The sequence below is a fragment of the Pristis pectinata genome, chromosome 8, assembly GCF_009764475.1.
Source record: "Pristis pectinata isolate sPriPec2 chromosome 8, sPriPec2.1.pri, whole genome shotgun sequence".
Classification (NCBI taxonomy): domain Eukaryota; kingdom Metazoa; phylum Chordata; class Chondrichthyes; order Rhinopristiformes; family Pristidae; genus Pristis; species Pristis pectinata.
In genome coordinates this window covers 30,514,977-30,587,065 of record NC_067412.1, presented here as the reverse complement: position 1 = coordinate 30,587,065, position 72,089 = coordinate 30,514,977, and the positions used below count along the sequence as shown (strand labels likewise).

General features: G+C 41.0%; 1 long non-coding RNA gene across 1 annotated transcript; it reads left to right on the top strand.

Annotated features, from left to right (window-relative positions):
• Nucleotides 1-11,624: 11,624 nt before the first annotated feature.
• LOC127573847 (uncharacterized) lies at nucleotides 11,625-47,917 on the top strand. Its single transcript, XR_007956816.1, has 3 exons — nucleotides 11,625-11,722; nucleotides 31,893-32,082; nucleotides 47,739-47,917. It is a non-coding gene; the product is annotated as an uncharacterized LOC127573847 (long non-coding RNA).
• Nucleotides 47,918-72,089: the final 24,172 nt, after the last annotated feature.

Sequence of the window (72,089 nt, the reverse complement as noted above, 5' to 3'; positions counted from 1 at the left end):
GTTTGAAAAGTACCTTTGATAAATGTAGCTCATAAATTGGAATGACTGGCAGATTGTTAATTATTTTACAAGATGTTCAAGGTTAGAGATAATCACTTAGGTTTTCTGGATGGATCCCCCTGTTTTATCTGTATAATTACCAATGAGAGTGCTTGAAATATGGAAGTTGTACTACCAAGTGGAGCAGTTGGAGAAAATTGCACAGATGTATTTAAAGGGAATCTAAATAAGGCAGTGAGGGAGAAAAACAGCTGTTCAGTGTAGTGTGTACCTTTATGATAAGGCACTTGACATTTCAAACAAATTGCCCACTCCAAGATTATTTATTGGATTTTCTTTTTTTCTTCTCATGCTTAGACAGTCTGTTTTTGTGGGTTCTGAGGCTTGAAGCTCAACCTCCATGTGTGCACACAGGCAAATATTTTCCACATACTTCAACTCAACTACTGTGATTTGGCCAATCTTGGTTCTGGACTGTAGCTGTCACAGATTTAGCAGCTTCTATTAGTTCTGGAGTGTAGTTGCCACAGATTGAACAGCTACTGTTAGCTGTGGAGACTGTTGTGCGGTGCTAGCCTTTTGAAAGACCTGTTTGGTTTATTTTCACACCCCAAAATCAATCCGGTTCAAGAACATTTCTCATTGCCTTTTGAAAGTCCCTATGTCACCTGATCCTACCAATTTTCTACACTGGTATTGGTTTATTATTGTCACTTGTACCGAGGTACAATGAAAAACTTGTCTTGCATACCGATCGTACAGGTCAATTCATTACACAGTGCAGTTACATTGAGTTAGTACAGAGTGCATCGAGGTAGTACAGGTAAAAACAATAACAGTACAGAGTAAAGTGTCACAGCCACAGAGAAAGTGCAGTGCAATAAGGTGCAAGGTCACAACAAGGTAGATTGTGAAGTCATCGTCCATCTCATCATATGAGGGAACCGTTCAATAGTCTTATCACAGTGGGGTAGAAGCTGTCCTTAAGTCTGATGGTACGTGCCCTCAGGCTCTTGTATCTTCTACCTGATGGAAGAGGAGAGAAGGGAGAATGTCCTGGGTGGGTGGGGTCTTTGATTATGCTGGCTGCTTCACCAAGGCAGTGAGAGGTATAGACAGAGTCCATTGAGGGGAGGCTGGTTTCCATGATGCACTGAGCTGTGTCCACAGCTCTCTGCAGTTTCTTGCGGTCCTGGACAGAGCAGTTGCCATAACAATCCGTGATACATCCAGATAGGATGCTTTCTATGGTGCATCGGTAAAAGTTGGTGAGAGTCAAAGGGGACAAGCAGAATCTTTTTAGCCTCCAGAGGAAGTAGAGATGCTGGTGAGCTTTCTTGGCCGTTACATCTACGTGATTTGACCAGGACAGGCTGCTGGTGATGTTTACTCCCAGGAACTTGAAGCTCTCAACCCTCTCGACCTCAGCACCGTTGATGTAGACAGGTGCATGTACACTGTCCCCTTTCTTGAAGTCAATGACCAGCTCTTTTGTTTTGTTGACATTGAGGGAAAGGTTGTTGTCATGACACCACATCACTAAGCTCTCTATCTCCATCCTGTACTCCGACTCATTGCTGTTTGAGATACGGCCTACAACGGTGGTATCATCTGCAAACTTGTAGATGGAGTTAGAGCAGAATCTTGCCACACAGTCATGAGTGTATAGGGAGTAGAGGGCTGAGGACGCAGCCTTGTGGGGCACCAGTGTTGAGAATAATCATGCCGGAGGTATTGCTGTCTATTTTCACTGATTGCAGTCTGTTGGTTAGAAAGTCAAGGATCCAGTTGCAGAGGGAGGTGTTGAATCCTAGGTCACGGAGTTTGGTGACAAGTTTGCTTGGGATTATTTTATTGAAGGCAGAGCTGTAGTCAATAAACAATAGTCTAATGTAAGGGTCTTTACTGTCCAGATGCTCCATAGCTGAGTGTAGAGCCAAGGAGATGGCGCCTGCTGTAGACCTGTCCACAACCCACTGTGGGTAAATAAATCTTATTTCTCCTCTATGCCTTTTGCCAGTTATATTAAATATCTACCTTCCATTCCTGAACTGGTTGCCAGAGGAAATGGTTTCTCCTTAATTGCTCCAGTAAAAATAAATTGAAATTTTGAATACTGTTACTTCAGATCACTACTTTGGACCAATTCAGATTAGTCAGACATAACTTGGCTTTAATGTCAAACATGTTTGTCGTCTATAATTAACCCATAGCTCAGCAAGTGAAAATTAGTTTTCTCCCCAGTCTACAGCCTCTAGTAATTTTCTCACTATTGGTGCTAAACCTGCAGATTTATCCGTCTCCCCATTTTGAAGAGGACAGAACCTTTACAATCCTCCAGGCCTCCAGCATCACTCCTGTATCCCAGGAGGACTGAGAGTTTGGTCTGAGACCTTCTGCTGTCTCCAGTTCGCCTTCCTTCAACAGCCTGGATCTATCTCATCAGGACTGAAATGATTCATGAACTCTAATTGAAGCAAATGTATGTACATCTCTTTATTCATTACTTATTGACCTACTTATTGTTACCCTTTACAATATATCTGTGTGAACATCACCCTCTGAAGACACAAGCAAAGTCATCATTTAGCACCTCACCCATGCCCTAAAGTAATTGAACCAAAGATCCAAAGAATGAGATGATGGATAGAGCAAATAATAGTTTGATCAAAGTGGTTGTTTTTAAGAAGTATTGCAAAGGAAGTCAGCAGCGCAGACCCCACTACCCAATAGCAAAATATCCCATTGCTTTTCCATTGGTCTTATAATAGAGTCATAGAGTTGTATAGCACAGAAAGGGGCCCTTTGGCATGCCTTTTACCCCATCATTTTGTCACTAATGTGGCTCATGCAGAACAGATATTTAAAATGTTACAATGAAGAAGAGCTTAGTGTTCTAAAAGGCTGTGATTTAAAAGCCTAGAGCCTTCTTTATGTGAACTCTGAGAAAAAGAGTTTTTGAATATCAAGACCCAGATCCAGCACTAAGCTTCAGACACATGGATTAAAGGCACTGGAAAAGTAACACTAACGCTGTTGTCCCAAAATCCTTGAATCCATTGAGGGAATAGGAAAATCAAACTTAAGCTCCTCTCCTAAGCCAACATCCCCAGCACTGACGTTCTGATCATGCTCAGCCACCTCTGCTGGGCAGACCATATCGTTTACACATCCGACATCAAAATTCTGAGATAGGTATTGTACTCTGAGCTCTGTCACTAAGAGGACAGAAGAAAAGGTTCAAAGGTGTCCTTGAAGCTTCTTGTTAAAATGCAATATCCTCATCAATTCATGGGGATCCCTGGCCTGTGACCACTCAAGATGGAGAAGGAGTACGTGAGAAGGCACAGATAGCCTTGATGGTCTTAAACAGGAGCTTGCAGAAGCCAAGGAAAAATGGCAAAAGGAGCATAGAACCTCCCAAATTACCCACCTGCCCATCCTGCCAAACACCTCTCATTTCCACCTGTGGCAAAGACTGTGGAATTCACATCGGCTGCACCAGCCTCCTCGGAACCTTAGAACTGAGTTATAAGCAAGTCTTCTGAGGGAGAAGTTATTTCTATTCCTTTTGACATACATTGCTGATTCCCTGTAGGCACTGTAAATAAAACATAAGGAAACAATGAATAAGATTTTTTATCCTGTGGAGTAGATTGCTTGCCCATATAGAGCACATCCCAGTGAAATAAAAATTAAGCTGGCTTGAAATAGACAAGTTATCAGTACTAACACTATTCTTCTTTCACTGGGAGCAGTGATCACAGGTGGTTGACATATTAACATGTTAATGCTTTGGTGAGTATTTGATGAATTTCGAATGTTGGTCTGTCAAATGATTGGTTTGGACAGAGGTGGCGAATGTATTCCAGAGAGTTCATTTCTTACTTGGGTCATACTTAGACATATTTTTGATGTACCATGTTTTGAGTCTGTTAAGGCATATCATTCATTTTTTTGAGATTGATTCTCCACTGGTCTACCGCGTGAGCAGTGAAAATAATTAGGAACACTTGCAGATGGAAGTGGCTACCAGACTCTTTTATTTGATTATACTAAATTTGACTTATTAATAATGACTGATTACATAGAAGCTTCACATGAGTTATCACACAGAATTGTTTAATGTTGTAATCTCCTACAAGCTGGGCTGTCTCACTAAGTTGCAAATTAAGAGCATGATGTGTCACATGTCCAGCAAGTTACATCAGGAAAAAGCACATTGACTAATATCTGTGGAATTTAGGACCAAGGAGAAACATAAAGGCAAACCAGTCAAAGTCACTCAATTAAAACTGAGAGCACAACAGTATTCAATGCTATAAAGGCACATTAACAAGAGTAAGAACTAATTATTTTAAAACTGAAATGTCAAATATGTGTTTTAAGTGTGGCTTGTGCAGAAGAGACATTTAAGTTGTTACAATGAAGAAGAATCCAGTGTTCTGAAAGGCTGAGATTTAAAAGCCTTGAGCCTTCTTTTTGTGAACTGAATACTTGTGAATAAATTTAGATTTCTGTCCTATTTTGCGGGGGAAGCAGTCAATAAGATCATATATTGAGAATGATCTGGGCAGAAGTGAGATTTTTGACAAAGTATTTATGCAGGAACAAAGCACTGTAAATTTTAATTGAAAATGACTTGTTATAACTGCTTTTGATTACAATTAACAAACTTTCAAATCTTTCCCTACATACGGGGAGGCTATTCAACCCATTGAGACTATGTCAGCTCTCAGAGCAATACCAGTCCAAAATTGAGTCCCAGGCTGGCCATCAGTTGTGGCAAGGGGCTTCCATGCTGTAACAGGCTACAAAACGAAGTCGGGCAGCATTGCTGACAACAGCGCATCCCTTCCCGCTGAGCTTAATGCATTCTATGCATGTTTTCAACAGAAAGGGATTGGTATGTCACCACCCAACCCAACAGCCTCCAATGCACCTGAACCCATAGTCACCGTTGAGGACATAAGATCAGTCTTCTGGAGAGTGAACCCACAGAAAGCATCTGGCCCGGATGGTGTCCCTGGCCGTGTCCTCAGATCCTGTGCAGATCAGCTGGTGGGGGTATTTGCAGACATTTTTAACCTCTCCCTGCTTCAATCTGAGGTTCCCACCTGCTTTAAGAAGGCCACTATCATCCTGGTACTTAAGAAAAACAAGGTAATGTCTACTTAATGACTACTGCCTGGTGGCTCTGACATCCACCATTATGAAGTGCTTTGAGAGACAGCCTCGACCCACTGCAATTCACCTACCACCAAAACAGGTCTACACAGGATGCAATCTCCCTGGCCCTACACTCATCTCTGGAGCATCTGGACAATAAAGACACCTATGTTAGGCTATAGTTTATTGACTACAGCTCTGCCTTCAATACTATAATTCGAAGCAAACTCATCACCAAACTCCAAGAAATGGGACTCAACACCTCCCTTTGCAACTGGATCCTTGACTTCCTGACCAACAGACTGCAATCAGTAAGGATAAGTGGCAATGCCTCCAGCACAATTATTCTCAACACTGCTGCCCCTCAAGGGAGCGTTCTCAGCCCCGTAATCTACTCCCTATACACTCATGACTGCATGGCCAGATTCTGCTCTAACTCTCTACTCTGCCCTACAGGTTTGCAGATGATACCACAGTAGTGGGCTGTAATTCAAATATTGAATGATGAGTCGGAGTACAGGAAGGAGATACAGAGCTTAGTGACATAGTGTCATGACAACAACCTTTCCCTCAGTGTCAACAAAACAAAAGAGCTAGTCATTGACATCAGGAAAGGGGTTGGTGCACATGCACCTGTCTAGATCAACAGTGCTAGGGTTGAGACCTTCAATTTGCTAGGAGTGAACATCACCAATAGCCTGTCCTGGTCCAACCACATAGATGCCACTGCCAAGAAAGCTCACCAGTGACTCTACTTTCTCAGGAGGCTAAAGAAATTTGGCATGTCCCCTTTGACACTCACCAACTTTTATTGATGCATCACAGAAAGCATCTTATCTGGATGCATCATGGCTTGGTGGGACAACTGCCCTGCCCAGGACCACAAGAAACTGCAGAGAGTTGCAGACACAGCTCAGCATATTACGGAAACTAGCCTCCCCTCCATGGACTCAGTCTATACTTCTTGCTGCCTCAGTAAAGCAGCTAGCATAATCAAAGACCCCACCCACCCTGGATATTCTCTCTTCTCCCCCCTCCTATTGGACAGAAGATACAAAAGCCTGAAAGCACGTACCACCAGGCTCAAGGACAGCTTCTATCCCACTGTTATGACTATTGAATGGTTCCCTAGTACAATAAGATGGACTCTTGTCCTCACAATCTACCTCATTATGACTTTGCACCTTAATGTCTACCTGCACTGCACTTTCTCTGTAGCTGTGATACTTTACTCTGCGTTCTGTATTATTTTACCTTGTACTACCTCAGTGCACTGTGTAATGAATTGATCTGTATGAACTATATGCAAGACAAATTTTTCATGTGACAATAATAAACCAATTCCAATAATAAACCAATTCCAATTCCAATACTGTCAATCCTTTTCAGCCACTTATTTCCCCGTAGCCTATTCTCTCTCATAAACCCATTAGCCAAAGCCCCACACACCCCACCCCCTGACCCCAATTCTCCTGCCACCCACCCAGACGAATTGATCAATTAACCTTCCAGCATGCCTTTGGGATGTGGAAGGAACCAGAGCCCTTGCAAAAACCCATGTGGTCACAAGGGGAACAAGCAAACTCCACTCAGATTGTACCCAATGCCAGGATCAAACCCAGGTTGCTGAAGCTGTGAGGTAGCAGCTCTAACTGCTGTACCATCATGCCACCCCTTTGTTTTTTATCAACAATTTTCCTCCTCTTGATCACTCCAAGCTTTTTTTTGAATTCTGCTCACCAACCCTTACATCACTCAATCTGGCTAGATGTAATGCTTGTTTTGTTAGAATCCTCTGAAAGCTTTTTCATAGCAGTTTCCCTGACGCTGCAACTGACCTTCATTTGGATTGTTTATAAAGTGTTCTTACATGCTATCGAATTCTATATTCAAAGGTTAAAAGATTCATGCGAAACATGGTGAGTTCTAATATATGGTGCACTCTGAAGGGGAATACTAAGGGATTTATTTGACACCAATATCTGCAAACTTCTTCGCAAAGAGTCACTACATTATGTCTGTCAATGTTCTTCAATAATCTATCACATCAAGCATTTGGAAGTCAACACAATAGTTCTCCTTATGGAAACATCTTTCCATTGGGGATAAACACATTATCTGGGATGGTATTGGGTCTTGGCTGCAGCTTTCTGGTTCTATGCCAAGGTAACTGATCTCATCCAATAAAACAGTACTTTTACTACTGCAATTGCTTCAATACTTCAAATTTTGGAGAGAAAAATTCAATGAGGTCTCCTTCTCTGAAATGCCCTCATTTGTGTTGTGCAGAAGAATCATGCCTGCCACATTCACCTGTAGATCTCACCTCATTCATCACTATTCACAAGACAGAGCGGCCAGCTGTGAACTCTTACACTTGAGAGTCGTGGAGTCACCATTAACATGGAAATTCCACTAATGACGCAGGTTCACACCCTTCTTGTGCTTTCAAAGAGTAAATGGGGCCTAAATCTGACCGAGTGATATCACTTGTTTGTTAATCATCTGCGGTTTCACAAAGAATTTTAAAAGGAAATGGTATTGCACACCATTTTTAACATATTTTGTCAAACTGTCACAACAAATTTGATTCTAAATAAAAAAAAAGTTGCAGATGCTGGAAATCTAAAATAAAAAAATAGAAAGTGCTGGAAATGCTCAAGCCGCACGTGTGAGAAGAGAAACAGAGTCAACATTTCAGGTCTGAGACCCTTTTTCCGAACTGGTAAGGAGACAAAAGAAGCTTGTTAAACTGAGGCAGGGGGAGATATCTCTGATAGGGTAAAACTAGGGTGACCATGGGGATAAACTGTAAACAGGGTTATCTGGTCAATGAGCAAATGGGAGTAGTTAGAGACCGAGAACATAGACAGACAGACATAGAAAAAAGTTGTTGCAAAATACTGATTCAGATTAGTTTATTATCATATACACTAGGGTGCAATGAAATTCCTTGCTAGTGTGAAGCTCACAGAGTAAACAGTATACATAATAATAATAAATACCATAATAAATACAGCTGAGCAACATAATGGTGCAAAGGTTTCAGTGCAACCTGAAGTAGTGCAAAAAGCAATGCTAATATGGCAATAACAGAATAACTGAGAAAGATAAAGAGTCCCAGAACATGGCAACGGGAAGGGGACATGAAAGAGGTGATTGGTTCAGAAGTCTGATAGCATTCGAGAAGAAGCTGTTCTTAAGTCCAGTCATCTGTCTCATATTTGATAGAAACAATTCCTGCAATCAATCAGAGAAAAGGTGCTGGATGAAAATGTAGGAAACTTGATGACATCATCAAATGCTTAAACCCAGTTTATCACAAATCATGGGCCCATTACTACCGCCTTTATGAAAAATTTATGAGCATTTTCAATTTAATGTAAGTGCTTGAGATGAAGTATTATGTACAGCAATTAAGGCAGTCTTTTTCCTACTTATGTATCCTTTGACAGCAATCTTGATTAGTCAGGCCACCATCAATACTTTGCCACTCTGCTGGAATTGTTTACGTAGTGGAATCTTTGTTCAACAGTTTGCACTATTCTTATATGATTTAATGGCCCATGAGGAGATATATTGAATGATGTCTCTTATGGCTATCTCTCAGAAAATTATGAATCCAAATATGACTTGTTGATGACAAAGACCTTTAACGCAAATTGTTTTTAAATTGTGAGAAGTATAGATTAACCTTCAGAGATTAGCTCCCAGTTTATAAAGGTGCTTATCACATTGATTCAGTATCATCAGCATGACAAACAGGAAACCCCAGTTAAAATATGGTCCAGACCTCAGATTGCCAAGCAGTCTTTTGCCAAGTGAAGAGCAGACACAACTGTTTCAATATAGCATGTACATGCTTCTTCCAAAGGAATATAAGAACGTGAGAAAGAGAAGCAGGTCCAGGCAATACAACCCCTTGTACAATCTCTGCTGTTCAATAAAATCATGGCTGATCCTTCATCTAAGTGATGATTTCCTGCACTAACACCATATCCCTTGATTCTCTTAATGTCTAAAAAGATATTGATCTCTTTTTTGAAAATGCTTAGCAATTGAGCCTCCTTAGCCCTTTTGGGTAGTGAATTCCAAAGGTTCCTTATTGAATGGAAGAAGAAGTTTCTTCTCATCTTTGTCATTAATGAATGTTTATTTTGAGAATTTAACTGCATTCTAGACACCCTCTATTTACGTTCTCAAGCACAGTAAGAATTTAGTATCTCTCAATGGGATTACCTATCATTCTTCCATACTCGAGAGAGTATAAACCTGATTTGCTTAATCTCTCCTCAGAAGGGAAACCTGCCATACCAGGAATCAACCTGGTGGACCTTTGCTGCATTCCTCCAGTTACATGGACATACCTCCTCTTGTAGGGAGGACAGATCTGTACATAATTTTCCAGATGCAGTCTCACCAGAGCGCTATAGTACTGGAGCAAGATGCCTCTACTCTTGTAATCAAATCCTTTTGAAATAAAACCCAACATACCATTTGTTTTCCTAACTGCTTGTTTTATCTGCATGTTAGCTTTCAGTGATTCGTGGAAGATACCCATGTCCCTCCAAGTGCTAATATCTTTTTATCTCTCTCTATTTTAAAAATATTCCACCTTTCTATTTTTTTACTGTATCGAATACCATTCTGGTTAGAGAGTACTGTAATATTCTAGGGCCAATAATCAGAGTGAGGATCTAGCCCTTGTTTCAGGCCCATTCCCAAACGTTTGCTGTGGTCAGATACAGACAAGAGGTCTTTAAGTGGATTCCTAGAAATTAACACTGAATTGAAGACACAAGAGAGACCACAGGTGCTGGAATGATGTGCTGGTTCTGCCCCGCACTAAAACTGAAGGCTGCTGACACTTCATGTCCACTCCGTACCAATCACTTCTCCACAATTGCACTCTTCCATGGTTGTGCCCATCATTCCCCCCGTCCCCATTATCTTCACTGCATCAGATACAGTGTTGTTCCAGACTATAAAGTCTTGAGGTTATTCCAAGGAAATGATGGAAAACTGGAAGAACCTAAAGGCCATCAATGAGGAATCATGATTCCCTAAGGAAATGATCGTCTCTGTGATTGGTTCCATTCTTTCCTCCAACATTTGAAGTCTTTTAAAGTCCTGATATGACACTCAAGCTTGTTCTCAATAACCATTCTCAAAGCCAATTTTGTTGATGTCTGCCCACATCAACCCCAGCCCATCTCTCCCCGTGTCCCCGTGTAGGGAGATTACTTGTCTGGGACTCTATAAATGTCAGACACTGTTGTGAAGTATGTCAATCACCCCCCTGGAAGAGCATTCCTATCCAGGTTCAAAATTACAGCTGGTCCCACATAGATTGTTAGACCTTGATCTCCAAGGGCTGTGGTAGATTCAGGAAGACATCTATGTTATCTGCTCAGAGACTTGGGTTATTGTTGAATAGATTTGTGGCCAACATTAGCAGCCTACTGTTTTCACCGGTGGGGGGGGGGGGGTGGGGGGAAGGTGGGGTTAACATTGATTCCATTACAGCTCTTCCCTTGGAGTAAGTAACCTACCTCAACAGAATCTGAAAGTTTTCAGCTTTGCCTCTATGGTTGTGATGTTAGCTGTAACCCCTTGATTGTATTAATTGTATTAATTATAATGCCTTATAATACCATAGGATTATAAGACCAGAAGATGTAGGAGCAGAAACAGGCCATTCAGCCCAGTGGGTCTGCTCCGCCATTCAGTCATGGCTGATCTTTTTTTCTCAATCCCATTCTCCCACTTTCTCCCCATACCCTTAGCCCCTTTCCCAATCAAGGACCTATTAACCTCTTGTAGCGGTTGCTACCGCGGAATAAAACAAGACTCTACTCGGAGGATTGCCAAACAGAACTGGTTTATTTTCCCGCCTTGTGCGGGCCCCTTTAAGGGAGAAAAACTCCCGCCCAAAAAAACCGGCAATGACGTAAGTCCTACGTCATCAGGACTTTCCCGCGCGCGGGTTCTCCCCGTTGCTCGGAAAGACGAGGCCCGCCGCCATCTTGGGCCTCGTCACTCCGACGCCGCGCGACCCGACTGCCGAGCCGGTTCGCCCGACTAGACGGTGAGTCGCCACACTCTGTATTAAATACACCCAATGACTTGGCACCCATTGACTGAATTCCACAGATTCACTACCCTCTGGCTAAAGAAATTCCTCTTCATCTCAGTTCTATTTTGAGGCTGTGAGCTTGGATCCTAGACTCTTCTACAAATGGAAACATCCTCTCCACATCCAGCACATCCAGTCTATCCAGGCCTTTCAATATTTGGTAAGTTTCAATGAGATCCCCCCTCATCCTTCTGAACTCAATAGAGTACAGGCCCAGAGTCGTCAAATGCTCCTCCCTTGGTCACATGTTATTCTACAATTATAAAATGTTTATTCATATTAAATGAACAGTTTAGTCATCGTCTGTCTCCCCGGACAAGATTATTCTTGTATTCCACCGAAGGGAATGTGTTGTATGTGTTGCGTTCAAGATCAAGAACCACTGCTGTGTGTAGGAGGCAAAAAGAACTTATCAAGGTAAGCATAATTATTAAAAATTATTACAAAAGAATGTATTAATGTACCATAATACAATTCCCAGAACCGTCTGAATGTTGCTAGGAAATGTGGGTTTGATACATAGCCATCAAACAGAAGTGAGACTAATTGGCAGGTATCAGATTATCCATAAAGGTTCAGTGAGCTTTTACACTGATTAAAAACTAACGACTTCAAAGCTAAATGTTACTTCGCACCAAGAACAGCCTCAAAAAGAAATTATGTAGGTTTCTTCAGTTACACAAATGTACTTAAGTCAATGGCACTGCAAAGCTGAGGGAATATACCATTTCACAGCCAAAGAAAGGTGCATCATAGAGATCACGGGAATAACTAAGAAGCATGGCAAGAGGTGAGAGGGAAAGGGCAGAGTGAACATATCTTGTGAAATGTCAGGGCCAAAATTATAATTTTTTTGGCAATCGTGTTTGCCAGTATTATTCATCATCATTAAAAATCTGGATAATGTTTACATGCTGTTCAATTTTTTAAAAAGATTTCAGTTAAATATCTGAAAATTATTTTTTATCCTTTGTATCTGAGGAGGCTTCTATGGTCAGAGTTGTAGCTGTGTGTATGAAAACGCAGAAGAATTCTTGAAGCCTACAGAAAATGCAGCCAAACCTCTGAACATTTTAGGAGAATCTGAGCTAAATTCATTTCTACATTTTCTAAATTAATATCCTGTTGGTTTCCTGTTTCAGTTACTCCACATTGGTCTTTGTTGATTACCTTTTGCTTCTTTGTTTATCATTTTTGGTCATTGTTTTCCTTCTCCCACTGAAGCTATTGCAAGTGGAATTGCTTTAAAATAATCTAGCAAAATGCACAAATGTGAATTAGGAATGTTCTTCTCACCCTGATTGGGTTTCATAGAACATAGAACAATGGACAGGTCATTCAACCCACAATGTTGTGCCGGTCTTGATGCTGATTTATACTAAATATCCTCCTCCTCTGTATCATCCATATACCTCCATTCCCTTCACATTCCTGTGTCTATCTAAAAGCTTAAACTCTACCAAACTGCCTGCTTCCACTACTACCCCTGGTAACCCATTTCAGGCACCTACCACTCTCTGCATAAAAAACTTACCCCTCATGTCACCTTTAAACTTCCCCCCTCTAACTTTAAAAGCATGTCCCCCGGTGTTTGTCATTTCTACCCAGGGGAAAAGATTCTGACTATCTAACCTATCAATGCCTCTCGTAATTTTAAAAACATCTAACATGTCTCCCCTCAGCCTCTGATGCTCTAGGGAGAACAACCCAAGTTTGTCCAACCTTTCATTATCACTCATACCCTCTAATCCAAGCAGCATCCTGGTAAACCTCTTCTGCACCCTCTCCACAATCTCCACATCCTTCCTACAATGGGGTTGCCAGAACTTCACATAATACTCCAAGTGCAGTCTGATTAAAGTTTTATAAAGCTGCAACACTACTTCCTTATCCTTATACTCAACACCCCTACTAATGAAGGCAAGAATGCCAAATGCCTTCTTTACCACCTTATCCCCTTGAGTAGCTACTTTCAGTGAATTATGAACCTGGATGCCAAGATCCCTCTGTACCTCAATGCTATTGTCTACCATTAACTGTATACTTTCCCAAAGTGGCACACCTCACACTTGCCCATATTAAATTCCACCTGCCACTTCTCTGCCCCTATCTGTAACTGATCTATATCCCGCTGTATTCTTTGATAGTCCTTTATGCTATCCACAGCTCCACCAATCTTGGTGTCATCTGCAAACTTGCTAATCTACGCATCTGCATTTTCATCCAAATCATTGATATGTATCACAAAGGACAGAGGTTCCAGCACCAATCCTTGCAGAACACCACTGGTCACAGACCTCCTGCCAGAATATCAGCCTTCCACCCCAACTGTCTGTCTTCTATGGCCAAGCCAGTTCTGAATGCAAACTTGCAATTCACCCTGGATCCCATACATCTTTATCTTATGAATCAACCTACCATGAGGGACTTTATCAAATGCCTTACTAAAGTCCATGTGGATAACATCCACTGCCCTGCCCTCATCAAGCTCCTTTGTCACCTCCTCAAAAAACTCAATCAAATTTGTAAGGCATGACCTGCCCCACACAAAGCCATGCTGACTGTCCCTAAGTAGGCCATTGCTTTCCAAGTGTGCATAAATCCTATCCCTCAGTATCTTCTCCAATAGCTCCTCTACCACTTACACGAGGCTCACTGGCCTATAATTACCTGGATTATCCCTATTTCCTTTCTTGAACAAAGGAACAACATTTGCTATTCTCCAATCCTCTGGGACCTCACCTACTGCTAGTGAGGACACAAAGATCCTTGTCAAAGTCCCAGCAATCTCCTCACTTGTTTCTTTCAATATTCTGGGATATATGCCATCAGGCCCTGGGGATTTATCAATCTTAATGCTTTTCAGAAGACCCAGTACTACCTCCTCCTTAATCTCAAACTGTCCCAGCACATTAGCATGCCCCACTCTGCTTTCACTATCTTCCAAATCCTTCTCCTCGGTACATACCAACTCAAAGTACTCATTTAGTACTTGCTCTAACTCCAAGCACAAATTCCCTCCTTTATCCTTGAGTGGACCTACCCTCTCCTTAGTTATCCTCCTTTTCTCAATGTAAGCATAAAATACCTTGGGATTCTCCTTGATCCTGCTTGGCAAGGACATTTCATAGCCCCTTTTGGCCTTCCTAATCGCCTGCTTGAGCACCTTCCCGCTACCTTCTACAAGGGCCCAGTCTGATTTTGGCTTCCTTTTTTTTCCTGACTAAATTTAGGACCTCTTGGGTCATGCAAGGTTCCCTTACCTTACCATCCCTGTCCTTACTGAAACATGCCGATCCTGAACTCTGATCAGCTGGTCTTTAACCAACTCCCACATGTCAGACGTGGACTTGTCTGACATCAGCTGCTCCCAGTCAATGTCCCTTAGCTCCTGTCTTATCGTGTCGTAACTTGCCCTCCCCAATTTAGTAGCTTCCTGCAAGAACCTATGTTATCCTTCCTCATAACTATCTTAAAACATAATGAACTGTGGTCACTATTCCCAAAATGTTCACCCACTATCAGGTCTGTCACCTGGCCTGGCTCATTTCCCAAAACCAAGTCCAATATATTCTCTCCTCTAGCTGGACTCTCCACATACTGTTTCAAGAGCCCTCTTGGATGCATTGAAGAAATCCTGTCCCATCTAAGCCTCTTGTATTAAGGAAGTTCCAATTAATACTGGGGAAGTTAAAGTCCCCCACTACAACCCTGTTGTTTCTGCACCTTTACATAATCTGTTTACATATCTGTTCCTCCACCTCTCCGTGGCTATTGGGGAGCCAATACAGTATAATCCCATCATTTTTGCCGTTTCTCAGCTCCACCCAAATTCCCTCTGTGGATGAGCCTTCCAGTATGTCCTCTCTGAGTACGGCTGTGACATTCTCCCTTATCAGTAGTGCAACCTCTCCACCTCTTTTACCCCTCTCTCTATCACGTCTCAGACAATGAAACCCAGGAATGTTGAGATGCCAGTCCTGTCCCTCATGCGACCAGGTCTCTGTAATGGCAACGACATGTTTGCTTTCTGGGGTGAAGGGGAGGGAGATGGGATGGTGATATAGAACTGTAGAGTTACTGCTACCATTTTACAGTTAAACCCAGGAATAATTTCATCCTCGTTGAGCATTCATATGGTGCTAGTCACCTTCTAGTGTCTCATCCACGTGGCCACAATGAATATGTGTTTGAGAGTGAAGGACATCCACAGCTGAGATTGATTCCATCCCCATCTCATGGCAAACCTCATACCAACAAAAACTGACTGTCGAGAAGGAACAGAAAAGGTTTCCTACAACAGTTCCAGGGGTGAGGGTTTGCAGTTGTAAGCTCAGACTGTAGAAACTGGGGCTGTTTCCCTTGAAGCAAAGAAGGTTTGATCAAAGTGCACAAGATTGTGACTTACTTTGACAGGGTAGATAGAGAAGAGCTGTTCCCATTGGCAGATGGTTCAAGGACCAGGAATTATGGTTATAAAATTTTGGGCCAAATATATCATGGAAAAAAAACCCTTTTTTTCAGGGAGTGGATAGGATTTGTAATTTATTGCCTGCAAGGATGGTGGGAACAGAATTAAACAGTGACTTCAAAAGAATGGCTTCGGGGAATAATTTGCAGAGCTATGGGGAAAGACGACTGAATGGGACTAGCAGGGTTGCTGTACTCAAGAGTCGGCACAGTAGTGATGGGCCAAATGGGTTCCAACTGTGCTGTATCAATTCTGTTATCCTTTGATTCTATGAGCAAGACTGTCGGCTGATTATCTCTTTCTTAGCATGTGACGCAGGTCAGTTATAATGCCTCTACTACACCCCAAATGAGATTAACTAAGATTAAATAAATCTGAGACCCACTTGACATCTACAAAAATAGAGGCGTCTTACCTGTCGGTAGCTGTCATTTCATGATGTATAGTGAGTGAGCACAACCGAGGGATGATTAAAGAATGTTAGAGGTAAAATGATACTCATCATTCCTCTTCCCTCCAGCCTCTGCTTGCCCCATATGAGCCCATATGTTTTCTAAGTTGCTTTGTACTTTCAACACATCCACACCTCCCCCTCTCTCTGTGATTTCCTTTTATCCTCTCTGTCATGTTCACGGTTGAATCCAGTGGTCTGAACGACTTATTTAATTTTAGCATATGCGTCATCAAACATCTTCCAGCTTAGAAATTCTCTCTCCTTTCCTCTCCTCTCCCATCAGGCAGAAGATGCAGGAGCCTGAGGGCACATACCACCAGGCTCAAGGACAGCTACTATCCCATGGTGATAAGGCTACTGAATGGTTCCCTTATACGATGAGATGGACTCTTGACCTCACAATCTACCTTGTTTGACCTTACACCTTATTGTCTACCTGCAATGCACTTTTCCATAGCTGTGACACTTTAGTCTGTATTCTGCTATTGATTTTACCCAGTACTACCTCAATGCACTCTGTACTACCTCAATGCATTGTGTAATGAATTGATCTGTACGATCGATATGCAAGATAAGTTTTTCACTGTACCTCGGTACAAGTGACAATAATAAACCAATACCAATACACTAAATCGTGTAAGCTATCATCTCCATGTAGTCAAAGAACCAATCCTGCAACAAGTTGGAAAAGAATTAAGGGTTTCTTACTGCGATTTTTGCTCACAACATCTGCCGGATTCATTTCTCCACTCTCCACTTTTGTCCACAAGCATCACTACAATGATTACAGCATCTACATATTACACACCTCAGCACAAGGTGCTGTGCTCACTGGATTCTTGGTCAACCTGCACCTCACAGTGATTTGCCACTACTTGAGGCTTCGGAATGCAATAGGTGCCAATAATGCAGTCATGTATGTGATGCAGGGGCCCCTGTCTCACATCAGTTGGCCCATACAAAACTGTTTGTTTCCTCCCCTGAAAGATGTGATTGAATAATCTGACCCCAAACAACCGATTTCACAATGTTATGTTGCTTGTTCAATCCTACAGATATGTTGAATACAACAGTGCAACCATCCATGGGATTTAAACTCATGACTTTTGGGTTGCAATCCATTACCAGCACCAATTTGTTGCCATTGACTTTATGAAAGACCGTCTAAAAATCTGTAATACCTAAAGCCAAAACATTTCCATTATCTGTTAACCTGGTAAACTTGTCAAAGAGAACATGCCTTATGTATATGTGCCCTTGATGACCCATGTATTGATAAACACTATTTTTACCTTGAATTAGGTGTTTAAACATCATTCAGCTAACTGTTCAGTATTTACTTTGTTTTTTCTTTGCTAAATCCAAGGTCTAACCTTAAGCTTCATGACATGGTTTGCACATTGAGGAAGTATTCAAAGGTTGAGGCCAGATACTTCCCATGATTTGGGAAAGCATTGAAGGAGCATTGTTCTGTCTTACTTCTGGTACCAGAGTAAGGATTGTAGAATTTCAGGACTAGCATTAGACAGTCCAAAGAAAACTAATGCATATACATGTTGTTTCACAGCAAGCCATGTGGCCAGACTCCTGCTTACATTGTTTGATCCAAAGACATTTCATTAACAGCACATATATATTGTGATGCCGCTGTATAGTATCCATAAATGAGCAATTTGATGTTTTCAGGTAGACAAATAAGAAATGGAAAAATTACGAATCTTCACTGGGGATTTGGATCATTTAATAATAGCCCCTGGAGTTAGGCTGAGCCAAGGCTGTTAAAGCTTTTATATACACAGTTATGGGGATTGTGGAGTTGGTCCTTGCCCTTTTTGCTGCACTAGGCGGGACTGTTAATTTGTGGCTTCCTGTTAATGTCCTTGGGAAGTGGTGTGGGTTTGTGGGGGAGGTGTGTGGCTCATGCAAGCTTTCAGGAAAGGGTTCTAGACTGCCTGGTATGCTTCATCCAGGATATCTGCATCATCCACTCTGACTGGCATGTGTCCCACAGATGTTTCACCCACTGGGTAATTATGTTGAGGGTTACACAGTGTCACAGAGAAAGAGGAGTTATTGTTTTGTTTTGACTTGCACGTAATATGCAACATACATTCCTAGTAAGTTCTGAAGTAAAAATGCTTTTGTCTCTTTAAAAACTAATAGCTGGTTTTAAACAAAAGCAGCTGTAAATAAGTTCAAGATGATTGCTAGTGTTTTGCTATTTGATAATAGCAATGGTGTCACTTTGAATTATAAAATCACGCAGCACAGACAGAGGCCAATCTGCCTACTCTGCCTGATAAGGTTCTTTGAAAGAGACATTTAATCACCCTCATTCCCCTGCTCTTTTCCTGCAACCCTGCAGATATTTCCTTTTCAAATATATAACCACTTGCTTGTTAAAAACTACTGCTAGATCTGCTTCCATTGCTCTTTCGGGCAGCCTGTTCCAGATCCTAACAACTTGGTGAATTTAGCAGAAATTTCTCATCTTGCTCATAGAGTCATAGAAAGTCATAGAGTAGTACAGCACGAAGGGAGGGCTTTCTGCCCAAATCTGTGCAGACCATTAAAAACCCCACCCATACCAAAGTAAAACTCGGGTAATCTGCTGTCCGACTATACTGAAATCCCAATGGACCCGCATCTGGCTCACCAGCTGATGTCTGCCACATTCCCTGTTCACTTACCATGGCCCTAGTTCCCCCATCCCCCTCCATTAGCCCCGGTTCCCAAGCTCCCCATTCACTCACCAGGCCCTGGTTCCTGGGCTCCACTTCCACTCAGAATCAGAATCAGAATCAGAATCAGAATCAGAATCAGGTTTATTATCACTGACATGTGTCATGAAATTTTTTGTTGTTTTGCGGCAGCAGTACAGTGCAAGACATAAAAATTATTGTTACCCAATAAATAAATAAATAGTGTGAAAGAGGAATAACAGGGTAGTGTTCATGAGTTCATGGACCATTCAGAAATTTGATGGCAGAGGGGAAGAAGCTGTTCTTAAAACATCTTCAGGCTCCTGTACCTCCTCCCCGATGGTAGTAATGAGAAGAGAACATGTCCCGGATGGTGGGGGTCCTCAATGATGGATGCTGCCTTCTTGAGGCACTGACTTTGAAGATGTCCTCGATGGTGGGGATGGTTGTGTCCATGATGGAGCTGGCTGAGTCTACAACCCTCTGCAGCCCCTTTCCATCCTGCACATTGGAGCCTCCCTACCAGGCGGTGATGCAACCAGTCAGAATGCTCTCCACTGTACATCAGCAGAAATTTGCAAGAGTCTTTGGTGACGTACCAAATCTCCTCAAACTCCTAATGAAGTAGAGCCACTGGCATGCCTCCTTTGTGATTACATCAATGTGTTGGGCCCAGGATAGATCCTGTGATATGTTGACGCCCAGGAACTTGAAGCTGCTCATCCTTTCCACAAAAGGCACAAGTATTCAGTATTAACAGTTTTCCTGAAATCCTGCACTAATTCCATTTTATTCCTCTCACATTGCCTTCAGCTCCCTCCATTTAAAATTACCTGGTTCTGTCAGCCACACTCCCTTGAAATTTACCTTGTTCTATTACCCATGTTCCCTTTAAATTTGCCAGGACCTTGCTTCCCACACTCACTTTAAACTCAGGGTTCAATGGAAAATTTATTTTTCTATATATACCACCTAAAAATAGTTAATTTAAAGTCTGTTCAAGAATTAATAGAGTAACATCCAATGTGGAAAACCCATTAGTCTGGCACCACCAAAGGCACAAGTATTCCGTATTAACGGAATTTTCCTGAAATCCTACGCTAATTCCGTTTTATTCCTCTCACACTGCCTTCAACTCCCTCCAGATTCTACCACTCACCTGCACACTAAGGACAATTTACAGCAGCCAATTAACCTACCAACTCATGCATCTTTGGTATGAGGGAGGAAACCAGAACACCCAGAGGAAACCCAAGTGGTCACAGGGAGAACGTGCAAACTCCACATAAACACCAAAGGTTGGAATTAAATCCAGGAGCTATGAGGCAGCATCTGTACTAGCTGCACCACTATTCCGCTGCTGATTCTTTGTCATTTATCCCAAATTACTTTACATTTTGTTATATGGTTACTGACCCTTCTGTTAATGGAAACAATTTCTCCTTAGGTTACTCTATCTAAAGCCTTCATGATTTTGATTGCCTCCACTTCTTGGAGCACACAGCAAACCATTGATGAGGAAAACAAGGGCATCAGGATTATTAATTATATAATCTCATTAAAATTATGCCTTTAGAAACCAAAAAAAAGCATCATATTTGTGAAAAAGGAAAGGCCCTCATCAGGTACAATTGTGTTTAGGCAGGAACATAAGTGGAATGTTATTTTCAGCAATATCATATGCAGGTGATCTGAAGTGGCGACACCTCCTACACCATTATGTGGTGTAGCTGCAGACAGATGAGAAAGGATATGGCAGAAAATAAAGCCTTTGTGAAAATGATGCCCTTTTGAAAATTAGAAGAGTTTTCTGTAAACTACCTAGGTGCTATTTGACCCACACATCTCCTGGACTTCCATGTAATTCAAGCCACTGCAAGCAGTATGAGATCAATTCCGAGTGACTAGAGATTACTAACAATCCCGCCTATTGAAGGAGAACATATACAAAGCCTGCTTTTTCCATTTAACATTCTGTGAAATTAATCTGAAAAGAGAAGATCTTTGTGGCTTAGTACAAGGCGGTGGATAGTGATTTGGCAGCTGGTTTCCCTTCTATCATGATTTGTATTTCCATTCATGTTGATTGAAATAAGGACAACTGAGGGTGAAGGGGCTGGGTTGGAGAGTGGGAGGAAAAAGGCGGAGAGGATGCATCTATGGATTTAAAGTAAAATTGTAAGTGTCTAGGCAACAGATGTTACTGCAGGGCTGCAGCACCATGTCATTGGACTTCAAGCCATACATTCAGAACAGATTCCGTACCTTCACTGCTCTCTTTCATTGTGTTATAAATGCAGAAGTCAGCACCCTGATGGGTTGTTTACTCATAGAAATGCAGTTTAATTCTCTGAAAGCAAAAAGCTGAAAGATTCATAATACTGAGGAGTTAATGCTAAACTGTGCGACAGTACCCACTAATGCAAATGAATTCAGTTTAGGAATCCCAGAGTGAATCTACTATTACTTCGGGTGCAATTTTAAAATATCTGCAATACATTTTTCTCCAAATTTTGTCTTAAAATGTGCCCTTTTACTTTTTCTAAGTCCTTAAATGCCAAACTTTAACTTGCCCAAAGTCACACAGAATATTAAATATAGGCTCATTGAAAACAATGTTTTTTTAACTTCCCAGTTTAAACATTAATCTTTAATGCATCTTCTTCAGTTTTAGGGCTTGATCACTGGAATCTCTCTGTCATAATCTAGTAGAAAAGACACTTCTATTTAGGATGGCAATCTAAGTGATAAAGGCTCTATCAACCAAGGACCTGCTCTTTTATTTCTGATGCATCTTGATGTTTGTACCACATGCAGGAGGGTAACGGGGTATCCATATGTGTCTTTACTTTTACAAGGTGTATAAAATTCAACACTTCTTATATTACAAGTAATTTCTGTTTCATAGGTTCTCAGGATCAAAGTTATGCTTTGATGTAGTTTGTGATAGATTTAGAATTTGATGGATTTATGTGTGATTAGATTGCCCCATCTCCACCTCCTCCCTCCCTTCCCCCCACCACCAAAGTAAATGAATTACTCAGGCCTGTGAACTGATAGCCTGGGCAATCATTATCCCAACCCAGGTCTCAGGGTGTAACATTCCATTTGCCTGAGGCCACTTTTGCCATCTGCTCTGGAAGATTCCTCTGGGGTCATGTTCTTGGTTAGTGTTTCACCCCATTATAGTTCCCATTTGAAGCGTGAACTGGCCATAGTCCATTACTTACACAAGTTGGCCTTGGGGACAGGGACGCAAACGTTAAGAGGCCCCATTTGGCTCTCAGTAATCCTTTTAGAAAATAAAACCCACTATAATGGACACATTGATGTGCATGAATACTATTAGGATATTTTGTTTGGGCTGCCTTACAGAGATCAGATAATACCAGGGACTTCCTTTTGCTATTGACAAAGCTTTATGAATTGCATTCCAAACCGTGAAAGTGTCCCAGATACCTGAATGATGACTGAATTACATTGTGCATCACAATCTTGACTACAGAATCCTAACATGCAGAATGTAACACAGAATGAGGCCATCAGGTCTGTACCAGTTCTGAGTTGAGCAATCCCATTAATCCACCTCCATTTTATTGTATTGCCCTGTCACCATACGACTTTCTCGCTCAAGTGTCCACTTACCTACACTAAGGTGCAATTTACAGTAGCCGATTAATGTACTCTTAGGGATGTGGGAGGAAACACAGGGGGTCACAGAAAGAACAGGTAAACTCTGCACAGGCAGCACCTGAAGTCACTTGAACTCATGCTTTGGAACTGTGAGGTAGCAGCACTCACCACTGTGCCACCCATTATTTTGTTCATTTTTGTTTTGACATACTAATAATTACACAGAAGGCAGTTCACTGAGTCCATGCTAGAAATTTCATTCGTTGTCTCCTTGTTTCTCTGTACCCATGCAACTTATTCTCTCTCATACATGCTCATCAACTGCCCTTGGATTCTGGTCATTTTGAAACTCTGTTCTTAATTGCCGCATTTGCATTAGTCCCGTGATGATACGGTTAACTCTTCCATTCAGAGAGTTGTGAGAAACAGCAAAGAGTTGTGGACATAGCTCAGCACATCAGGAACACCGGCCTCCCCTCCATGGACTCTGTCTGCACTTCTCACTGGCTTAGTAAAACAGCCAGCATAATCAAAGACCCCACCCACCCCGGACAGTCTCTTCACCCCCCTCCCATTGGGTAGAAAATACAAAAGCCTGAAAGCTCAAGGGCAGCTTCTAAACTAATGAATGGGCTGCTTGTATGCTAAAATGGATTCTTGACCTCACAATCTACCTCACCTTGCACCTTATTGTTTGCCTGCATTGTACTTCCTCTGTAATTGTAACACTATATTCTGCAGTCTATTATTGCAACACTATATTCTGCAGTCTGTTATTGCTTTTCCCTTATACTACCTCAATGTACTGATGTGATGAAATGATCTGTATGGATGGCATGCGAAACAAAATTTTCCACTGAACCCTGGTACATGTGACCATAATAAAACAATTTACCAATTTTAAGCAATAGCATCGTCATCTGGGATTAGTAAATGCAGGCGACATGAGTTTAAAAGGATCCAGCTACCAAACATGCAGAGAATCCTGATGCAGGGTTTCGACCCAAAACATCAACAACTCCTTTCCTCCCACAGATGCTTCTCGACAGCTGAGTTCCTCCAGCAGATTGTTTGTTGCTTCAGATTCCAGCATCTGTAGTCTCTTCTGTCTCTGAAGTGCAAAGAATGTCTGATTCAGATGATAAAGATGGAAACCTGGTTCAAACTATGTAAAAAAAAGTTGCATTTATGTTACACTTTTAATTTGGCAAAATGTTTCAAAGCACTTTAATCAAGAGGCATATCAGATGTAATTTGACAATCAGTCCAACAATGAGATAAAAGGACAGGTGATCAAAGGCTTAGTTAAATATATGGGTTTTAATCTGTATCATAAAGGACGTGAGAGAGCAAGAGAGGTGAAAGGTTTTATGCTGGGAATTTTGTTTATGGCTCAGGCATTGAAACCACAGCTGGTGTGAAGAAATCTGTCATAGGAGCCTAGAATTAGAGGAAGTCAGATGCCTTCAAACATTATAGGGCTGGGAGGGATTACAAGATGAGAAGTGCACGATCTTTGCCGGATTTGAACACAAATCTGTGCTGGACCAGGAGCAAGTGTATGTTACAGTAAGACCCTATAGAGCAGGTTTTCACTAGTGTCATTAATGATGGAGTAAGAGGCACCTTCTAAAGGTTAGAGTTACTCTCCCCATCATAGAGTCATAGCATCAAAGAAACATACAGCACAGAAATGGGCCCTTTCTGCCCAGCTCATCCGTGCTGACCGTGATGTCTATGTACGCTAATCCCATTTTCCTGCATTAAGTGTGTATCCCTCTATGTCTTTCCAATCCAAATACTTGCCCAAATATCTTTTAAATGTTGTAAATGCATCTGCCTTCACCACCTCCTCTGGCAGCTCATTCAAGATATTTGCTACCCTCAAGCTCGGGTCTGTTTCTCTGCCGTGTGACACACACACCTCCTTGTTGCAGATATTAGAACATCGAACACTACAGCACAGTACAGACCCTTCAGCCCACAATGTTTTGCTGACATTTTATCCTGCTCTAAGATCTATCTGACCCTTCCCTCCCACACATAGCCCCCCATTTCTCTATCATTCATGTGTCTAGGTGAAAAACATCCCTCAGATCTCCTTTAAATTTCTCCCATCTCACTTTAAGCCTGTGCCCTCTCGTTCCAGATTCCCATGCCTTACACTCTATAATGTCCTACCAGAATTTGGCCTCCCAAAGTGCATTACCTCACACTTGTTTGGAGTAAATGTCATGTGTCACCACTCTGCCCAACTTTCCTGATGATCTATGTCCTATTGTATCATTAGGCAACCTTCTTTACCATCTATGATTACACTAATTTTTGTGTTGTCTGCAGACTTACTAATTATAGCACTTAGATTCTCTTCCAAGTCTTTTATATATGCTACAAACATTGAAGGTCCCAGCATCGACTCATGCGATACACCACTTGTTACAGAATTCCAGTCAGAAAAACACCCGTCCACCACAACCCTCTGGCTCCTATCACCAAGCCAATTTTGAATCCAGTTTGCCAGCATGCCTTGGATTGCTTGTGCCTTAACCTTTTCGACCAGCTTACCATGTGGGACCTTGTCGAGAGCCTTGCTAAAGTCTATGTAAACCACATCTACTGCTTTGCTTTAATCAGTTTTCTTAGTTACCTCCTCAAAAAACTCCATCAGCTTTGTGAGACAGGATTTCCCCTGCACAAAGCCATTCTTGCTTCTCCTAATCAGTCCCTGCCTTTCCAAGTGAATATAAATCCTGTCCTTCAAAATTTTTTCCAACAACTTCCCTACCACTGATGTAAGGCTCACTGGCCTGTATTTTCCAGGCTTATCCCTACTGCCCTTTCAGAACAAGGGGACAACATTAGCTATGCTCCAGTCTTCTGGTGCCTCAGCCTTGTACCACAAGCTCAACTGTCCTTTCTTTCCATTTCAAATACCTAAGAATCGCACTTTGCCGGGTTGCTGAGGACATGATGAGCAATTGCAGCCTCCTCCATCACAATCCCTGGGTATTTCCTGTACCATTGGCAGGATGGGCTCACTGGAGTTAGCAACACAATGGTAAAAAGAGTGTGTTGGCCCTGAGAGTCTACAACATGGACTCCAGGCACAAGGATGTCACAGGCATCGAGGAAAACATAAACAAGGAAACCTTCCACAGATCAAACTCTCTTGGGTGATAAATCAGTCTATGCTTAACACCACCTGGAAGAAATGCTGAGAGCCGCAAGGACCCAGAATGTATTCTAGATGGGGGCATCAATGTACATCACCATGTATGGTTTGCTAACATTGTTACTGACTAAGTTGATCAAGTCTTTAGCAATAAATGTGCCAAAATGGGCAAGGACGAATTTGTACTCAAGCTAGCTCTGAATAATAAATTATATTACTCAGCCAAGAATTGATGTATAACTGAGGTTGACTGATTTGTTGCCCTTTTAAACGTGGGTCCAGATTAACCTGTTTCTAATCCATTTCACTCATAGTGATCGTCAATATCTTATTTAACTGAAGAAATGTATACTGGTGTCTAACTTGTATTTCATTTCAGAATTATTGTTGTGTTTTAACAACATTTGTATAGTTGTGAAACACAAGGAATAGTTAAAAACATATTTTTGTATTAATAACTTGTAGTTCAGTACTGATTGATCAATGACCGATTTCTAACTTTAAAATGAAAATATAAATGAAACACAAGCATTAGGATATTACTGATTTACACTCAGCATAGCATGATTTGGATTTCTTTATTGAGTTGTAGTTGGTGAGGCAAAATAAAGCTACATTAGTACCAGTGTCCTTTTATTTTATATTATATTTTATTCATTGCTTAAGTCATTTACTTCATTTCATTGCTTTCCGGTGATCTGCTGAGTTGCACTAATTCCATCCATGTGCAGCATTTGATCCCTGGCAGTATGTTTTTTCCATTCTATTCCAAGATTAAAGGGAACTGTCATCTGGTGGGGCTTTCAACACCAAAGGCTGCTCCTGGAGCAGCCCTGAGCAGCATGAATCTTGCGAAGTAATCGTGCTTCACGCTCTATCAGAACAAGATACAGTTTGATAATGCAAAACATTTCTCTCTGCCTCAGCATGCCTATGCCAAACAGTTTTAGATATGGAAAGAAAACTTAAAACAAAACTTACTAATGATAAAGGAAGATTAGTGTTTTGATGGAACCTCAGGGAGATTTATGGCAAATTAACTACTTTTGAAGTGTCAACATAGTGGTAATGGAGGAAACCAGATAAAAGTGATACATGCTGTCTTCTTGAAGAAACACTTTTGAAACTGAAATAGAGAGACCTTGAAAACTGGCATGGGTATACTGACGGTTAATTGCCTAGCGGCTATTGATTGAAGTACAAGACTAATGCCACCTCATTCTCCCTCCTTATTAGAAAGATTGCAGTTTCTGGCCTAACAGAGCTATCATTGGCTGCATGCAAAAGTGGAAATTCTCAATGATCTATATTTCATGTGGATGACCTGCCTTATGAGTGTCAGGCCTTGGGATCATTCTGACTTGGGAAACATTATAGATTAGGAGAAGCCAGGATCCAAGACTGGATCCTTCTTCTCACACACTGTACATCTGTACTTCTCACACACTTCTCATCACTAACTGCAGTCACGACATTGACTGCATGAACTATTCCATACCTATTACTTACTCAAACCTCCCATCCCTGAACTTTTTATCTCATAGGTGAGGCAAGAATTATCTCAACAATTCTTCCCTCATCTATAAGCGATATTCCTTTTGCCTTGTCTATCTCTCCACCACCTTCTCCGCATTTGGAAAATGACTTGTTTTCTAACTTTCCCAATTCTGACAAAGGGTCTTCAACTTGAAATGTTAACTCTGTTTCCCTTTCCACAGAGAATGCCTGCCCTGCTGAGTGTTTCCAGCATTTTTGGTTTTTATGCAAGACTGTAGGCCTGGGTGGAGTAGATGTGTTGTCAGTAAAGCAGAACCAGGACTCACTCAGTTGAAAATGGAAGCAGATGGCCATGGAAGTCAGCACCCACTGAGAACCTGGATGCAATGTCATAAGAAGTTCAATAGTCTTACAAAGTAGTCAAGGTCAGTCTAACATAGCAATTTCTATCAGACCAGACTAATAAGCTATCGAACCCTCATGCACTTAAGCAGTTCATACAAAGTAAAACAGTACAGCACTGGACAGGCTTTTCAGCCCATGATATTGTGCAGATCTTGATGCCAGTTTATACTAAATATCATCCATATCACTCTATTCTCTTCATATTTATGTGTCTATCTAAAAACTTCTTAAACTCCACCAAACTGCCTGCTTCTACTACTACCCCTGGTAACCCATTCCAGGCACCTACCACTCTCTGCATAAAAAAATTCCCCCTCAAGTCGCCTTTAAACGTCCCCATTCTAACCTTAAAAGCATGTCCTCTGGTGTTTGACAATTAAAGTTCAGTAAGTTTCATAAAGACTACACACTTTGTCAGCTATTCAACAACAACAGTCAGATCACCCTCTACGCATTGCAAGATCGTTCCCATTGAAAATCATCAGCCTTGGATCAACTGTGCTGCAACCACTGGTGTAATCATTGAGATAGACAGAGCTGCAAAGACAAGTGCTAAAGGAAAACTCAGATCTATTTCCTTTATGTATATCATGTAATTATTATAAAATTGTTTTGGAATGTTTCTTTTGTTGGAGCTTTTATTTTTGTATTCTAGCCAAGAGAAAAAACATGGTATAGAATGAGGAACAATTGCCAAATGTGGAATGGGGACTTCACCACCTGGTGAGCCACTCAAATTATCTCCTCACATCCTAATCCTCAGCAGACCAGTGCAAGCCTCAAGTCTCACTCAGCCAGTTAATGCAAGGAGCCTCCAGATTGGTCCAGGCAATGGAACCATTGTTCCAACATGTTAGTGGTCTGCTCTATACAGCTTGTATGACACATTTGATACTACTGTATGTGTGTGTGTGTGTTGTATATGTGGACTGCAAACAAGAGTCATGAATTGCATCATCAGTGTACGGCTTTTGCAATCCATTAACCACCCTTTGGCTAAGATACCGTTGGCACAGTGGACTGCCGCAGAATGAGGCATCACAACTGTTGCTGGGATACCAGGCCTTGACCTACATGATTCTCTGTCTGTGGTCGCATAATAGCTAAATGTGAAAGGAACTGGATCTCTTCCGATTTCATTCAAGGCAGTTGAAGTGTGGTGCCACAGTGAATGGTACCCTGTTGCATAGAGAAGCCTGCAAGCCTCATAAACCCTGCTGCTCTCTGGCAAGGGAGAATGAAATGTAACTGTCTCTTATTGTATAGAGAGCCTTGGAGACCTCCATTTTACAAACTGCCTGATTTGGGAAATACCTCTATCTCTAATCTTGAAAAGGAATATAAGAATACAAGCAACCAGGACAGTGGGAGACAACGTGACCTTTCAAGCCTATCCACGGTCTGCAAGATCTGAATATTGGTTTCAATCAAATTTTCCTGTCTAACCCCCCATAATCCTTGATTTCCCTGATTTCAAATAATCTATCTCAGCCTTGAATACATTTAATTACTCCACTCTCTGGGGCAGAGAACTGCAAACTACAACCCCATAAGGGAAGAAATTCCTCCTCATCTCAGTCTTTAAGTGACTCCTTATCCTGGACTCTCCCATTAATGGAAACATCCTCATAACATTTACCTAGTCAAGCATTGTCTCTGTCTTTGCATCAGTAAGGACATTCTTTGTGAAACAGCAATGTCTCACACGTGTTTGGGTAAGAAACTGGTTCTTGAGCATTCTGGTTGAATATGATCTTCTATTAAGATTCCTTTGACTCATTCTCTGTTTTCTCCGTTTTCCAAAAACTCTGCCTTGCGTGGCCTCTATTTGTTCTCCAGTCATGGTCTCTTCCAAAGGGAAGAGTTACTATTGCATCCATGGCAACTGGTATGTGTGTTGAAGTCTGCACCAACTCTTTCAGCGCCTGCCTACCACACATCCCCAAAGGCATTTGCAACTTGAAACAACTGTTGTAGTTGTTAAATGTTTGTAACATCACTAGCAACAAGCTGAAGAAATCAACCACCAACAATTAATCCAGTACTGGATGTTCTGGTTGGTTAATTGGCCATTGTAAATTACCCACTGGAGAAGGTTAATGTAAAGAGAATCAAAGGCGAGTTAAGATACATTTATGAATGACAAAAAAAATTGCAGAGGTACAGGGAAATAAAGGTGTGAGGGGAATGGGCTAATGGTATTGGTATTGGTTTATTATTGTCACTTGTACCGAGGTACAGTGAAAAGCTTGTCTTACAAACACAGTCCAGTTACATTGAGCTAGTACAAAGTGCATTGATGTAGTACAGGTAAAAACAGTAACAGTACAAAGTAAAGTGTCACAGCTACAGAGAAAGTGCAGTGCAATAAGGTGCAAGGCCACAACTAGGTAGATCGTGAGGTCATAGTCCATCTCATTTTATAAAGGAACAGTTCAATAGTCTTATCACAGTGGGGTAGAAGCTGTCCTTAAGTCTGGTGGTACGTGGCCTCACGCACCTTTATCTTCTACACGATGGAAGAGGAGAGAAGACAGAATGTCCCGGATGGGTGGGGTCTTTGATTATGCTGGCTGCTACACCAAGACAACGAGAGGGACAGAGTCAAAGGAGGGGAGGCTGGTATCCATGATGCGCTGGGCTGTGTCCACAACTCTCTGCAGCTTCTTGCAGTTCTGGGCAGAGCAGTTGCCGTACCAAGCTGTGATACATCCAGATAAGATGTTTTCTATGGTGCCCTGAGAGTAGGCATGGACCCAATGGGCCAAATAGCCTCCTTCTTTGACATGATGAATATGAGATTTCCTCATGAAATTGTCAGGGTATATTTCAGCAGTTTTCACTATGTTCTTTTGTGTCAAAGGTTTGACTATTCATCCCTTGTGAATTTTGGTCTTAAAATTAATAATATGGTTTGGCTTCATATTTAGACACCTACACTGATGGATTGTGTTCCCTTTGTATGACAACTTTATAGATTTGCAATGGACTGGAATGTGCGCATTTGAATTCATGCTGTGGGAACAGTCCAAAATGCTTAATCTTTTTTACTGTCATTCACTGAGCCACCTATCAAAAATTATTCTCATTTGAACTGGATAAGTTTTGTTGTACTTCCAACTGTCTCAGAATTCAGAAGAATGTTATGACTATGTTAAGAGTGAAACTGCAATCAATTTCTTTGAATAAGGTAAAAATCATCCAGGAAATGGTTTGCAATTTGAATCCAAGGCATCTTTCAGTGTCAGTTTGATGTTAATGTTTTTGCAGCTCCTGTTACACAGAAAAATAGGGACAACGACAGGCCATTCAGCCACTCAATTCTGTTCTGATCTTCACTTCAATTATGATGGGTTATAATTTGGCTTTATCTCGCCGTCTTGATTTCATAAGCTTTAATACCCTTGTCTAACAAGATAGTAACTTCTCTTTTAAAAGTTTCAATTGGCCTAGCTGCAGCAGTTTTTTGGGAAGTGTCTTCCATTGCCCTCTGTAGAAGGAAGTCAGTCCTTCTTGTGATTTCAAATGACTGAGCTCTAATTTTCAGGTATTCCCCTCAAGTTTAATAGTCTATTTGATCATTTAAATTAGTTCACTCCTTAAACCTCTTTCAAAGGAATGCAGCCTTATCTCAACAACCCTCCCTTCTAACTCTAAATAATAAAAAAGTTTAAATCTGTGGTTAACATGCATGGTAGTAAAATTCTGAGTTCAGTGATTTTGAACAGAGTGATGGTGATGATCAGCTTTGCAGGGTTGGTAATCTGGTGGAGCAGAGCACCTGAAATTTTAGACAACTCTTTTGATTTTCATTTCAGGTTAGATCAACAATTCGTGATCAAATCACATCAACTTCTACATTACCCATGTGTGGAAATGAACAGTTACTTCAGTATTTGCAAAAATAATTACCTTGCACAGAGAGAGAGAGAGAGACAGAGACAGAGACAGAGAGACAGACAGACAGAGAGAAAGAGAGACAGAGAGAAAACTGAAAATATATCATCACATAAGACCTGCCTTTCATGTTGAACTTTTTCATGCCTGTGTTAAATTACAGTGTGATACTTAGTCCGTGTTTATCATGGTATTCATCTCTCTAAAGCCTACAGAGTTTGAGGTAAAGTGTAAGTTCAAGATCCTTTCTTCCCCTCCGAGGAATTGCTTGGCATTGCTTTTCACCATTTTGGAATATCACAAGTTCACCCAGGTTCAAGTATATTCCTGGTAATATATTTCTTTCATTTTCACAGGGACCAGCAGCTCTTGTCTAAGATGGTGGGGACTTGGCCGATATGCTATGCATAGACAAGCGCAACGAGATTCATACCTGCTTTCGTGGATGAGACCAGACCAGGCCACAAGTTTTAATGTCAGGCTCATTTCAATACATGGGGCGAGGATTTTACCAGATTGAACCTGGTGCTGGGAATTTTGTTGAAGGTAGCTTCATAATCAAACCTAAATAATCTTTTTGGATCTTGGTGAAACTTTTAACTGAACATTATAAAAGAAAATGTCCTGATAGGCAAAAATTGTGATGGTTGTTACTAAGGTTATAAATACTTACACATTATTGTTAGGAATGGGGTGGGGTGGGGAAGTTGAATGACAATATCTGGCAACTGACACAATAAATGTAGAAGTGGGAGGCAAAGCTAGTGGGCTACAACTGCCTGCTTACTGACTGGTAATTGCTTCTGCAGACTGGCAAGTGATTTTGGATTCCTGGCTTCCTCTTCTTTATTTCAGTCATGCTACCAGCCCCACTAAAGCCACAGCTAAGAGGAGGTAGAGGCAAGCTCAATACTGAGGCAGAGAAATTTGATCACTAAATGCAACATCGATGGAAGTTGAACGAATGAATTTCTGTTTAAACTACGTGAATGGACTACAAAATCAAAAACATTTTTTCAATCCTTTCATGACATAGAACATAGAACATTACAGCACAGCACAGGCCTTTCAGCCCACGATGTTGTGCCGACATTTTATCCTGCTCTGGGATCTATTTAACCCTTCCCTGCCACATAGCCCTCCATTTTTCTATCATTCATGAATCTAGGAGGAAGCAGGAAACAGTGACACAGCTAGTGGAGCTGTTGGCTCACAGCTCCAGGGACCTGGGGTTCAATCCTGACCTCTGGCGCTGTCTGTGTGGAGCTTGCATGTTCTCCCAGTGATCACGTGGGTTTCCTCCAGGTGCTCCAGTTTCCTCCCACTTCCCAAAGACGTGTGGCTTGGTAGGTTAATTGGCCACTGTAAGCTGCTCCCTAGTGTATAGGTGTGTGGCAGAATCAGTTGATGGGAATGTGGGGAGAATAAAATGGGATTAGTGAAAATGGGTGGTTGATAGTCAGAGAGGAATCAGTGGGCCGAAGGGCCTGTTTCTGTGCCGTATGTCTTTATGACTCTTTATATTTCCATGACACATGCAGTTGCGGGCACATCTGGATGTAGCTTTGGTGGTTTCTATTGGTTCCTGCATGGCTGACAACATCTGTGGGCCACCCATGCAGAAGTAGGCAATCTGAGGTCTGCTTTGTCATTAGCCTGAGCAGGTGCCAGGCTGTGTAGACCTCTGCTGAGAACCTGAAGGAGGTGAGGGCCACTTTAGTTTACAAACTTACCCTTCATGGCAGTTCTCCTTTGCCTGAACTTCCCCCAAAACCAGCTTGTAAGGTTGGCCCTGCTCACCAGTCACTGACGGCATTAACCAATCCCTACCCAAAGCCCAACCATAACCTTGGGGTTATAATCTCTTTCCTACTGATGCCTTGATCCTATCCCCCCCCACCCCCCACCCCCAGCACTTCTCTCCCCTCAACTTGTAAGGTGGACCCAGGCTTTACCTGTTATTCGAGCACCAATTCCTCAAGTAAAAGGCATTGTTGACCCATTGGACACTGTCGATTCAATGCACCTTTCCAAGCGAGTTTCTCGGCCAGAATGACCTGTGAACAGGCTATGGCATGTTTTAGAAAGCTGCCAGATCAACTGGATACAATTTGATTGTTTTTGTCACTCACGTATGTTTCACAAAGAGTTACCAGATCACCTCACCCCATGCAAAGAACATACTTAGCCATGGGGCACACATCACAGCTGTGGTTTATAACCTAAATCTGTAAACTAGGAAAGCAACTGTCATCCAGGCTGCACTGATTAGAAGTGGTGTGAAAAATGCTGATACTCTGGGAGCCTTGAATGTCACTCAACAATTGGTCTTAATTTGGCTGCAGATGTCCTTGCTGTCTATGGTAGACCTACCTCCCCACCCCTGGGCATTTCTAGCCAAAGCAACAACATCTCAGAGTGATATCCATGCATGAACAAGTTAGCCTGCAGCACACTTGATATTGTGCCTTGGGTCTCATTTAAATGAGACTTTCCAGCTGTAGATACATACTGGTCATTCCTTTGGAGGAATGCTATTGCTGTACTTTTTTTTAAAATAGGGAGAGAGGGATAGACAAATAATTACTGGTTAATTAGTCTAACGCCAGTAGTGGGCAAATTTTTGGCAAATATTTTGTCAGATGGTATTATTCGGCATTTAGAGAGGCACAGATGATTTAATGACAGTCAGCATGAATATGTAAAGCTCATGTCTGGCCAACTTGGTTGAATTTATTGATGAGATACCAAAGGAGGTCAATTAGGTGGCGCAGTTGATCCACTCTACGTAGATTTTAGCTCGGTGTTTGGCGAGGTCCTATGTGGTTAATTGGTCAGAAAAGTAAAAGTCTGTGTGATTCAAAGTAGCATGGCAAGGTGGATCCAAAACTGGTTCTGTTACAGGAGCAAAGGGTAAAGGTGGATGTGTGTTCTGGGGATTGGAAAACCTCTTGCAATAGAGCTCAGTGTCTGATTTGTTGCTTTTCTGGTAGACTTCAATGAGTTAGACTTAAATACAGAGGCATGATAAGAGGTTTGCAGGTGATGCCTAAATTATTGTGCGGCAGTGACAGTGAAGAGAAAAAATTGCAGACCTAAGGAGAAATCAGTGGACAGAAAAATAACAAATAGAATCCAATCCAAAAATTCTAAGGGAATGCATTTGGAGGGGCCAAACAAGCTACTAGAATACATAATAAATGACAAGGATTTCATGTCGACAATCCCTGAAAATAGCAGAATAGCTGGAAAAGGTGGTTAAGAAAACAGAAGGAACACTTTATTGGCTGAGGCATAAAATACATGAGCAGAGACATCTGATTAGACCACAGGTAGGGTGTTCCAGACATTTCTGGTCACCACAATACCGGAGGGACATAATTCATCAGAGTGGGTGCAGAGGGTATTTATGAGGATGTTGCCAAGGCTGGATTTGTTTTCATTAGAACACAACAGGCTATGCAAACCCTTTAAATTCACTGGGGTCCCATTTTCCACACTCCCTTTAAACTCACCAGGGCCCATTTCACTGTTCCTTTGAAACTCACCCGTGCTGCCTTTAAGCTCACCAAGGCCCCACTTTCAAGCTTCTTTGAAACTCACTGGACCTATTCCCATGCTCCTTCTAAACATCAGATTCACTGGAAAATTCCTTATACTACTGTGCAGCATCTGAAATAAAAGTGTGGTGGGGTATCAATAGGAATAACATGCAATAGTCCAGAACATGTACCACCAAAGTCCTGTGGGTGCCAGGTTATTATATTTTAATTTTCTGCCTAAAATTTCACATCATGCAAACTGGCATTTTTTCACAGAATGATTTAGATTGCAGTTAACAAAACAAATTAAATATTCAGCTGTATTCAGCTTTCTCTTAGGGAGAATAGATGCCAGTTCTTTGTGCGTGCGCGCGTGCGTGCGTGTGTGTGTGTTTGTGTGTGTGTGTGTGTGTGTGCACGCGCTCACATTTGTAGAAGCACAAACTTCATGAGACTTCATGCAGTGCAACTGACAACTAATTACACATCAAACACTTTTCTGGTGTCACACACAGTTCAACCTTATCATCCAGAGCAGAAATCCATGTGGATAATAATCCATGGAAAATCTGATCAGTGTGTCTGCATCCTGACCTGACCCTTGTCATCTCTGATTACATGACTGCCAGCTGCCCTGTGACATATTGTGCTCTGTGTTCCAAATGATTACAGGAATTTTGACCAGGTTGCCATTATTTTTATATGAAATCACCCTAACAAATAATTTATAAAATTGGAGAGGTCAATCTATCAAACTTACACAATGATGCAGAGTGAAGGATTCCAAAGTTTCTTTGCTTCATCCTTCTTTGGAGAGATTCGCTTTATTTTGCCCTGCACCACCCCATTTGTCTCCATTCTAATAGTAAACACTGAAAAACAACTATTCATTATGTTTTGTTGTGTTCCTTCTAACTGTGCAATACCCCACTAGCAGGGACTGCCTCAAATTGAAAACCTAGAGTATAGACGATAAAAGCACTGTCTGATCTATGAGTCAATGAGAATGGAAGTTTCCATGCTGAGGTAGTTTAGGGTACTATCACTGGGCTCCGTATCCTTTTGTTAAAAGAAAGGCAAATTAATAGGGATTCTGGCTCCTAATTATCATCCACACACCCAATGGGGCAGATTTTCCTATACCCTTTCTTGTATCTGGCCAAAATGCATCAGAGAGTTTGGTGGCCCACGCTTATGCCCTTGTGATTTTTACGGCCCAATTCTCCTCCATGTGCTGCACTTCAATATTTCCAGTGGAAGATATCCTAAAGATAGCTTAGTTTCACAAATGGTTTTTTGACCTTTACAGAGAACATAGAACAGTAAGGCACAGGAACAGGCCCTTCGGCCCACGATGCCTATGCCAACTATGATGTCAATCCAAACCAACCCCACCTGCTATTTTGATCATGTGACAGAAGAGCAAAGAACTAGAAAAAGCATCAAGGTGCGCTTTAACATTCTTCCTGGCATCTATTTAGAGGGTAAAAGTCAGAACCTATCAGAATTCTCTCTACAATGTTTCACAAGGTTAATGTCTGAGATTAGATAGTCGAGACTTGCCAGTGTTGCGAGGAACTGCTTAAGAAAAAGAGTCCAGAGTTGAAGTTGGCATGAGTGTGTTTAGTACTCATACAAGATTGGCAACAATGTAATTTGCCTCACAAATTTTATTATCTCACTTTACAAGTGTTGCTCAAAAATTTAAGCCTGTATTCCAACACACGTTTTGTCTGAAGACTCTATTTCAATATAAATGGGGTTATCAAGTTGCAACCCTGTTCCAGGTTTGGATCTCACAGTTTATTTTATGGCTGTCAAGTTTTATCCGGCAGTCCACATATATTTTGTACATTGTATATATGTGCTAACTGTTTGGACTCTGAAGCAATTTTCCCACTGTTTCTTCAAAATGAGCTACTGAAAAAAAAAATTTCAAACCTTTGGAAATCTTCAAATATAACAAACTTTGATTTACATAGGAGTAAACATTGATGTCTGGACATGTTATGCTAACAGATGGTTTATCAATTTTTGGTTGCATGCTGTGCTTGTCCGTTTTTTCCCCATGCAATCACTTCATATTTCTTCAGACTCTGGTTTCCTGACAGGAGATATCCTCATAGCAGGATAGGAAGCATCAGCCTTTTTCCTTATATTAATAGCCAATTAAGTCGCTAATGACAAGGTGGGACAACAGAAACATCTGTTTATTTTGTTGTCTTTGTCGCGGATGTTTATTTTAGATTTTTAAAGTCTTTTCAAAAGATTTTGCAAATGCTTTTAGTATTTTGATAAATGCCTCCAAGACCGCATCAATGCTTTGTCACAGCCTCCACATGCCTTTGGAGGTAGTAAAGAGTAGACAGAAGCAACTGATTATTTTGGATTTTTACAGACACGTTCCTTTCCTCTGCTGAGGAAATAGAAGTCCGTGTGTTTAATGGCCTTTACACTTAAGGGTTAACTAGATTTATGGGAAACTATTCAAAATGACGAGGTAAAGCCAGAGGCTGCCATCCTCCATAAGGGCACCTAAACTGCCCTCTGGGTACCACTCAGCTATGATAAAAGTATGTGCCCCTTTCCCCTTTTTAAAGTTTCACAATTGGTTTCAGATTATCACGCTGTCATTGACTGCGGGCAGAGTCAATTATGTGGCATTTTTTGGAAGATTTTGGTATGGTCTCTGGAGACATGGATACAGCTTGCACTGTCCCAGGGAGCCTATAATTGTGCTGCCACGGAAACTCCTCCCTACCCATTGGTCACTGTTGAGAGACCCTGAGTTCTGTTTGAATAGCCTTGAGCAAACAAACACAGGCAATCCTGAAAAAAGTAATACAGCAGATGGTGGAACCTCCTTCATGTGTTCTGTCCTGACAAACATATGCATTGTGATCAAAATAAAGTGCCACTAATTTAATTTGTAAAGGTAATAAAGTCTACATCTGTGAAATATTTAGCCTCAATAACAGTAAATTAATTAACCAATTGTCACCTTTAAACTTTATTTTTTCTTATATTAAGAGCAATTTACAAGAGCCACTGTATGATTGTTACTTCAGTGCATTATTCCAACTCTGTTTAACATTGTCATTCTATAAGAAGATCACTATAAAACATTGACTTCAGGCATCTGAGACAGTGATTAAGTAGTGCCTTTTCACTCACTCTTAGCCTACGAGGTACAGTTTAACGTTCTTCCAAACTTAAAGAGTCTCTGCACTTTCTCAGGCTGAGGACACATAACCATGTTCTATTTTTTGGCCCAAAGTTGGGCTGACAAAGAATGCAAACACTCTCTCCAGTGAAACGCACATCAATCTCATTAATCTCTGTAAGCATACAGAGATAAAACAGGATCCATTGCCATACAGAGATTAAGCAGACTCCACACCTACCAAAGCCAACACGATGTGGACAAAAGGCTAAACACTGGTCAATCAAAGTGAAAGCAAGTTTTGGTTCACCTTCATTCCCACATTCCTGATTTTTGAGCACCTGGTGCTGAGTTGGATGGGCTAATTAGGTGATCTCTTGATTGGACTGCTCCTTGGCCATTCATAGCTCCAGGAAGCAACCATTGAAGGGTCCATCTGTTCCTCCTAATCACCTATCCTTCTTCTAAGATTATGTTCATGCCAGGTGTCCCTGGAGAGGGAGCACATGGTACCTATCAGTACAACTGAGGCCTAGTGTGACTGGTGGGCACCACAGGGACATCTCCCACTTGTGGAAAGCAATAATTAAATTTAATTTTTAATTTTTACTTTTTAAGCAAAACTTTAAAAGGATAAAAAGGTGTTAACACCCTATAAGCCTCGGATTTGGAGAGCGTATGGGGAAGCAATGCAGTGGTACCTATTCTGTATTTACACCATGAACTGCATGAATTTGCCCTGTTATGTGTATTATTGCATAAATAGAGGCATGCAACATGGAAACAGGCCCTTCAGCCCACCAAATGTGTGCAAACCATCAAGCACCCATTTGCAACAACCCTAGACTAATCCTATTTTATTCTTCCCAGATTCCAATCAATTCCCCTCAGATTCCATCGTTAGGAGCAATTTACAGCAGACAATTAACCCACCAACTTGTACATTATTGGCATGTGGGAAGAAATCAGAGCACCTAAAGGAAACCCATGTAGCCACAGGGAAATGATGCAAACTCCACACAGACAGTCGCGGAGATCAGGATTGAACCTAGATTGCTGGAGCTGTGTGGCAACAGTTCTACTTAGCTGCATCACTGTGCCACCTTTAGTGACAAAACATACTTCTTAGCCTTACTCGTCTAACTTCACAATAATGAAACATGCGATATGTAGTTCCATATCCTTGGTCTTTTCTACCTCTGCGATTATCTCCATTTCTTCAACCTTGGAGAATATTTTCACAATTCTGTCCACTTATGCATGCTCAGCTTCTTTCAACTGGGACAACTGTGGCTTCTGCTACTGAAATCCCAAGCTTTGGAATTTCCCCTTTAAACCTTGCTTCTGCTTTACCTAAAATTCCTTTAATGCACTCAATGAAATTTAATTCTTTGACCTGTGTTTTGGTTACCTCACACATTTTATGTGGCTCAGTCTCAACTATTTCTGAGAAGTGCTTCAGCATATTATTTTACATCAAAGATACATGGTGTGGTTTCATCAGAGCTTTAGTCCCGTTTTTTTGGATGGTACAATAATCTATTTTGTGATTTTCATTCCATATGGAATGTTGACATTATTCCAGCCAATAATTCTAGAAAGTGACCTTTAACAAAAAGTCAGGTTTGCAAAATGAGCAAAATATAAGGTCCATTGAATTTCACCTCTTCTGATACCAAGAGAATTCATTACTAAAATGTTAGGTCATCAAAACAGGATAATCGCTGATTTAAAATAATGTATGCACTGTGCATGAAAATACTTCCTGGAAATGTATGGATAGTTCCACTGCACTTAGAGTCATGGAGTCATAGAGTCATAGAACAATACAGCACAGAAACAGGCCCTTCATCCCAACTCCTCTATGCTGACCAAGATACCCATTTAAGCTCCTTCCATTTGTCCTTTCCTATCATGTACCTGTCCAAGACTCTTTTAAATGTTGTTATTGTACCTGCATCAACCACTGGCAACTCATTCCATACACGCACCATCCTCTGTGTGAAGAAGTTGCACCTCAGGTCCCTTTTAAATCTTTCCCCTCTCACAAACCTATGCCCTCTAGTTTTTGATTCATTCTCCCTGAGAAATAAGATTATGTCCGTTCATCCTATCTATGCCCTTCATGGTTTTATACACCTCTAAAAGGTCATCCCTTTAGTCTCCTTTGCTCCAATGAATAAAGTCCTAGCCTACCCAACCTCTCCCTATAACTCAGGCTCTCGAGTCCTGGCAACATTTTTGGAAATCTTCTTTGCAATCTTTCCAGCTTAATGACGTCTTTTGTATAACAGGGTAACCAAAACAATACTCCAGGTGTGGCCTCATCACCATTTTGTATAACTTGAGATCAAACTCCAGTGAAATTAACCCACAAGTAACTTCTCTGGTTTGGGAACTAGAAAGGCTCCATATTGAAAGCAACTTAAAAATGTGTTCTGACAAATCATTGAAAATAATTATACTGATTATTATAAATCTAAAACAAAATTTCCAAGTTAAGATTTGGACATGAGGCATAGTCAACTTGAATCAGGATTGGGAAGTTATTTCAGATATTTAGAAATTGTATTCGTACAGGTTCTAATTTTATTTAATATAAAATACACGAGTAAGCTATGCAATTTGCATATTAGAAAGCGCACCTGAGGGCTGAGAAACAAGTTTGCATGTGAAATGAAAATTGGTGTTGCAGTTAATTATGAACAGGATAGTCTTTGTCTGTGAAATAGGAATGATAAGTTGGTAAGATCGACCGAGTTATGGCAGATGGAACTTAATCCTGAAAAATGTGCAGTGATGCATTTTGTGAGGATTAATAAGGCTAGGATATATACAAAGAATGGTAGTACCCTTGGAAGTACTGAGAAACAGAGGGACATGTCCAAGAATCCTTGTAGACAGCAGCACCAACCATAACCTGGTAAAGAAAGCATATGATATACTTGCCTTCATTAGCCAGGGCATACATTATAAAAGCAGGGAAGTTATGCTACAGCTATTTAAAACATTAGTTGGGTGTCAGCTGAAGTACTGCGTGCAGTTCTGTTCGCCCTGCTGTAGGAAGTAATTGCACTGGAGAAGGTGCAGGGAGATTCACCAGGATATTGCCTGGGACAGAGTGTTTCATCTATGTTTGTGTCCCTTCATGTGGAGAAGGCTAAGAGGAGTGACTGATTGACGTATAGAAAATTATGAGGAAATTTTTCTCTTTAGCGGAGATGTTTATGACCAGAGGGCATGTGTTTAAGGTAAGAGATAGGAGGTGTAGATGGAACTTGAGGAAGAATTTTTTCACCTAGAGAGTGGTTGAAATCTGAAACACAGTGCTCAAGGGGATGGTGGAGCCAGATACAGTCACAACATTTACTTTATTTCAAAAATAAATTTTATTCATATTAAAAATATATACAAAGGAAGAAACACAGTGGAAAACTCTTTACATTCTTTGTGTCACTTAGTCAATACATTAGCACCATTGCCACTCATGTGGCCCCTGGGGTGATACACCCTTTTGCTGTTTGAGGGGATTCCCCATTGGACTTTCCCCCTCAATGTCCAAAGGCCTGTTTCTGTGCTGCATGACTATGTGAAAACGGATCCTAAAATTCTGGAAATGGGAGTAACCACTGTTAATGTGTAAGAAGTGAGAGACTGAGCAAAGAGGTTCTTTTGACTCCAGAACTTATAATACATATTCTGTTCATGCCAACTGAATGTATTGTTATATTGAGGAATGAAAGTAAAGTTATATAAAAATACCTTACTAAGTCAGTATTTAAGGTACAGCTACCTGGTGTGCTTGATTGCCCAGCAATGGCCATTTTGTAGAAACTACCGTTGTTTATACTTATTTTTTGATACTTGGGATCAGCTCACTGTTCACCTGAAATTCAATGCATGAGCTCTTAAAAACAATGTTGCCTTTACCTTTAAGATATCAATTCTTCTTGTGTTCAGCAAAGAACAAACACACATACTGTGTAAAGAAAGCCTTGCGATCTGTATTGTTTATTGCCCTAGCAGATGGTGAATGAAGCAATGCCATAAATTCCCTTGGACAACAGTGAGAGTCCAGTAGTAAGGCTGCCAGTTATAAGATCCATTATTCTGATAAGAATACATACAAACCCCTCTCTGTTGACTTTAACAGTCCTACAGTGGAGCCCTGAATGGAAAACCTAGACTATTACTGAGCTGATATATTAATCAACAGATAAGAGAACTACTTTTAGCATTAAAACTACAGCAATTAATTTTAGTGCAAAGAAGTCACCAACTGTTCCACTGTACTTTTAAAAATGACTCAAGAGAATTACAAGCAGAAGTGGAATTTGCATATCTTAACCCTTCACTGCCATTTATTCTTAATGCTCCAGGTCATTGTTAACTTTTGCTGCTATGATACCATCAGTTGTGGCAACAAAAGCTCACATCTGTGCAGAAATAGCAGAATTAAGCTGAGCCACACAGATCAGCCTTTTGCCAACTGAGGCATACGTGATGCAGCTTAACGAAGCCAGCTTGTTACCATGGTAACTTTCCGTTCACATGTGAGTACTGAGTTTTATTTTCTTGTCACTTGCCTTTGATCAAAATGACAAGAATGCACAGGAAATAGTAACTACAACTTGCGTTTATATAGCACTTAAAATTTAATATAGCAAATTTTCCCAAACTGCTTCACATGTAATAAGACAAAATTGACGCTGAGCCAATGAGGGAGGGATTAGTATGGGTGACTAAAGAATGATCACAAAGGGAAGTTGTAAGGAGTCTTTTAAAGGAAGAGAAGAAAAGTGGAAAGAAAATTCCATGCTTAAACAGTTGCAGATGGCCACACCCGCAATGCAAAGTGGTTAAGAGGTGGGAAGTGCTAGGTCTGGAGAACCACGGAGTTCTCAGTGGATAGAAGATGGAGGGTGTTAATGAAAAATGGAGAGACAAGGCCACAGTGGGGAGGGTGGTGTCATTGCTCTGATGAGAAATTTAAAATATAAAGCTGGGGGATCGGGAGTCCATGTAAGCAGCAAAGCAATGGTTAAGAAGGACATTCAGCTCAAGATTCCAATCTTAATAAATTAGGTCCCTGGGTCTGGAAAATTACAGGGGATGCAGGTATCCTGAAGTGATACTATATAAGGAAGGCACTTTTCCATTTAAGTATAATGTGTCCATCCAACAGAGAAATGTTGACAAATCTATGCAACTCATGACTATTTAAATAGAGGGAAGTGAGCTCATCTGGGCTTGGTCATTAAGTAAGCAGTGTGACGACACAGAGGCAGTGGAAGGACTGATGATACAAACACATCAGTGATGTTAGTTTACATGTGAAATTGTGAGGCCATTGAAAATACAGCCAACCATATTGTGATCACCCATCAACCAATGCTCACTGGCTTATATAGTTACCTAGTTAAGCATCACTTTAATTTTAAATTCCATCTTGTTTACAGCTCCTTATATGTATTTCCTTCTCCCAAGTACTGTGATCTCCTCCAACCCAATAATTCACCATACATCAATGTTCTTCCTATTCTGGCCTATTGAGCACCTTTGATTTTCATTGCTCCACCATCAGCAAACGTATCTTTAGTTGCCATGATCCTAAGCTCTGGAATTTGACTGCCTAAGACTTTCTGATTCTCTAACTTTTTCTTTCAAGACTCCTTAAAACCTATTTCTTTAATCAAGCTTATGGTCATCTCCTTAATATCCTGCACTGGGCTAATGGCAAATCTGTTTTGATGGTGCTCCTTTGGGCTGTGCTACCATGATTACAACAGTAATTGCAGATGATGTCACATCTTGAGATTATGTCACCAAGGGCAATTTGTAGATGAGAAATAAGAGGGTGTTCAGGCTAGAACTTTAGGGATGCAGGGGAGAAAAGAAGTGCCATTTCCACGATACCTCTGGCTATAACTGCAGAGAGAACTGTAGAACAAGGCAAGGGCAAAATGGGAGAGGAATTGACAAAGGATGGTGTGGTCCCAGGAGCCACTACTTCTCCCAGATTTAAGCCTCTCATTAAGATAGCTGCCAAGCCATCTTGCCTTCACCCACTGGATTGGTTAGGACAACAAGCAATCTGCTGGAGGAACTCAGCGGGTCAAGTAGCATCTGTGTGGGCTCAGGGAAGGAATTGTTGATGCTTCGATGTTTTGGGTTGAAACCCTGCATCAGGATTGGTTAGGGTGTTCTTTATAGCCCATCAAAATAAGAGAGGAAAGGATTATATGTGTCTTTTCTCCCACTTCATCTGTCCACACCTAACTGGTTTCCACCAAGTGGAGGGGTCTTAAAAGCAGCAGCGGATTATCAGAAAATTATTAGAATTTCCCAGAATTAATCCATAGTCAGTGAAAGGAAGCTGAACTCAGCCAGGCCAGCAGCACAGGGACCATATTTGGCCTCAGTATGGGCAGGTCAGAGAGGAGTGCACGTGGAGTGGTTCTGCTAACACTCCAGTGAAATATGTTTAGGAGCGTGTGCAGATTAGGACAAGATTTGGATCAAGTATTATGATCATGACATTTAAAGTTCCTTTTGTGGGAAGAGTAGTGGACTGAGGCAATATATCGGAACATCACTGCTATCAAATAGAAGACACTGAAGTAAATTTCCTGATCAAGCTACAACACAGTTGGGTGTTCTAAGTGCCTCTGGAGAATGATATTGGGCAATCAGGTGATGCATCAGCAATTCTGGAATAGCCAGGATACAGCCCCAAGAACCTAAAATGAACAAATCCAACAAGATTTATGCTAAAAATTACAACGAGTCTCTTGCCTCCTAATCCATTTTCACCACAGCAGTATGATTTACCAAAGTGGTTAATTCCATCAAACTAAATTAGTGATTCTGTGGGAAACCCCATTTAGAGTTGGATTGCAAACACACAGGCTGATTTTACTGGACTGGACCCCTTACAGTAGGTTTAACAGTGTTTGCCCACAAACTTAAATAGAATTTGAAGCCGCTTTTACTTCAAATGTAAGATACAGAACTGATTCTCTTGAATGCAATCTTACTTTGCATTGCCAGCAATAATGAGCCAATTTAGAAAATTGCTGTGAGATTGTTCAACCATTTATATGTTATATTGCTCCAAATTAAACTTGAAACAGGTTTTTACTTTACACTGCTGTTTGAAATGTCTCAACTGCAGTCACAAGAGATCAATTATTTCTTACAGAACGAGTGTAGATAGGTCCATTTGTTCTAATTTCATAAACTGTCCCGTCTTGGTGTGCAAGATTGCAATAACTACATAAGGGACCAGTTTGAGCCTATGGCACTACCCAAGGAAAAGTAATCGACTACTTGCCCAGAGAACCCTGCACAGTTCACTGGGGGCAAAAGATTGGAAAAAGTTGACTTTTCAAAAGAATTAACTGGACCTTCTCTCTGGTCTGGCATTTACATGTGTAACCCAGGATGAACACCACTGATGCACCTTTGCAAGCATGGTGCATCCCACAAACAAATAATCCCAGCCCTGGAACTTGGACATTGACCAGAGAAGGGATGTTAGATATTAACCTCCCAATGTGACAGTGTGGGGTACTTCAGCTATATCAATGGCAAAGGCTTCCAGATTGTTCATCATTTATCTTGAAATAAATGCCTGAGATGGATTGGTGAAACAAGAGTGGTCCATGTTTTACACTGCCACTTTCTCCCTCTACTTTAAACATGCTATTCCAAGCCTTTGTGACATTGGTGGCCTTGCAAACAGCAGGCAGTTTACTGCAAAACTACAGACATATTCCCTGCAATTTGAAGTCCATTGTCAATGACTAGTGAGACCACAACCCAAGATTTCCCAAAAACCTGTCAACCCCTTGCTTTACCTTCAAGATGCTGACTTCACCAATGCAAAAATATTAATCCCTGCCTTTTAAAACTGGTTCTTTTACTTGGCATTTAATTTTTATCAGTGATTACCCTTGTTTTCTCACACCTCTTCTTCCCCCTTCTCTCTCCCCATCCTTCCGTCCTACTCTTTCCCCACAGGAGGAGGTGCTGGGAGGGATTACTGAATGTTGGGTCAAAGAGGTAACTTTTTCAGCAACATCTAAATGACAGAGCTGGGTTTTATTCAGGTCCACAGAAAGCAAGCAATGTAAGCAAAATGAGGCCAACACAAGGAGATCATGGATCTTTTCTTGTGTACTGTTCTCCTGGAATCACAGGTATTTCATACAATGCCATCTTAAGATCTCCAAAGTGAAAGAGATTAAGACCCTGAGTGTAAGCAGTGCCTCATTCGGCTGCTCTTCCTGTAAAGTAATAGCCCCAACTACTGACCCATTGAACCTGCTTTCCTGCATAGAGCAGGAATTCTTTCACACACCAAATCAGCAGAAAGGTGGATGGGGATGAAATATCACTGAGCTGTTGTCTGAAAAATCTTGAAGGTGATTAAAAGTGAATGGCTGATAATTTGGCCAGGTTCACTGGCTTCCTGCATATTATCAAGAAACATGGATTCCCTTTTGAGATATCTGCTTTAACTTTAAAGAGTTCTGAAATAAAAACTATTTATTGAAACATAGCTAGCTTTTACATGACCTTAGCATAATAGCTGTTTATGTGACCATGACTAGGTGAAACTGCAGGCCTCTCTTATTTCACTGCTGGGCTTCTGGGGCAGTGTTACTGAACTGCAAATGCAACTCCGTTTGTAGCTATCTCCCATTTACCTTCTGAGTCCTTCGGCTTACTGAAGATTAGTTCATACAAGGACTGGCCTGCTCTCTATATGTACCTGTCATTTTAACAATTGAGGAGAATGTGATGCACAAGAAGCCAAGAAGCATGTTTACCAGGTCACCTGGTAACCAGGCAAGCCTAACTGCAACTTGTAGGATCAATGAAAATGTGTGCCTCTGATATTGCCAGTGTTAGGGCCACTTAGAATACGAAGTGTAGAAGTACACCATGAATTTGGTCCCTGTGGCATTCTTTCAATGTAAATTACACCATGAAACTCACTGGTACTGATAGAATATAAAGCTGCCACTGGTCCTCCGGGAGGAAATTTGAATGCATACTATTAGATATAATTTCTGGCTCCAGTTCACATAACTGATCCAGCAAACAGATAACTCCACTAACTTCATCTCAGTGTAACACTGTAGGTTACAGTGACCTAGAATGACAACTGCTTGCTTTGATCTGTATTACTGCATTTTGGACAACAGGACATTCCATTGTAGTAACCTGATGTCGCTGCACAGTCTTCTAGCTGGTCACTTGTAGAACTGGGATCAATTGATTTTTTTCCATAGTTAACCTCCTTATTTGCTGTGTAAAGGAAGTAACTGGAGAAAAGTTAAAGCCATGGTGAAAAACCTCCACTTAGCTCTTGATGGTTTCTTTAACTATTGTTTCTACAGTTTATTTTATTTAAAATTAATCCTTTCCTCCATCTGCTGAGTCTCTAGAATTACTGCCAGTCTTTGACTTGTCTCTGCTTGCCTTTTCAGGGAGGAAGAAAATGAGACATTCTTTGGAGAATTAAGTGAGACAAATGTAAAATCTCAAATATTGGCCTGAAGACATTACACATGAACAGAAGTGCAAAATAATTGTCCTCTGGGTTTCTCCTCAAGACAGCTGTAATGTCATTCTTTTTCCTCTTATCTAGAAAGTCCTATTATGTGTTGTTGTGGCAGCAGTTCCAATAAAGAACTAAAATTGATCAAAAGCACATTGTTGAATGATCCAAAGCTCATTGTGACTTCTTATGGCTTCACAGCTAATAAGTTCTAAGTTTGACAAAATATATCAGAGTAAAATATAATACTGTTCACCTTAAATTTGCAAAATAAATGCAAGTGCAGATAATCAAAATATGTATAACCAACCAGCTTCACACGCATACTTCAAAAAAAACCACTCAAATTTATGCTGCAGAAAGGAGCCTTTCAGCCCATTACATAGTGTTGTGATTGTGTGCACACACAGAACTTAACTCTGTCATAGTTAATGGGATTTAGGGCACTGAAGGAAAATGGAACATTCAAATAAATGGGTGACGATCATGCTTTTCTATAGAATCTATCGCAAGCTTAGAATGTCACAAAGCTCCATCTAAGCAGATGTGTAGATTGTTATAATGCAAGTCAATTCACACAAGGTCACACAATTGAGAAAGTGATAATGGTCAAAAATTCTGATTCTAGTCCAGATGAGAGGCCTCTGTCCGAAACATCAACTGTCCATGTCCATCCGTAGATGCTGCCTAACCTGCTGAGTTACTCCAGCATCTTGTTTGTTGCTCGATATGCCAGCATCTGCAGTTGCTTGTGTCTCCAAAAATCTTGATTTTACTGGTTCTGCTCGAAGGAGGAATGATGGCTGGGACACTGGGAAACCCTCCAGCTCTTCTTCAAGCAATGGCATAGGATCTTTTCTCTTACCTTAGGACACAGACTGAACTTCAGTTTAACCTCTTGTTTGAAAGGTGACATCTAAAACCGAGCAACATTTTCTCTGTTTGGTATTGGCTGACAGCCTGGAAAATAGGCCAGAGCTCACTGGGAGTTGTCAGCTGTTTCATGCAAAGTCCCAAAATTGTTGGCAGAGTTCCCTGATATTACTCTGCCTCATGGTTTCCAGCAGTTGAAAATGAACCTATGCATTCCACAGTTGTGATGATGGGGAATCCACTCTCTGAACGTGTGTCAGGTTAGACTTCACACAAGAGTAGCAGGTACATTAATTTCAAGGAAGAGGTATAGACAAGAATAATTATAAGATCATTCATTTTTTTTAACAAACTGAGTTTGTTTGAAGGCTTTTAGGTTGTCCTGAGTGTTTTCGTATGTTTAAGTGACTTCTTTTTTATATTTCTGGTAGCTATTTTCTTTTAGTTTTTACAATGGTTTTTAGTAGTTTTTGAAAGTTTCTGAATATGTGTGGCATTTACAAACATTTAACTCTTTGACAGTTGTCAAACCAGTCGTCAGATTTTTTTCTGGTAATTTGGTGGACGGGTCTTGTTCTGGCACTCACGTGAGAGAATTACATGAAAGCATAGAAAACAGGAGTAGGAATGGTCCACTCATCCCTTTGATCCTGATCCACTATTCAGTACTATCCTGGCTGATCACCCATTTCAAACAAGGCCCTGCCACATCAAAGAATTTTGTCATCTTGGATTAGAGTAGCTTCAGACAACAAGTTGCCACATCCACAAAAGGCAAGTCCATTCTTGGTACATATATCAATGGTGGGAAGGGGTAACTCACTACAAGAAACACCATTTCTAATCTCTGGACTATGACTTCAACTAACAACCTATGACTCAGAGAGAAGATGGCTACCATTGAGCCATATCTGGGGGGGAGGGGGGAATTAAATGTCAAGCAGGCATATTGTTTGATACATTCTACCTGACTAGAATTTCCACAGCAATGGAAGAACAGACACTAACAATGTAGAGGAAAAATTTGAACCCAAATCCTATTTTTGCAGTCACATTGTGCTCTATGGCAATTTATGATGGTCTCACAATAGCCATAACAATACAATGCACAGCATTCTTGTCTCTGTACCAGAGGTTGTGGATACAACAATGACTTCAAGTCTTGACACTATTATAGTTTGATATTTAGTGGGAGACTGCAGGGAATCTAATATTGGTGAAGGGTCTTATTCACTAAACTAAGTAGCCACCTTGATCGGGTGGGTTCCATGGCAGAAGGTCAGGGAGTTTCTTCAATGGCCTGGTCAACATTGTTCCCTCAATTCACTCACCAAATAAAACCAAATTCATGAATTGATTACTCATCTCACTTGTTGTTGGTGGGTAATTTTTATGTGCACATGTACACAATGACCTATGTTCAAAACTAAATTAATTGGATGTAAAGTCTGGAAATTCCTAAAAGTTGGGACAAAGCAACAAAGAGCATAAACTTTTTTTCAGAGGAGGATCTTGAAGGGTAAGAAAATGCTGCAGTTTAAATAGAGGGCAAAATATTTTGAAAGGTGTCAGCGGCAGGCAACCAGGGAAAATCCAGGTGTGCATCTAATAAATGGTGGCCCAATTTACTCTTAATTGCACCGCTAAGTACAGTATTTGTCTAAGCTTTGTAAAGTGAACCCGAAACTAATAAATCACAGTCTTGTATACCCAGATACGCACACCCATCAGTTTTCTGTAATTGTACGGAAGTGGTTTCACACCAGCTAGTCTTGGGAATGAGACAGCATAACATTTCTGAAGTCATGTCAGATAGCTCATCTCCACTATTATTCCATAAACCAATTGGTAACATAGTGTGTTAATTTACAGGCAGACTGTGCATATCTAAAACATTATTTAAAAAGAAAACTAGCCCCTTATACTTCTGGAGTCTGTAACTATGGCAATTATGGGCTAGCAATTCTTCTGAACTGAACTGGAAGAAGGGGAGTAGGGTGCAAAAGGTCTTTGCGTGTAAACATAAATAGACATATAGAAGATTGTCATACAATTTCCTGTCACATACTTTGCGCCAATTGTTTAAAGTGGTCAACCTGTGGTTGCAAAACTGCCACATGCCACAGAAAAACCTGGCACTACACAATAGGATTTCAGGCCAATTACCAGAAATGCCCAAAGGGAAAATCAGCATCTTTACTATAATTAAAATGTAGGCCAGGCATGAAAATACACAAATACATTAGTGTAGTGGTTATGTTACCAGACTAGCTAAACATGCCCTGACAAACATGCAGCTTCTGTGGCTAACAAGGAATAAGAAATAAATAGCCTTGCCAGCGGTACCCAAGAATGAATTGCAAAAAATAGGCAATGTGTACTTTTGTATTCATTCAAAAGTTCCAGTTCAGCATATTCATCTAATCTCTGTTACACACTGCAGTGAGCCAGGGCAATAAAAATGCTATTGTACGTTTAGGAGCATGTTGCGTAATTTGCTGCAGGTGTCCGAGAGTTATCAATGCTTCAGTTCGCTGCCGCTGTTTGTTATCTTAACAGTTCGATATAACAGGTCAGAGATGCTTGGTTGGTCAGGTGTGTAGGTGCTATCAGAGCTGACAGGTGCTGCAATATCAGGCTATCAGGCTGCAATCACGGCGGCACACAGTTTAATCAAACCTCACTGAAGTGAGATAGGGTTGGTATACGCCCTGTGGAACACTACTGTGAGTCAGACGCATTCAAATCTTATCAGTCCTAGACACACGCTAGGAGTCTGCTCAATCACTGCCACGGACAGGACTACAGGGTGCCTGCCATATATAGATTATAGCTAACCATTAATATTAAAAGTACTGATCCCCAAGTGGGTTATTACTTGACCAGAGGCCAAGGAATTCCACATAGTTTGAAGTTATGTTGCAATAACTACAGATCTAATTAACTGATCTGCAGATGTCAAAACCTGTTTAAAGCTGCAGAGCATTGTTGTAACTGAACCCCTAACTTAAACTACTCCTCCCACAGCCACAGCTGACTTCCAACATCTCTCACCTCCCCAACCAACACTTACTCCAACCCTGACTGATGGGAAAATTGAACGGGAGATATTAAACTTTATGTAATGTACCTTTACGCATGGAGCATGTTATTCGCTCTTTATCTGTGTGTGTGTTGGTACTGTGATTGCAAATAGAGAGAGGAATCATGTGTGTAGCCATGTAAAATTGTCACAGGCATTCAGTTTGCACTAAGAGCTTAAAGACTTAACATGATAATAGTTTTGGTATTCTCCCTCTAATATAAAATAAATTATTTCAAAGCATTCGAAAAGACATTACAAATTGGTGGCAAGGATGGCAGTTTAACTTTGGGGTTCTTGACGGATATTAATGATCTATTCTCAGCAAGTTTTAAGTGAGCTTTAGCAGCATAACTGATATTTCATACAGAATCTCGTTTGTTTGAAGGCCACTGCATGTACCAATAGGAGTGTACAGTGCAGCAAGCTACAGTGGGAAGGGACAGTAGTGTCAACTTGTCACTGCATTATTACTAAATCAGCTACGTTAATGTTGAGAAGGAGTAGAGATCATGACTGCCCCAGTTGACAACGTAGGGATCTCAGGAACCACTCAGCTTACACATTAGAGAAATGAACATGTACTTTAGAGAAAACAATATGAATGAGAGGGCAATATTGTCAAAATGTGATATGCAAGATGAAGAAAACAATTTTCTTGGCAGAGATTAGTCAAATGCAGATGGCATGCTGACAAATCTTTACTTTGCCAAGCAAGATGAAAGATGTTTAAAGATATTGTGCAGAAACGGGAGGATTACTCTGAGACCAGTAGAAATAGCCATAAAACTGTAAATTTGAGATTAGCATTCAAAAGCACGGTGAGACAATTAGTAAATATACAATTACATTAAGGAACTTATCCATGGTGTCATGTCTTATGCGATTGCATTGCGTGTAGACTGGGATATGAATGAATTCAGTCAAAGCTTTTGACCATGCAAAACTGCTAATTTGAAACTGCATGTAAAATTGCTGTGTACAATGGAAATGACATCCAAGAATGCTGCAGAATTTGCTCACTGCATGCAAATGGTATGGCTGCAGTTTACAGTTGGGGTGCTGTAGCAAAGTCTAGCCTACAGAACTACACAAAGTATACTGGTGAGACCAGTTCAGTCAGTTGTTCTCATTACAAGGGACATCACTTATCTTAGCCTGGTCAGTTTAGAGCAGTCAACTGTTCCATTGTCAAAAGAAAGGTCACATTTTGACAGCCTGCAGATCAAAGTCTAGGATGAGCATCGAAAGTAATTTCAGTGGCAAATCAAAGTGGCAAAGGAGGACTTCATAGGTTAGAAGTCTATTTAACAATGAGGAACTGGGATTGCACAATATCTCTGTCATGAACAGTAATGGCAGCGAACAGGCAGTCATTTGATTAAAGGGTTAATTAACAATCATTGTACTCACATGTAAAACTGATACTGCCAAAGAATTTTCAATAACAAGTCAAGAGACCTACTTCAGCAAATTCAGCCAGATGTTGTTGATGGAAGGCACGGTCAAACTGAGAATCTACTCTGGTGAGGTTTTACAGATGTGAAGTGCACATAGTTCAACACAATGGACTCCAAGTACAGCTATCCTTCATTGCAACAAATAATGAAAATAAGCTTGACTTTAATGGGGAAGGATGGACTGAAACAACTCAATCCAGATCGTAAGAATGATTTCTGCATTAATACTTCAAAGTTGCAACTTGATACATTATTGGAAAGGTATGGTGATATGTTCAATGACAGCCAGTCTACCATAAATAGAGTCCAACATGCATATCAGATCAGATCAGGTGCAAAGCTGGTCTGTTGTAAGCTTAGACCAGCCTGACAAGTCTTCACTTACCATGCAAGATGAAAAATGTTTTGTTTGAAAATGTGCAGAAATTAGAAGATCACTTTGATCTGAGGTCATTAGAAATAGCTGAAAGCTATAGATCAAGTTGAAAAGCAACTGGATAGTCTGGAAATAGTGTGCTGGTGAAAAGTGATCAAACTGAGTGGGTTATTCAAATAGTAATTGTGCCTAAATCAGGCTAAACAGCAAGTTGAGTTTATACAGGTGAGAGGTAGAAATCGTAACAGATTATTAAAAAACAGAGATATTTGGTTGAAATTGATAACAAAACCCAAAATGTTCATGTAAATCCAGATGATTTCTTTTAGAGATGAACCAAGTTTGCATCTTGAGCAAGGTCTGAGTTGAATCCAGTGAAGTAAGTCTGACTTGAATCCAGTGCCCACTTGAAGAAGTGAAACATCAAATCCAAGTTGGTCTGATAAAGAAATAGAATCTTCTTTGAGTTCAAATCGAGAACCCAACAGTCTAAAAGTTAATGCAACAACAAAACCTGTAATGAGATCAGGAAGATTCCAAAAAACAGATTTATACCTATTCCTCATTGCAGCCTGGTGTATCTTTAAGCATGGAATATGCTATTCCCTCCATTTCCATGTGTGTGTGTTCATACCATAATCCTGATTGGATAAGAGCGTCTTGTTATCTGCCTGTTTTGCAGCAACATAACATTATCATAGACACTCCCTTTGCACCAAAGATTCAATAAGTGTTCTGCCATGCAAAATAAACCACTACATTTTTGATATATGTATCTGTTATCTCAGTTCATTTATGAATTTGTTACGATTCCTAAAATATAAAATTATCCACTTTCCTTCATCAGCCCTCCAGCGAGCCTCCTACAAAATGATGGCAGTGGTCTATCAGCAATCAAAGGTCATGGCTTGATGACATCATTGATGCTGCCATAGATTTTTTAGTGTAGATCAGAGAGTACCCCGTATCTTTAGTTACCTAGCAGCAGATTCAAGGCAGGTGGTACCAGCAGACAAAGGGAAGTGCCTTGATCACTTCCATTCCGTGCAGAAGGTCAGGAGCTTCCTCCAGATCCCATCCACATTATGTCCTTGCTCCTGAAGGACTCTTTGATGTCTACAGTCGCTCCACCCAGTGTGGTCACCCTGGCAAGCCCGATTCTTGATCCCATGCCAAACCTATCTTCTGTTGGTTGCTTCCACTGCTAAAATCACACTCCTGTTTTCCTGCCACGCTGCCAATCCATTTGGGAGTCTGGTAATATTTAGTTAAATTAGATCCTACTTATCCCTAGCTTTCCTTAGTTAATGTGCATTGTGTATTCAGTTTGCCTTTCCTATCCACACCATACTTCCCGTTAATATTGAGATGGGAGGGAGAAGTGGGATTACCTAAACTAAGAGTCTACAGAATTAAAATTCTGAATGGATCATCTGAAATTTTCTGAGTTTTGTTAAATGGTGTCTTGCTTGCCTGAGGACACAGTCCTTCAACTGGGAATTGTTCCTGGAAAACTGCATACATGGGGTCACCCATCCCTTATGACACAAGAACGAGGTAATAACGTTGTGCTACCAAGATACAATAATCCCTTCATCCACTATCTAATAAAGCTGTGTATGAACTGCTTCCAAAGTGTCACTCAATATATTGTATATCAAAGCAATAGAATACTAATAATTTTAAAAAGCCTCCTTATTTACAACAACATGTATTCTACTGACCGTTTCTTCATTCAGATTATCTACGTTTCGGTGCTGTCATTTCAGATATGCTTTTGGAAAAATTACTTTAGAAATAATTATTTTTGTTGCATTAAGACATAAACTAAAGTTAAAAGTTGTAGTATTGCTGGGGTATTGGGTTTGCTAGCATACTTAGAATAATTGTGGATCTAACTTTTGTCTCATTATATTCCAAGCGAATAGGCTTGACACTTGATTGTGCAGAACCCAGGCCATCACTATGGCAACAGCTTTAAACAAGCCTCAACTGTTATTATAATAATGGTGCTTCCTGCCACCTCTGATAAATGACATGGGTGTTTGAATCAAATGGGCAACTGTTTAACCAACGATAAATCCTAAAAAGTTACCGCTCAAAGTGGCAACAGCTTTAAGCAACTGATAGACAGGTACCACAATGGGCTGACCCAGCCCATTCAGCTCCACTTTGAAGGATGGTTTGGTATTCTTTTGGTCCTTTTGTACCATCTTGGGATCACTCCCAATCCTCAAGGCAACTCAGTCCCCAGCCTGTTAACACCTCCCTGCAATAGACCTTTAGTCTCCTCCATTGTGGTCACCAGAAGCCTGATTCTTTTGCCAGACCGGCTCATCTGTTCATGGCCACCTGCTGTACCAGAGTGATAAGGGGCAACAGGTATGTGACAATAAGCAGGAGTTTTATTCCACCAGTTCAACACGACCCCCATCTTTCAGTCTCATTTCCAGTGGCCACATCAAGGATCCCCCATTTTGAGGCAGGTACACAGAGGTGAGAGCAGGGGGCAATTCAAGCTGACTGATAGCAGATGCTTTCCTACTGTCATTTACACATGCTTGGCCAAATGTAAATTCCAAGATGAGCTGGATATCAGATCCTGGCACTTCGGGCATCATATTCTGCTGCTGGACTTGCTGCTGAGCCCAGTTATGGAGCAGAGACTCAGCAAGGAGTAGGGCTGGAGCAAGTTCACATCCTGCCCTCAGTTTTACACAAGGAAGGGTTGGCGTATGAATGGCAATGCCATTCACCTGGATGTGGCATTGACTCTGTGTTAAAGGTACAGCCAGGTTAATGATTGTTAGTATTTTAAGCAGTTGTTAATTTTTCTTAAAGTTATTTAATATTTTTTTGATTGTCCTATTTGAATGGTTTTTAACTGACCCTATTTAATTACAGTCCTGAAACCTCTGATAGCCAGCGAGCTGTCCAAGGTTGTCAGGACGATCCAGACACAGGGTTACCTGAAGCCTAGTCGGCGGTCAGAGCCTGCCCATCCGTGCTGGCTGCCTCTTGGGTACAGAGTATGGGCTCACTCAGATGCCCACATATGGAAAAGGCCAGGCGTGCAGGCGTCATGAGTGTTGATCACAGAGCAGCGGGCTCAGGATAATCACTAATGGTAATCTCCTCCAGCAACACCCCCTCACATTCCTGCAGATGCAAGAGGGGCATACCAGATTACCAAACCTTTGATATGAGGGAATCAGTGATGCAGGCATTCTCTGCTGTGTAACTTCAGTGACTGCACTTAAAAAGTACTTCACCAACTGCAGAGCACTTTGGGATGACCTAAGGCTGTGAAAGGCAACAAGGAACTGCAAGTCAGCAAACAACTTCATCCATCTCCAATGGGCAGCTATTGACAGTGGGAGAGATCACTGCAATTTTTACGGAGGGTGGTATATCCTTGAGAATCCAATGAATCCCCTTGTTCAATAACACTACTAATGCCAGCAGGGAAGTATTCCATTCTCTCCTCATGGCCAGCAACATTACATCAAATGTCTGCTACCCCAGCAGCACCATGTTATACTTATTTTAAAACACTTTCACAAAAGTTACTCGGTTATTGCTCTGCTGATTTCCTTTTGTAAAAATGCAGAACTACTAGATTTTAAATTCCCCAGACTCTTCAATTTGCACATATATAAAAACACCTTTAGCAAATGGCTGCAAAAACACTTAGCAAGAGTGTTGCAAGAGAGGGCTACATTTGACATGAGCCTTATAATAAGATGTTAGGATAGGTCTTAAACATTTTAAAGAAGGATGGAGAGAGAGAGAGAGAGAGGGGGGGAGGTGGAGAGGTAGGATAGGTCTTAAACATTTTAAAGAAGGACGGAGAGAGAGAGAGAGAGAGGGGGGGAGGTGGAGAGGTACAGGAAGGGTGGGCAGCTGACAATGAAAATCTGTTGCAGTTTATTATTGGAAGGGAAAACATTTCTTGTAGGGTTGTGCCCCCTAGAGGCAAAATCTGGGAGTTTGACTTGACAAATAGAAAAAAATTCTTATATCATTCCTGACCTGTAAGTCATGTTGGGGTTTTTTTCTGATCTCTTGGCAAAATTATTGTGAGACAAGGAGAAACTCTGTAGACTTGATGGATACAGGTCAATCAACTGTATCTCTGTTAGGTAGACGCTACTGAAGGAAGATAAGTAAATTACTATCCAATCTTTCTGGCCTCTACCACCTACCCTAAATTTAGGACCAGAAACAGTTTATTTGTTAATGGCCATTTTCATAAGTCTACACTCACCAGAAATGTATTTCAGAAAATCTGGCACATGATTTTCTGCCCTTCCACATGTTGACCATGGGCCTGAATGCTTGATATACACAATCTCCTTATCACGCTTCCCATTTGATCTTAGATTTCTCTGTCGTAGCTTCCTAAGATCTGAGCTGAACTTGCATGAACTGGCTACACATGTCCCCTTGGATTTGCAGCTGAGCTTTAACTTACTGATTCCATTTGTGAACCTTGGGCTTCTGCTCATCCATAGCACTGGTAAGGTATGAAATGGGAGGTTTCAAGCTCTCTCCCTTGCACCCAGACTGTTCTTCTCAGGCTTGTGTTACTTGGATAATTTGCGTGGCCTCTACCAGCCTCCCACAAAGAATTTCACTGGAGAATCCATACACTAACAAACACACAGCTAATACAAATTGAACATGAGACTTACATGTACTGAACCAGAGAAACACGACCAGACCAGTAGGGCCCTCAAGCCTGTTCTACCATTCAATTAGATCATGGCTATTCTGTGCTTTAATTCCACCTTTCCTTGGTTCCTCAACCACTGATATCCTTGCCTGTTGCCATTTTTAAAAATTTTCTTAATGCGTCTCATCCTTTCATAGGCAATGGCTGCCCAGTCCCACTGTCCCTCTACCGTCTCTCCGTGCAGAATGGACACCGTATTGCACCCTTTGAGCATCTAGGTTGCAAAGAACAGTGGGATGATGAAAAAGAAGAACCTTACTGCCATTTTGTGACTATAATCGGTGGGTAGTGGTGTGCAATGTGGGTTATCAGGATTGGATAAGGATTAGCGTTTTTGATGCTTATTGGACAGGCCATTTTGCTTTGTCCAGTGAGAAGGAATAAAATTAGAGGAAATACGGTGGCAATGCTGGCAAAATGAGAAAATAGCATGGTAACAAAAAGGAAACTGGAGTATATGTAAAAGATGTTAAACCATATGGAACAGCTGGCATTAAAGTGGAGGTTAGGCTGTAGAAGTACCAAAAGGTTAAGTCAGTTAAGGCAGCGTCTTCTACTTATCACCTCTCACTTTATTTCATCTTCTCCCCCTCCCCCACCCACCTACCTTCTCCCTTCGCAGAGTGTCACAAACATTATTTCAGTTGAGAGCAAATGTGTGTCTAGTTTTTTAAAGGTAACTGTTGCAGCCTACACTGGGGTTTCAGGATGGTGGTTACTGACTGTTCCCCTGGTGGAAATAGTCCGAAAGTCTTTAACCATCCATTTACATCTTCTCCCAGAGGTGGGGAGTGCTGCCTTTTGAGGTACAGATGGTCAGAAAGGTCGAAGCAATGCTTATCGAATGCTTATCGGCCTGTGGACTGTGAATAGCCATAAGTATTTGGGAAAGAGATACTTTAAGAGAATCTGACTCCAATAATCTCAAATTTACTTTTGGAAGGATTTGAAGTAGTGCTCTCAAAGAGCATATTTTATCCTTCTTTACTGCTCCAATTTGAAGAAAACCCAGGAGATTTTCTCTAATATTTATATGCATGCATTCATGCCCCTCCCTGCTATTTACAAAGGTCAAACCTCACAGGTAAAAGCTGGCATTTTGTGGCGAACAGCAAGCACTTACACCAGTAAATCCAAGTGAGTTTGGGACTTTGGGGCATGGTCATTGAAGATGGTAGCTCTGGACATGTTGACAAACCTCTGCCAGTGAATCCACCAGGACACTCATCCATTGGACTCTGCACTGAGTGCAACAACTGAGTATGAACTTATTGGGATTCTCCAGCAACTACACTGAGCAATCAGCTCACAGAGCAGCAACGAGCTAGATTTGGAGTGGGATATACTGCCCAATCATTTCATTGCCAATTTTCTGACTGCAAGGAAGGAAGGTGAGAATATGGTAAAATTATTAAATATTTGTATTTGCTGTAATGTTTCAATTATTTATATAATTTTATTCTTTACAAATGTTATATATTTGTTAATTATTTATTTCATATTGAAGAGTTTTGAATGTCTCAGAATATCAGGGTCATTCAGGAACATCCCCAAAGCTTGACAGTTTTGATAGACAGCAAAAAGGGAGGGGGGAGAAGGGGGCAGGCAGTTTTGCCATTGGTCAAAGACTTTCCCAGCACTTTCATGGGTGAGGCTTGTTTCTGCTCACCCACATGTCCTCATTACATCGCACAAAGCAGCCCCCATTAAGGCCAGGATCCTCCGGGCCAGAAAACTATACCTCACAACTCACAAATGCTAACCAGGTAAGCATGGGAGCAAAGGAGAATCCAAACGTCAAGTCTGGTTGGTGGTTCTCACTCAGCATAGTCTGGGTCCTTGGGTGCAGAACAGCCCATTGGAGGAGTTCCTCTCTGAAACCAGGGATGGAGCTTACCCACCAGAGGGAGCTGTCTGAGGTTTCAGCTTGCCCTCAAGGTTGAAATACCCTGAATGTATAAAAATCAAAACCTTAAACCACAAAACCTTAGCAACTCAGCTGGGAAGATTCAGATCATACTGCAACTTCATTCCATGAATTATACCTTCTTATGTTTAAACACACTGGATATTTACTGATATTTCAAGGTTAGAATATTGCTGAGAAATGGATCTATAATAACACAAATTAGGTACAGATTGAAAGCTCATTTACATTTTGTATGTGGCACATTGAAAACCAATATATATTAATTAATTTAACTGGGCACATTGTGTATTTCGGTGTGGGTTGATAATAATACAAAATGAATCCTACTTTGTAATGTTGGATTCAAACTAATTGAATTCATTTTCTTCCCTGCAGCACTGATAAATGTTTGAAGCACACACTGTAATTTGATAATATTCGATGTGTTCTAATTTGTGCCAGAGGTAAATGTGAGACCAAATTCGGTTAAAAACAATTCAGTTTAATTCTATCAATATTAAACTAAATCATTGGTGTAAATGAATATTTGTTTGTAAGGAGCGTGTTATAGTGCCACAAGAATTATATTTATTAATGGTTGTTATTGGAAGTCCAGATAGCCTGATATCAGTAAGAGGAGAAATACAGGATTATTAAAGAAGTGGTAACAGGCCATTGAGAAAATAACAACAAGATTTGGTGGATTCAACATAGATTTATGAACAGGAAATTGTGTTTAGATAAGATAACATATCTTTATTAGTCACATGTACATCGAAATACACAGTGAAATGCATTTTTTGTGTAGAGTGTTCTGGGGGCAGCCTGCAAGTGTCGCCATGCTTCTGGCACCAACAAATCTGTTAGAATTTTTGAGTTAATTACTATAAAAATAGATAAGGGCAAAGCTGTAGATGTGGTGTACTTGACCTTTCAGAAAGCTTTTGATCACGTGCCACACAAGAGATTAACAAACAAAAGTAGAAAGCACAGTATTGGGAATAATATGCTGATATGAATTGAGGGCTGCTTAAAGGACAGAGAACAGAGAGTAGAAATAAAAGGGTTATTTTCAAATAGGAGACTGTTACTAGTGGGGTGTTGTAGGGATCACTGCTGGGGCTTCATTGTTCACAATCTATGACAATAAATTGGTTGAGGGGGCCAAGTATAATACTGTATATCTAAAAGTAAAACAAATACTGCAGATGCTGGAAATCTGAAATAAAAACAGAAGATGTTGGAAATATTCAATGGGTCAGGCAGCATCTGATGAGAGAGAAGCAGAATTAACATTTCAGGTCTATGATCTTTCATCAGAAATGGTTGATCAATTTTGATGAAAGCTCATCCATCTGAAATGTTAATTTTGTTTTTCTCTCCAGATATGCTTCCTGACACTGAATATGCTGAGCATTTTCTGTTATTATCCCAGATTTGCTGTTAATATAAGACTCAGTTGCAATGTTGATTTTGAGAAGCATGCAGAGAAAGTTCAGGAGAATTAGTTCAGGAGAACCCATATCTACATGATTCATCATTGGGTAGATCATTTTCAATCATTACCAGTGGTCCAATGTCTTCCATAGACCGTTAAGTCCTTCTTTCTTTGAGGTACAGGGGCAACCACTCTTATCCTTACCCTGGGCATCCACCTGTGGAGTCACAATGTTTCATTCATTGATGGAGGTGTATCCTTGCCCTTCCTATTACTCACCACTTGTAAGCAAAGCTGCCTCTAACTGGCCTCACCACTTGAAACAACAGTTCCTGTTGGGAACCACAGCTTTAAGAGCTCCTACCATTAAGGGAGAATGTGGTTTTCATGTGATGTAGGAGATTACTCACAGCTGAAGTGAGTAATCATGCAGAACATTGAAGGTCCACAATTCTAATGTGTATGATGCATTGCATTTTAAGTGTCAGAAAATGACTATATTTTCTTCAGGCTTGAAATTGGAGTGATGCCTCTGTACAATGGCGTTTTAATGAACTAGATTTATTTTAGCTGATAAGCTTCTAATTACCACTCAAAATACTCATCAAAGCTTTGTCACTCCCAATCAGCTGGCTGCTTTGAAAGTCAAACACCATCCACCAAATACTGTGCAACCTCATTGTTACATGTAAGCAGGAAACAAGTAGCAATCAGCCCCTTAACAATAGGGCAATCATTCCTGGTGCAAGTTTAAACTCCTTTACAAATAAGGTATTTCATGGTGAACACAATCTATAATTGCATTTCAGTTTAACAGTGCGTTTGACCACTGCAGAAGCTCTCGAATGTCTTTTTTTTTAATTTATTCATCCAGGGAATGTGAACATCACAAGCAATGTCCATGCCTAATTGGTTCTGCTGAGGAGACAGTTAAGTGTCAACCACATGGGGTGGGTCTGAAGTCAGTTGTATGCCCACAGATATAAAGTAGTTACCCATGTTGGAGACTGATTATCTGTGATGTCCCACAGAGATTGCTGTCAAGATCTCTATTCTTGAATGGCCTGGGCAAAAGTTTTGGGAGAACAATCTGCAAGTTAGCACAATGTTGTTAAGGCAGTAAAGTCCAAACAACTGCAAACATTTAATCTGGAGAAACATTGTGGTTTGCAATGTAAGCAGGATTAACATTAAGCGTTGTTACACTTAACCTTGTGATGCAAAAAAAAACTATCTGGATATAATGGTTGGTAATTCACTGAAAGCTTAATACTAAAACCATGAGCTATTACCAAAGCTATTTGTGAACAGGACTGAAAATTATAAGGTGAAAAGCGACATTTGACTTCATACATGTCATTAGTTATTGACATTTAGGAAACAACTATGATATTGTGGATCTTTCAGAGAGACTATGATATTATGGCTCTTGCAGAGACTTGGTTGTCACCAGGGCAGGAATGCATATTGAATATTCCTGGATTTCAGTGTTTTAAAAGGGATGGGGGGAGAGGGGAAGAAGAGGAGGAGGGGTGGCATTACTGGTCAGGGATACTACTACGGCTGCAGAAAGGGTGGATAATGTAGAAGGATCCTCTCTAGAGTCAGTATGGGTGGAAGTTAGGAACAAGAAAGGAGCAGTTACTCTACTGGGAGTATTCTATAGGCTCCCAGGTAGCAGCAGGGATACTGAGGAGCAGATTAGGAGGTAGATTTTGGAAAGGTGCAAGAATAACAGGGTTGTTATCATGGGAGACTTCAACTTCCCAAATATTGATTGGCACCTGCTTAGTACCAAAGTTTTAGATGGGGCAGAGTTTGTTAAGTTTATCCAGGACAGATTCCTGTCACAGAATGTTGACAGGCCGACTAGAGGGAATGCCATATTAGATCTAGTATCAGCTAATGAACTGGGTCAGGTGACAGATCTCTCAGTGGGTGAGCATTTGAGGGACAATGACCACTGCTCCCTAACCTTTAGCATTGTCATGGACAAGGATAGGAGCAGAGAGGACAGGAAGATATTTAATTGGGGAAGGGCAAATCATGAGGCTATAAGGCTAGAACTTGCGAGAGTAAATTGGGATGACATTTTTGAAGGGAAATGTACTATGGGGATGTGGTCATTGTTCAGGGATCTCTTGCAGGATATTAGGGATAAATTTGTCCTGGTGAGACAGAGAAAGAATGGCAGGGTGAAGGAACCATGGGTGACAAGAGAGGTGGAATAACTAGTTAGGAGGAAGAAGGCAGCATACATAAGGTGTAGGCAGCAAGGATCAGATAGGGCTCATGAGGAATATAGGATAGCAAGGAAGGAACTCAGGAAGGGGCTGAGGAGAGCAAGAAGGGGACATGAAAAGGCCTTGGCAAGTAGGGTTAAGGAAAATCCCAAGGCTTTTTCCACTTATGTGAAGAGAAGAAGGATGACGAGAGTAAAGGTAGGACCGATTAGAGACAAAGGTGGGAAGATGTGTCTGGAAGCTGTGGAAGTGGGTGAGGTTCTCAATGAATATTTCTCTTCAGTATTCACCAAGGAGAGGGGCCTTGATGACGCTGAGGACAGTGTTGGTAAGGTTAATGTTCTAGAGCATGTAGATATCAAGAGAGAGTGTTGGAGCTGTTAGAAAATATTAGGACAGATAAGTCTCTGGGGCCTGATGGCATATTCCCCAGGCTGCTCCGCGAGGCGAGGGAGGAGATTGCTGAACCGTTGGCTAGGATCTTTGAGTCCTCGTTGTCCACAGGAATGGTACCAGAGGATTGGAGGGTGGCAAATGTTGTCCCCTTATTCAAAAAAGGTAGTAGGGATAGTCCAGGGAATTACAGACCAGTGAGTCTTACATCTGTGGTGGGCAAGCTGTTGGAAAGGATTCTTAGAGATAGGATCTATGCGCATTTAGAGAATCATGGACTGATTACGGACAGCCAGCATGGCTTTGTGAAGGGAAGATCATGTCTCACAAGCCTGATAGGATTCTTTGAGGAGGTGACCAGGAAGATTGATGAGGGTAATGTAGTAGATGTGGTCTACATGGATTTTAGTAAGGCGTTTGACAAGGTTCCACATGGTCGGCTTCTTCATAAGGTCAGAGGGCATGGGATCCAGGGAGGCTTGGCTGTGTGGATTCAAAATTGGCTTGCCTGTAGAAAGCAGAGGGTTGTGGTGGAGAGAGTGCATTCAGATTGGAGGGCTGTGACCAGCGGTGTCCCATAAGGATCAGTTCTGGGACCTCTACTTTTCGTAATGTGTATTAATGACTTGGATGAGGGGGTAGAAGGGTGCGTTAGCAAGTTTGCAGATGACACAAAGGTCAGTGATGTTGTGGATAGTGTGAAGGACTGTTGAAGATTGCAGAGGGATATTGATAAGATGCAGAGCTGAGCTGAGAAGTGGCAGATGGAGTTCAATCCGGAGAAGTGTGAGGTGGTACACTTTGGAAGGACAAACTCCAAGGTGGAGTACAAGGTTAATGGCAGGATTCTGGGTAGTGTGGAAGAGCAGAGGGATCTTGGGGTTCATATCCACAGATCACTGAAAGTTGCCTCACAAGTGGATAGGGTAGTTAAGAAAGCTTATGGGATGTTAGCTTTCATAAATTGTGGGATTGAGTTTAAGAGCCGCGAGGTAATGATGCAGCTCTGCAAAACTCTGGTTAGACCACACTTGGATTACTGTGTCCAGTTCTGGTCGCCTATTATAGGAAGGATGTGGAAGCGTTGGAAAGGGTGCAGAGGAGATTTACCAGGATGCTACCTGGTTTGGAGAGTATGGATTATGAGGAGAGACCACGGGAGCTAGGGCTTTGGAGAGAAGGAGGATAAGGGGAGACATGATAGAGGTATACAAAATATTAAGAGGAATAGATAGAGTAGACAGCCAGTGCCTCTTTCCCAGGGCACCAATGCTCAATACAAGAGGGCATGGTTTTAAAGTAATGGGTGGTAAGTTCAAGGGAGATATCAGAGGGAGGTTTTTCACCCAGAGAGTGGTCGGGACATGGAATGCGCTGCCTGGGGTAGTGGTGGAGGCAGGTACGTTGGTCAAGTTCAAGGGATTGTTAGATAAGCATATGGAGAATTTAAAATAGGGGGATATGTGGGAGGAAGGGGTTAGATAGTCTTAGGCGTGGTTTAAAGGTCGGCACAACATGGTGGGCTGAAGGGCCTGTATTGTGCTGTACTGTTCTATGGTTCTAAACCCTGCTCAGTTTTTGTTCCCTTAATGTGTTCAATGCTGTAAAATCTTTGAAAAAGATTCACAGTTGGGTCCTGGGAATAATGGACACTGTCAAAATTTTAGCTACTGATACTTATTTACAAAGCTGTGTCTCATATTTTGGTAAAGCATAAACTTAACTATGATATTAATGAGGACTGTGAAAAGAAATAAGGACTACATTGTGTGCACATTTGAAACAATTTCAGTAAGTTAGGTTAGAGTGGACTTGTGTACATCAACTATTCATTGAAAAAGGAAAGTGAACTTTCTCCTACAGAGAAATATCCCTGTTTGCATCCAGTTCCAGGGTGGTGGAGTAAATACTAACAACCAGTGCACTTGCACCTGAGAGCTGGTTTCGTCCCGAGAGTGAAAATTGCATCAAATGCGAGACTAGTACCAAATCATGGTCGATGTTGCTTCGCAAGATGAGAGAGCATTTTTCAAGATTACTCTTTTTCCTGCATGACCTTGAATTTTGATTTGCTGGTTAGCCTCTCACCATAGCCTCCATCACAGTTAGTGTGTAGGAGCTCTCTTGACCTGATGCAGAACATGTCACAACAGCATGGGACAGGGTGGATGGGTCATCCAATCTTTCCCTAGTCAATGGTTTCATGCAATTGTGTTTTATTTTGGGATGACAAGGCAGAGCGTAGAAACATCACGACAAGTTAGGATAACAGCTGCTGGGGCAGCAATCCCTCACAGCCCTGCAGTTTCCCAGTAAAAAAAAATGACACATTCCTTTTAGATGTTTTTTAAAAAAGGGCAATATTTAAAATATTTTCACGTCTCCAGGGCCATCTGTGCAGCTGCTTGCTTGCTTTGCAGAACCTCAAGGGTGAAATGGATTTTGACAGAGGGATAGAGCAAGGTTACAAATCATTATTTTCTTTCCTTTCCTCACACTATGACATTCTCCATATTTGAGAGTTTCATGCTATTTTGGAAATATCATTTAGTGTTTGTTTGAACTGTATTTATAAATTGTTCTCTATTTTTGCATTAATTTTATATCCCTGCAGACATTTTTTAATATTTTCTTGCTTCTACAGTCTTTCATTTGTGACCTTGCTATTTGTGGGATTGACATTTATTACAAATACTTGTGACATTGCATTATTATTCATTTATTGAAATAGAATAATTCCACGGGGATAGGGAGGAAAAGGAAACTGTGCAAGGACACTGAAAATAGCAAACATTGGTAATCTGGAAACTAGAAAATAAATTCCTTCTAGTTTAGTATTAAACAGGAAACACATTCTACTGAAACATCTTCAAATATTAAATGTTATTTTAACAAAAATGACCGTTCCATCATCTATCTGTTTTATGAAGCTTTCTTGTGTTCGGTCATCGGTCACGAGCAATTTAAAGAAAGACTTTCATTTATATGGTACCTTTCTCATCCATAGGCTATTGCAACCATTGAAGTTCTTTTTGAGGTGCTGTTATTTGTACAGTGAAAGAATTGCAGCAGCTGATTTACATACAGGCTCCCACAGACAGCAAATCATGATGACCAGATAATTTATTTTTCAGATGTTGATTGGTGTTATTGGGGTATAAATATTTATCAGGACACCATGGAATATGTTTTTCTTCCCTCTTTGAAATAATGCCATAGCGCTGAGTGCACTGACAGGGTGTCCATTAAACATCTCATCCAGAAGACTGCACCGTAAAAGATGCGGTAGCCACACAGTACAGAACTGAAATATCAGCCCGAACTCTGGAGCTGGACTTGAATCCATAACTTTATGACTCAGAGGTGAGAATAGCACCATTGAGACCCAGAATGGCACAGCTTAAAACATTACTAGATCGTTGTGGGTATTTAAAGAGAGAGTAAATACATTTTTGGAAGATCAGGGAATTGAGGGCTAAGGGGAACTGGCATAGAAGAGGAGGTAAGGCCTGGCGGAGGTCAGCTATGATTATATTGATGAGCAGGGCAGGCTTGAAGGGCCAAATGATCTAGTATTACTCCTATTTTCTGGTACTGAACTAGTAGTCTAGAGAACATGAGTTGAAAGTCCCAATTTAAGAAAAATAAACCTGGAAATATCATGAAAATGTTAGATTGTTTCAAGAAACTCAGCTAGTTGACTAATTTTCTTTAGGGACAACAAATTGCCTTTGTTGCCATCTGGCCTCTATGTGATTCCCATCCCACAACCAATATGGTTTACTCTGAACTGTTCCCTGAAGCAAGCTAGCAGACAAGACAGCTTGCAGCAACCACTGAACATTTACCACATGGACTTAAATTGTTCGGGACACAGGCCACATTCTCCTTAGAGTAACTAGAGTTGGCCAATCAATGTTTGTCTTGTCATCACTGCACAGATTCTGAAATTAATTAAAAAATCTAGCTCTTCTCTGCAAAGCTTTCATAAGGAACCTCTTCTGCCTAAACACTGTAAAATTGATTTGACTGAACAAAAGTATAAAACAGGATAGTTTACACTTACATAGCTCATCATAGTTTTTACTTCCATTAACTTGAAGCAAAAAAAAATAAAACAGAGTTTGAAAACAGACTGCAAGCAACATTCAGTGTAACAACAGCAACACGACTGCTAACACAGCGGCAACAATATGCAAGGTAATATAATGTGTAAAGGTATTCCATATTATCATGATGAAGCAAATTTTGACACAAGCCATAGGGCATAATGGCAGATGACTGTGTGACTGTGTCCCTGGCTAACAATCCTTTGAGATCTTTCTTTTTTATTCAATCCGGACCTGTGGCACTGTCCTCCTTTATACTGTTCAGAGCCTCACTGACCTCTGTCCCTTCGATATTTTTGCAGAGATTTTCTTTATCGAAGTCGGCGTCATGATCTTCTAGTTTTCTAAGGTCCGCTTTATTATTGACAGTGCCCAGCTTCTCCTGGAAGTGCTTGTAGACCTCCTTAATTTTCAGGGGGCACTCAGGGGGCTCAATTTTCAGGGGGCTCAAGTTCAGCGGTGGAAACTGGGTAGTGCAAAATTGGAAGTCAAATCTCAAGGAAAAAGACATGCACGAAATCACGGTCTTAGATGATGACTTGTATATACAGTATGTTTTATAACCTGTGTGAAACAAAGAGCAATGTAGTCCAGCTGGCTGTTGAGTAGAGGCTAGATGAGCTGAATGGCTTACTTTGCTTTCTATTCTAGGTCAAGAGTTGTGCATTATGCAGCTATGTCCTCTTGTAGCCTCTCGTAAAGGCATCATCTCATCATTACCTAACCTGTATCATGTATCCTCAAGTCTGTTCTTCAGGAAAAAGATAAATTTTGTTACCTGAGGCAAATGTATTTATTACGTTTTAATGGAACTTTGTACTCGGTATTCATTTGACGAGTTTGTGAAACCTGTTGTACAGTTTTTATCCAAACTCCTCTGGAATTCCTACATTCAAAAGACTTCCTGCTGTCACTTTCTCTGCAATGTGAGCTGTTCTCTTTGTTTAATGCACCATTAGTCCTGATGTCAAATCCTCACAGACCTTTTGCTTCACTTTTCACTGGCACCTTTGTTGATCTTAAAACATGCCTAGATTAGTCTGATAGAATACATCCAGGTATTAGCATTATGTTTCTGAATAAGAAGGTTGTGTGTTCACTCTCCATTCCAGACACTTGAGCACATAATCTAGGCTGACAGTCCTGGCGCAATAGTGCGAGAGTGTGGCACTGACAGATGGTGCTACCTTTCAGATGCAGTGTTAAGTCACCGTCCTGAATGCTTGCTCAATTAAATGTAAAAACTTCCATGGTATTATTCGAAGAAGATTTGGAGAGTTCTCACTGGGAGCCTCACTCATAATTTATCCCTTAGCTACATCTCTGGTAACTACCCCTTTGCTGTTTGTGGGTATTTGTTGAGTGCAAATAAGCTGCTATTCCCTGTGACCACACTTCTGAGGTACTTTGTCTGGAGTAAAACGTCCAGAATGTGCTGAGAATGTGAAAAGCACTATATAACTACGGGTCTTCCTTTCTTTGGCACATATTTAAGAGAGTGTGTACTAATTACCCACTCACAGATGTCATTGAAATTGTGCAATTTCACCATCCTCTCTTGCTGTGTTTTCAGCCTTGTGTGGCTCCACGTAATAACAGTGAAAGAATAAAAAAAATGTGATGTCAAGGTGTGTGAAGTACCAGAGGAGTAGAATCATGTTATGGGAGCATTGCAATAGTTTTGCGATCATTAAGAAATCAATTAACCACCATTTAGTTTCATAAGCAACATAAGCCAGGGGACAAAAATCTCATAAGCACTAACCTGGACTAAAATGTCGGAATAGCATCCAGTGACTTCTAGATCCTGGACTCGAGGGAGATTACAATTTAATGATTCGAGCCTGGCACATATGCCCCCAGGTACATTATGAGCAGCCATTCACCTGAAAAGGACGTAAAATGCAATGCCGGGTGCCAGCTCCCGGGTCATGGGGGCAGTGCCACGCCTTGCCCAGGTAAAAACAAATAATCCATGATATTTATATAAGGAATTGCTGAACCGTTTAACCAAACTCTTGATATCTGAACACAAGCCAAGTCAGACCTAGATCCCAATGTGGGCATCAGAGCCATTTCACCTGAAATTCCATCTGTGTTCTGCCAGCCTGGGAATCCTTGCTCCTGCCAACGTCCCTCATGCCAGGTCTGTATAAGCAGCAGTTGGAGTTGGAGCCGTGGGCGACAGAGTTTCTACCCACACCCAAGAGATCACAGGAGAACCAAATCAATATACTCACTGCCCGGCCTGACTTTTGACTACGCTTCCAGATTTCTGCTGGAAGTAACTGGAGGTCTGTGGTTCTAAGGTCTCTGAAACATTATCATCAATGAGTTTATACTAACCAGCACTTCATGACTAGGTTTTCACAGAGTTACTTCCTGCGATGCAATTAAATGATGATGGGACAGTTTGGAGAGAATGATGAGGTGACTTAGTTTTGCACAGACCCAGCTTTACACATTTCATAAATTAAAATGATTGCGCAATAAAAAAATTTAAAAGTTAGAAGACTAACACTCTTCAGAAATAATCAGTTCAAACTCTATAATCAAAATACTAGATGGTCACAACCTTTGTTACCGAAGTTGCTTTGCGATCACATTATTCCCATAACATTCTGATTGGGGAAAAATATCTCACAGCTTTCTTACCATACTCAGTGAACTCATGAAGGGCAAGCACGGTAGTATAGCGGTTAGAGTAACGTTATTACAGCACCAGCGACCCGAGTTCAATTCCGGCCACTGTCCATAAAGAGTTTGTATATTCTCCCCGTGACTGCGTAGGTTTCCTCTGGGTGCTCCGGTTTCCTCTGGGTGCTCCAGTTTCCTCCCACATTTCAAAGACGTACAGGTTAGGAAGTTGTGGGCATGCTATGTTGGCGCTGGAAGCGTGACGAAACTTGTGGGCTGCCCCCAGAACACTCCATGCAAAAGGCGCATTTCACTGTGTGTTTCGATTTACATGTGACTAATAAAGACATCTTATCTTATAAATTCTAGGATCTTCAGGGGGTCCACCATCCCAGTCAAGATGGCCAACTTGAGCTCCTGAAGAGAAATATATTTTCCCCCCCCCAGTAAAGTGAATAAAGTGTCTGGGTCTATCAAGAGACAAAGTCCAATGTCCAGAAACAAAGAGAGACTTGGGTAAGACCTTTACTGGTATTCCCCAGTATCTTACGGAAGCAGGCCTTAGCTTCTTTTGCACTGGAATGTCGCCACATGCAAGCTGTAGACTGGATGTAACATTCTGTAAGGCCAGCAGTCTGCCCTTTATCATTGATTTAAACCAGCAGTCTACCCACTTAATACTGTTGGGAAGATTTTCCAATCAGGGCTTTTTGCCAAAGGAAGTCTTCATATCATTAGTGAAAAATGAGTTTTAATAGGGGACAGCTGATGGAACAAGCATTACAAATAATGACTCTGTCTATACTCATTGTGTCAAACATCAGAGCTATTTCCGAGAAATTATCCAAACTATTTTTAGCTGCATACTAGTATTTAATCTAAATAGAGACAGCCTCTCCTCCAATGCTAGCATACAGACTCATTATTTTAATTTTCCTAATTTTGATCAAAATATTGAATTAATATAGATGTAACAGAATTTGAAATGGAGAATTAATTGATCTTCCAGGCCCTTTAAAGAATAA